Raw genomic sequence first — 72089 nt, forward strand, 5'->3', positions numbered from 1 at the left:
TTATGCTGGAATGGATATAATCATCATGTTAGTGGGAGCATGACTATTATTTTAAGTGTTGCAAGTTGGCAATATTAATTATAAAAAAACAAAAGTTTCACTTTGCAAAGTTGCAGGGGTTGAAAAGTTGTTTTTTGCTATAAATAAGGGAGAGAATGTTATACTTCGTTTCCAATGTAAAAGCTTAGATCGACAAATTTTAATTGAATTTAGTCAAGGATATATTTATTATTTGCATTCTCAAAGTTTAATTATGATTACGGCATCGCTCTTCATAGTTCGAATTTTGAGAACACGACATATAGAAATATTATGGCAATATTATAGCAAAAAACCTGTAAAGTATCACGTTTTTACGAAAGGACCGTTGCATAAAATGTTAGAATCTAACATATTCTAGTAGTGGACAGAATTTTGTATTCTTACACTAATGGATTAGGAATTGTGAAATGAGCATCATTGGAAATGTGTTCATTTGATCTATTTCACAAAGTAAAGACCATAGGAAAACATAGTGTGCATGCTAAGAGCATGGGACAATTGTTGTTATAATTCAAGTAAGAAGTTGATTACCCGAAACAACAAATAATGAGTAATCAATATGGTGATTAAATAAAATGTTTTATTTATACTCAAAGGTTTGGGACCATATAGGATTAGTATTATTCTTGTGTTTCACTTTTCATGTTTTGACTTCCTAAATAATAAGATTATTCAAACCCTCCACAGTCACTCATACTTTGGAAGTAGGTATGATAGAAGATTGTCATGAATCCATCTGTAGATTGTCTAAAGTGTTTAGACATAGCACAAGTTTGTTGCAGAATTCATGAGTGCTGCTATAAGATTAGAGTATTGGATTAAACCCATGCTCACTTGGATCGCTTCATGGATTTTATCATGAGTGATTGGTGAGATGATAATATCTTATATTCTTGAAACCGAGATGTGTGAGTTGTATCTTGCGAGTCGGTTACACATGGATAATATGTAAACGCACCAGTAACTTGGTGTTATAAATCGTATTGATGTGTGTGACTCGGTGATTGAGTACAAGCGAGCATTGATTCGAAGTTTATCCGTTACGTTTACCCAAAGGGGGATAAATGCGATATCTATGGGCCCCTCGATGATTTAGTGATGACACCCTAAGAGATTGGCCAATCCGGGACTAAGTTGATGTGTTCAACTATAGTCTGTTGTCAGTCGTCATAAATCGGAAATCGGGAAACAACATGTGAATAGAGAGTATGATTAAAATCCATGTCTCAGTTCATACGATATCTACAAGGAAGGAATATATGATCCCTTATCTAAAGGAAAAGTTGCTGATAAGATCAGAGTTCGATAGCGTCTTTGAGAGCTACAATCGTTAATCGGGTTCTACTTGCATTTATGGTTACTAGACTTATACAAGTGGGAGACTGTTGAATTAATGTCTAAGCCCATAACCATATTTGTTAAGTACTTGACCCGGTTATGCATGGTCCTTTTGGGTTGCCTTCACCGAAGCAACTTAACTGGAGAAATAATAGAGAAAGAGGTTATTATGGTTTATTAATATATTATAAGAATAATATATTAAAAGAGAAATCATATTTGTTTAATTAACATTGGTCAAGAATTAATTAAGAATCAATTTTGTGATCAAAAGAAGTTAATTAAACTAGGGGGACTGAACTGTAATTATGTGATAGTTGCAAAGTAGGGCAAAGGATGCCCTATATGATACGGTGGACGAATTCAAGGGGATAAGGCCTTAGAATTCGTCCATGATAAGGTTTCTAGGGTTATCCTTTGGGCTGCTTGGTGGCTAAGCAATCAGATAAGGATAAGGACTGAAACCCTAATTCCTACACCTATATAAAGACCCCTTGGCATAAGAAATTCAGCGATTTAATACCTAGGGTTCCTTGAGCCGAATTTTATACCTCCTTTCTCTCTCTCTCTCTCTCTCTCTCTCTTGCTTCTCCATTTTCTCTTGGTGTTTGTGAGCCATTAGAGGTACTACACTTGTGGTACTTGCTTTTAAAGACAAGAAGATTCAAGATACAAGTTGTTATCACAGCATAACAACAAGAGGTATGTATTCCATTCTCCTCATGATTTTCATAATTACCTAGGAGCATTTTAGGTTTCTTTTGTGTTCATAATGTTGTATAACTAATAATGAAAACATAGATCTATATCTAGGGTGCATGCACACATAGGATTGTTTGTATAAAACCCCTCACTAGGATCCTCACCTCATGTACCCTGCCATCAGCTGCGAAAGATCCCCATTAGTGTCAGTTAAGTACTTCATGAATACAATCACATGCAACATAACTCAAATAATCTTATATTAAAATACTCAACCCTATATTGGTTGGACTTAGACAAGAGTTGCGCAATAGGACCAAATCCTTCACTCTAAGGTTATTTAACCTTTGTAGAATGTGACTTAGCATATTCATTTAATAGTTAATTCACACATGAACGAGTCTTACAAAGCAACAAGAAAGCAGCATTAGTGTAGTAAAACTTTATAGAAAATCAGGCATTGTAATTCAGATAATTCTATCATGTAATTTCTGAAGATCCCTAGCCTACAACTAGCATGCAATTCTATCATAATCGTCATAAGCAAATAAAAGTGTGGGTATCTTGAGGAATGCTTTCTTGCTCCGGATGATCGTACATGTCTCATCCTTCCTTGATTACTGTTGAAAAGAATTTGAAAACTTTTATATATCCTTAGCTTGAGTCTGGATTGGCACGAATGTTCATCGAATTCTCTCAAACCAGGGATCTGATACCAACTTGTAATATCCCAAAAATTCAAGGTAAAATTTTCATTTTGAAACCATTCCAAAAAAAAACATAAATGTTGACAAAACATAGTTTCCAAAAGTCATAATCGTAAATCAGAGTATCCCAAAATCATAATCTCATAAAATCCAAAGGATGTGTACGATAAAGTATTCACCTTCCCCCTGCCCTCTGAAGTACCTGAAACCATAACAATCAAACTGTAAGCCAAAACTTAGTGAGTCCCCCCAAAGTACCACGCACGAAACATAAACAACATGCATATTGAGCCCACAGCCTATGTCTAGAATACACCTACAGTGTCGACATCATAAGTCTAGATTGCCCTCGATCCCACAAGATGAGTCAGGAATGCCCATCCCTGCCCTCAACCCATGTATGGAATGCTCCCGAGCCCTTAGCATGAGTATGGAATACCCCTACAGTTCCTCAGCCTATGTCTAGAATGCTCCTAGTAGCTTGGTCTTCAATACAAAGTAGAACCGCCTTAACCCAAACTGTTACAATATGTTGACATACGCATATGAATAAATATCCAAAAAATAACAGATGATCAAGCAAATCTATTTGATCAGTACAACAAAGCAACATCCTAACCAGGAACATAACCTACTGGGTTGGCCTTGATGCCTTCGACCCACAAGTATAGTGAGAAAAACACACCTCACAGTCTGAAAGATAGCAGAAATATAAGTTGCTCCAAATGCTAACTCTACATGTCACTTATACAACATAAAGTGACCAAATTCTCGAAATATTGCTCAAATTATCCAAAATTCCCCTAAGTCAAACTTGGTCAAATTCCTAGTCAAAGTCGAGGTCAAAAGTCAAAGGAGGTCAACACAGACTAAGTACGCTCAGCATACTCAATCACTACGCTAAATGTAGTTAATCCCTTCATGCTTACGAGGCTCTAGCCTGGTACGCTCTGCCTACCACCAGGTATGCCCAACGTACTCGACCAGTTTCACTTTCCTTCTTTAAGGGCCTATCCCATTATAATAACACGTCCAAAGCTCAGATCTAGTCACAAATATCATTCTAAATCATAAAATTTCCAACTTTATGAGTTTCCATGTCTAGTAGCGGTCAAAAAATCAAAACCCTCACTTAAAACACAAACTCAAGCACCATAAGTCTTCCATAGAGGGGAGAAAGGGACCAAGACCACAATTTTATGATTCCTAACACTCAAAAATGTCTGAAAGGACATTGCTTATGGTTTAGAGTAAGCCATACTCGTGTATATCAAAATTTTGGGACCAAACTGCATAAAAACTTAAGAACTAGCAAGATCCAAGGAATACATTCATCAAGTTACAAGCTTTATACCTTCAAAGGATGCTTGAGGGTAGGATACTTTTGGATCTAAGTTTCCTTAAGCTTCCAAGATGATTCCACTTCCTTCTTCTTCCTTCAAAACCACAAAAACATAATCTCAAGCTTAATAAGGCTCACACAATGGATTAGGGTTTGCAAGGAACAATTTGGGAGAATGGAGGTTGAGGGTAAGGGGGTCTCAAGGCTTTAGTTCCTTTAAATAGGGTTCAATACCTAAAAAAAATAAGGTTTGGGAGTTGTATGAGTACGGTCAGTGTACCCCCTAAGTACGCCTAGCCTACTCAAGTATGGTCGCGTCTTTTTAATGATGTACGCCCAACGTACATGATATGTATGCTCAGCATATGATCCGGTTCTCATTTCCCTCTTAACTGCTAACGACCATAACTTCGTCATCCAAACTACGTTTTCGGTGTTCCTTATATGCATGGAAAGTATTAAAAATCCCCATCCTATCTAATTGATTTTGACTTTCCATAAACCAATTTAACACCTTAACCCTCACAAGAAACCCGATCTATAATTTTTCCTTTTCAACCCTTCAGTCCAACACACAAATCAAAGGGTTAGGCTTTGCAAACAACATTATCAACCTTTAATAAGGTTTAATGCTTTCTTCCCTCAAAGCCCAAAGCTTTCTGATAATTGAAGTTTGGACCATGACCCCAAATTAAGAAACAACCCAAAACAGGGTTTTACATCACATCCATAAGGACACGATCTAAAAGTTAATGCCTCTTTACGTAAGACATATAGTAGTCAAAAACATAAAATAATAAAAGGATGATTTTGTTGTAGGTTTAAAACAAAAAATTAACAGTGAAATAATTAAAGGAAACTCCATAATAAAATGGTGTTTTAGTTCTGTTGCGATTCTCCTAATTGTGCAATGAATCCATATATGATTATTTAAGATGTTTTCTATCTAAGCTGCTATTGAAAACCACTAACAAGTTCTAATAAGTTCCCTTTTACCTAGTAAATTAACCAAAACAATCTCTTCAAATCATAACTTTTTACTAACTTAATTAAACAAGCTATTAATCAAATAAGAAAAGTAGCATTATGAACAATGTAAAATTTCCAACAATATTCAGTACTTCTTGCAAGATCGGAACCATAAAAATATGTGATTTTTACTTTATAACATAATCAAATCCCAATGTGGAACCAACCTATTACATGTTACTAGTAACTATTCTATCAAAACAAATACGCATTTCAAAAACTTATTAACTAGAATGATTTAATCCTAAATTGGGTTATCAGGCTAAAAAGAAGTAAAAGTCAAACATTCATTAAGCACAAAAGTAAAACCACTGGATATACTCACTAATTAAAAAACAAAATCTTAGATTAATCACATAATAGTATGAATCTTTTGCATAACTGAAATCTAGGGTTTTAGCTAGACATGGATAAAATTAGATCTAGAATAATAAAAAGTAAATTAAACGATAAAACTAAACTAATTGGACTAACTGGTCGGATCACAATATTCAAATCTTTGTATCTTGCCAGAAAACGTCAAAAATACCAGAAATACGTTAGAAAAGACTTTGAAACTCGTATGTAGTCATCTAGCGTTTTACCTAGAAGATAAACGAGTATTTATAGGTCAGAAATAATAACAAATAAGGACAGAAGATTTACACAGTTATGTGTTTGGGAAACATGATCGTGTTTCAAACAAACTCACATCCAAATCCAGTTAAATGAAGTACGTTGCTATTTCTAGGCTCTGAAACAAATCCACGATTGTGTTTTTGTGAAACGTGCTCGTGTTTTCTAGTCTGTAATTGTGTTTCTAATCGTGGAATGAGTTCGAGGATTTTACAGGAGAGGGACGAAAAACATGATCTTGTGTTTTTTTCACGGTCGTGTTTTTTCCCAAAAGATCCAAAATGCATAAATTTGTCCATAAAAATTCTTTGAAGCCTTTACACGATCGCGTAACACAATTGTGTTTTTCAAATTAGCACGAATTGGATGTAACTCTTCGATTAAGGTAGCTTTTGAGACATCCCCAATTTTTACGGTCAAATAAAACTTTTTCTTTTTAATTATTTAAAGCAAAGTATCTTTTTGAAGAATATAATATTTCATAATTGTCCCAAAACATTTTTATTGTAAGATAAAATCAACATCAAACTTTTTCAAAGAAACGTTTTTCATTAATATTTAAAGACATCAGATGTCGTAATAATTGATACGGAAAGCATAAGCATAAACTAGGTATTTATAGGCCTTACAACACTTTATTATATTAATGGCTGAAATCTCCTTTAACACTTGGCATATACAATCACTCATTCCATAGCCTTCTTACTACTACATGTGATATAAATAAACTATGTACATCAGGCTTGGGAGCCTGCTAAGCACATAGGGTTTTCACCCACAATAATATAATTAAATTCTTTTAAATATATATTTCACACGAAATAATTAACCCGATTACCCATTCTCGTTATTCTCACTCCTTGATGATCTCAAATGACCTATCCTAAGGATTACTATAAGCAACAAGTAACAATACTACTTTGGGGGTTCCTTATCAATATATGACAATAAGGAAACCATGGAGGGATAAATTACATCGAATGAACATATAGTTCATTAACACCTATAGGTTGCGATCCTGTCAGTGTTCCACTAGACTGTCTAGAATAGTCTGTGGTCTTCATCTATACTCTGTTAGATGACTAGTCACCCTCGGTACAATAGTACCTTAATAGTCGCGGCCTTGCCTTTATTATTTCACCTTTCTCAACCATTTTCTACCCAACAATAATTTACGTACGATAAAATAAATAAACCAGTACTTTTAATAAAACATGATTTAAACTAAGTAAAATCATATATAACACAAGTATTGTAAATACATAAAATAAGCGCATATAACATTTAAGCAATTAAATACTTTATATTTATGTGTAAGATAAAAGTAATTATGTACTCACCTATTAAAGGTGGATGACTTCTAGTTAAGTATGCGCTCCAAATACGCTTTAACTTTTTCTTTTAAAAAGAACATAGATATAAATATTACTACATTCAGTCATCGTTTATATTATTCGTGGCTATAATTATAGGTTATTAGATTTATCAATAATCCTAAATGAAACACTAACTTATAGTTGATAAGAAACAACCAAGTAAGATCATATTGGAGGTAGGATTTGTTTGACATATAAAGATATATTGTTTGGAAATTTCACTTTAAACGCCTCACCGATCTTACCTTACCATCATAAGTAGATCAATCAGTATAACGACAAGTATTACCGATAAATCTTATTTATAAGCTCATAATAATGATTATAAACATAAATAAAGTTATACTTGAAGCATATAAAGCATAACTCAACTTACAGGTTATTTAGCGAAAAGCCACATTCTGTGCGGGCAGAACTTCAAAACCAAAAATTCTATTTCACCGGGCTCTCCAACGCTCGAAAGCTTCACTACTGATGCCTAAGATGTACTAGAACCGGGCCTCGAGGATTCGGGAGATATTAGAAGAGTTTCTAGGTGAATTGGCAAGGAAATAAGCTTGCAAACGCATCTATTAATAGCCAAGATAGAACGGCGTGTCGTGCCTATGCAACATGTCAATCATCGATGTCTTGTCATGTAGACGAAGGAGTCCATCTGACGGTGACACGTGTCACACTCATGGTGATGCCACAAGTCGCTCACTAGTTGGCCGAAATTTAAGTATTTTCTAAAAATCATAATTTTATATTAGCTATCAACGAGTACTACAACTTTCGGACTTCGTCAGCTAATTTTCACTTTATTTTTCGTTTTACTGTCCGAGAAGGCTTAGACTTTAAATAATGTTGTGAAATTTGTAACTTCTTCGTACGAGCTCCATTTTCGATGTTCTTTATATCGTTGGTCTCCTATTGAAGAGTACTACAAATTTCATTTAGATTGCTTCAGCTAACAATCAATCGATTTTCATTTAGATTTTTGTGTTGCACACTGTTATACTGTTTGCAGTCGAAACTTCAAAAAAATATAACTTCCTCATACGAAGTCAGATTTTGCCGCTCTTTATATCGAAACATATGTATTGACGATTACTTCGACTTTCGTTTAGATCATTTATCCTAATTGCGACTTTATTTTAATGTTTATTTTAGCCATATTTATTAAGTTTTAACATAGCCTTTTACTCAAATATTATATACACATAATATATGTCCATTTTCCACACACATAATATATAAACACATATGTTCAAATAGTTCTCTTTTATTTATTCATAAAGGATTACAATCATCGATTAAGGTAAATACAAATTTTTATAATTAATGTCTACCGTGAAACGTGGATGTTACAACTTTCGATCATTCTCCAACATTAATCTTCAATTTCCAACTCCATTAAGCTCCTATAATGCATCCAAGCTGCTTCCAAAAGCTTCTAGAATACCGGTCCGTTCAAAATACTTGAAAACGAAATAAAAATGAGTAGTACGAGAACTTTGATGAAAAACATGAGCTAACCATTATTTATAGCAATACGTACAAATATAAAACATAAAATATGGAGCAAAACACTAATAAAAACTAATATAAAAGATGCATAAAATGACATCTAACAAATCTCTCCAAGCTTAAACCTTACTTTCCCTCAATTAATAAGAAGATTAAACATTATAAACAAAATAGAAAGACTTAGGCCCCGTTTGATACGCGTCTTTCCAGGTCCAAATAGATCTTTCTGGCTGAATGGACCGGAAAGACTGATTGATTTGCACAAAAGAAGGAGTCTTTCCCGGTAAGATATTGATGGGTTTTGGCCATATGAACATTCCTATGTGCACATGCAAACCCTAATGCTTGGATCTAGGTTTCTCTAATTGAACATACATTGAATCCAAGACTTCTAATGGCTAATTGAGTATAAGAACAATACAAAACCAGAGTTAGAAGCTTACCTCAAAACACTTGTTTGTTCTTCTTGTTCTTGGAGCTTTAGAGTCACAAATGTCACTCCTCTAATGGCTTACAAACACCAACTAGCAAGAGGATGATATGTGAGAGAGGGGAGGGGATGAAATCGGCCAGGGTTTCTTTGCTTTAGCAGAGGTGCCGATTTCCCTTGCCCATGAGGTCTATTTATACTTGTAAGGCTCCTAGTGTTTCACTTTAAAACCCTAGCTGGATAACTATTACTCAAGGCAATCCAAATCCCTTCCAAGATAAGCCCTTGGACGATTTGTGGCTTATCCCAAGCCATAGAAATCGTCCAACCCTATCCAAGAAGAATTTACAGCCCAAAGTGTAACTATCAAACAATTGACAGTTTATACCCCTATGTTTAATTAATCTCTTTAAGTCACCAAATTAATTCCTAATTAATTTATGACTTATATCAATCAAACAATATTATTATTCCTTATATTATACTTATAATATATTAATAATATTCTTCTCTCATTATAAATCATCCTGTCAAGTTGTTATGGTGAAGGCAACCCAAAAGAACCATGCACAACCGGGTCAAATACTTGGCAAATATAGTTGTAGCCTTAGACACTATTCCAACAGTCTCCCACTTGGATAAGTCTACTAACTATATGCATAAGTACAATTCGATTTGCAATCGTAGCTCTCAAAGATGCTGTCAAACTCTGATCTAATCAATCTTGTCCTTTAGATAAGGGATCGTACAGTCCTCTGTTAGAAATCATGCTAACAATTTTATGGAATCAATTTTGTCTAGCATTTGGTTTCTCGATTTCCAATTCATTTGACATAGAACTTAATCGAACACATCAATTCAGTTCTGATCGGGCCCGACACATAAGTCAAATCAAATCATCGAGCGGCTGAGATATCGCTTTTAACCTCTTAGGATAAAAGTAATAGATAAACTTCGACTTATATGCATTTACTTATTCATTAATAAACTATACACAACAATGTGTTTTATAACACCGAGTTACTGATGCGTTTTCGCATTATCAATGTACAACCAATTAACAAATAACAAACCATATATCTAGGTTTTAAGACTATATGATATTATCGTCTTGCGATCACCCTTTTATATCATATTCCATAAGGTGATTCCAGCAAGCGCGGATTTGTCCCAATGCTCAAAACTAGTTCATAAGCACTCATGAACGTTGCAGCAACCCTTTGCTATGTCTAATACCATTTAGACAATCTACACACCAATTCATGACAATCTTCATTCATATCTACTTCCAACATATGAACGATTGTGGATAATTTGAATAATTCGATTATTCTTAATAAACTCAATTATTCTGGAAGTCAAAACATGCAAAATGAAACAATAGTTAAACAATTAACATAAGACAGTAACATTACTCATAAATAATACTCTTTTATTTAATCGTCAAATGTTAATAACATTTATCTATTACACGTTTCTACTACCATCTAATCTATACTAATATCATCCTTCAGCCCAATACTCCTAGCATGCTGCAAGTGCCTAACCCTACTCAGTCCCTTCGTAAGCGGATCTGGTGGGTTATCTTCCGATGATATCCTCTTCACTATGAGTTGTCCTTCTTCTACACGATGTCTAATAAAGTGATATTTTCTGTCGATATGTCGAGATCTGCCATGATCTCTCGGTTCCTTGGTCAAGGCAACCGCTCCTTCAATATCATAGAAAATCTCCATGGGCTCCTTTATGGTAGGCACAACTCCAAGATCACTGATGAAGTTCTTCAACCATATTGCCTCCTTCGATGCTTCGCTCGCTGCAATGTACTCTGATTCGCACGTTGAATCAGCTACGGTTTCCTGCTTGGAACTCTTCCAAGTTACTGCTCCTCCATTAAGGGTAAAGACCCAGCCCGACTGCGAACGGTAGTTGTCTCGGTCGGTTTGGAAACTGGCGTCACTATACCCTCGCACCTTCAAGTCATCACTCCCTCCGAGGACTAAAAACCATTCCTTTGTCCTCCGAAGGTACTTAAGGATATTCTTCACCGCAATCCAATGAGCTCTACCAGGACTCCCTTGATATCTGCTAACCATGCTCAAAGCAAAGGCCACATCAGGGCGAGTACAAGTCATAGCATACATAATTGAGCCAACTGCGGAAGCGTATGGTACTCGGCTCATTTCTGCTATTTCAGCTTCGATACTCGGACTTTGAGTCTTACTCAACTTGGCATTACTTTGTATCGGTAATTCTCCCTTCTTCGAGTTTTCCATACTAAAACGTTTTAGTACCTTATCTAAATAAGTGTTCTGACTAAGTCCTATTAGTCTCTTACTTCTCTCTCTTACTATCCTTATTCCCAAAATATAGGAAGCTTCTCCGAGGTCCTTCATAGCGAAGCACTTCCCGAGCCAGGACTTAACCTCCTGCAGAGTCGAGACGTCGTTTCCTATGAGTAGTATGTCATCAATATACAAAACAAGAAAGCTAAGTATGCTCCCACTGGCTTTGACATATACACACGATTCATCTTCGCTTCGTACAAATCCAAACTCTTTGACTTTCTCATCGAAGCAAAGATTCCATCTGCGAGACGCTTGCTTAAGTCCATAAATGGACTTCTCCAGCTTACACACTCTATTCGGATGCTTCGGATCAATAAAACCCTCTGGCTGAGCCATGTAAACATCCTCAACCAACTTCCCGTTAAGGAAAGCGGTTTTGACATCCATTTGCCAAATCTCATAATCATGAAATGCAGCAATAGCTAGCATCACTCTAATAGATTTTATCTTCGCAACTGGTGAGAAGGTCACATCATAGTCAACTCCGGGAGTTTGAGTAAAGCCCTTCGCAACCAATCGCGCCTTATATGTGTGTACATTTCAATCCACATCGGTCTTCTTCTTGAAGATCCATTTGCACCCAACGGTCTTACGTCCGGGCACATTATCAACCAAATTCCAAACTTGGTTGTCATACATGGACTGGATCTCACTGTCCATTGCCTCTTTCCATTTTCGCAGACTTCGGGCCTGCCATGGCTTCCTTAAAGCTATTAGGTTCATCTAGATTTATTAGTGTACCATCACTAATATACGTGTCCCCTTCGGTAGTAATATGAAATCCATAAAACTGGGGTTGAACTCTAACTCTTTCGAAACGTCTAAGAGGTAAGGACTGGTCAATAGGCTCAACCGGAGTTTCCTCCTCGGGTTGAGTGCCAGCGGTGGAGGTTCCTTCATCTATCGACTCTTGAATCTCTTCAAGCTCGATTTGCCTCCCACTGTCCTCTTGGCTTATGAGTTCTCATTCTCGTAAAACTCCTCTCCTCGCAACGAAGAGATATCCAAAGGATTTCTGCGGGTAGCCGATGAAAATACATCGCTCACTACGAGGTTCGAGCTTGTCGTGAGTATATCGTCTTACGAAAGCCTCACAACCCCAAACCTTGATATGTGCCAACGAGGGAGCTTTCCCTGTCCACATCTCGTGAGGTGTTTTGGCAACCTTCTTAGTAGGGACTCGGTTAAGGATATGGGTGGCAGTCTCTAAGGCATACCCCTAAAAAGAGATAGGTAGTGAAGCACGACTCATCATAGAGCGAACCATGTCCAACAAGGTTCGATTACGCCTTTCTGCCACACCATTCAATTGTGGTGTCCTAGGTGGCGTCAATTGTGAAACTATTCCACACTCCTTGAGATAGTCGTGGAATTCAAGACTTAGGTACTCTCCTCCTCGATCGGATCGAAGCATCTTGATTTTCCTGCCCAATTGATTCTCCACTTCATTCTTGAACTCTTTGAACTTTCAAAAGTTTCTGACTTTTGCTTGATTAAGTAGATATACCCATGTCTACTATAGTCATCGGTAAAAGTCACATAGAAGCGGTTCCCATCCTTCGTGGTTGATCTAAATGGTCCACATACATCGGTATGTATTAAGTCCAATAGACCCTCACCCCTTTCACAGGTACTTGTGAAAGGTGACTTAGTCATCTTTCCAAGCAAACAAGACTCGCATGTGTCATCTTCCCTAAGGTCAAATGACTCCAACACTCCATCCTTTTGGAGTTGGGCTATGCGCTTCTTGTTGACATGTCCAAGACGACAATGCCACAAGGTTGCTCTATCCATACTATTGGAAGAATCCATGCATAAAACATCATTTCCTAAGTTATCTACAATCATAACGGTTTCATAAATTCCATTACATGGTATAGCTTCAATATAAAAGACACCATTTAGATAAGCCAAAATAGAACCATTCTCATTATTAAAAGAAAATCTAAAACCTTGTCTAAACAAACCATGAAACGAAATGATGTTTCTAGCCACTTCTGGAGAATAGCAACAATTGTTCAAATCTAAAGATAAACCATTCCTAAGCACTAAAGAATACACTCCAATCTTGGTAACAGGCGACGGTCTTCTGTTCCCCATGATTAGATTTATTCTTCCATGCTCCACATCTCTATTTCTTCTTAGTCCCTGCACATTAGAACAAATGTGGCAACCACAACCGGTATCAAGAACCCAATAAATATCGTGAGATGAATCGTTAGATTTGATTGTGTATATACCTACGAAAGACGGCTTGATCTTTCCTTCCTTGATGGCTTGCAGGTACTCTGGGCAGCTTCTCTTCCAATGCCCTATTTTATGGAAATGATGGCACTCTGCCTCCTTAGGGTTAGGACAGGGTTTAGCAGGATCAACTTTGGTCCCACTAGAAGAGGCACCATCTCGGGGATTAACCTTGCGATGGTTCTTAAACGAAGCCTTCCTCTTCTTTCCCCTTCCTTGCCCAATGGCCAAAACAGGAGCATGTGGTGGATTGGGAGTTGGTGCAATAGACTTGTCCTTGAAGTTGCTTTCAGCGACCCTCAAGAGACCTTGGAGCTTGCTTAGGGTGACCTCTTCTTTGTTCATGTGGTAGGTCATCCTAAATTGATTGTAACTTGGAGGCAAAGAGTGAAGCACCATGTCGATCGCCAAGTCTTCCCCAAAGTCAACATTCAACTTGCGAAGACGGTCGACATACCTTTGCATCTTTTGCAGGTGCACGGTAAGAGACTCTCCATGACCCATCTTAGTGGAAATCATGTTAGTGAAAATCTCATAACGCTCTTGTCTTGCGTTTTGGTGGTATCGCTCCAACAAGTCTTGGTGCATCTCATACGGGTACATGTCCTCATAGGACTTTTGGAATTCGGAGTTCATGGTGGCTATCATGATGCAATGTACCTTCGTTGCATCACGCTCATGAGTTTCAAAAGCGGTGATTTCAGCCGGAGTAGCGATTTCTGGATTGATCTTCTCGAGCTTCTCATCGAGGACATACTCCTTGTCCTCATAGCGAGCAATCGTGAGAATGTATCTTATCCATTCGCTAAAGTTCGTCCCATCGAAAGTGACCTTTTGACAAAGGCTCATCAATGTGAATGAACTAGCAGCAGCGTTGTTTGCGTTTGACATCTACAAATAGAAATGACAAAGATAGATTAGAATTTGAATCCCTAATAATAACCCAATAAGAAAATTAGGGCTAGGATCCAACAACAATATTTACACATTAGAAAAGGGATACCGTAATCTAACATGCAAACATTTTGAAGGTAAGTGAATGACGATTCACTAATTCTCCACCATAAAACATAACTTTAAGTCTAAATGTATTGAGAATTCCTAGGTTTAGATGAGATTCATTGAAACTTTTCAATGGCATGTTTAAATCTCAATATGCCCCTCTCGTTTGTGACTGGGATACCGAGGATCACAAAGTGGGTGTGAATTACCATGCAAATTCACATGGTGCCTTCATTGTAACAATCACCTATTCGACGTGCCGGTAAACTACACACGCTCCATCGAACTATGATAAACAATGAATCACCCTTTGCCACCTTTGCATAGAACCAATTAGTGTGCCGGTAAACCACACACGCTCCACTAACTTCTTAGCAAGGGTGCAAAGTGTAATTTCATGGGATTGCATCAATTCACTTTTCCTAAAGTAACTAAGATTGGGAAATTTTGAAAACATGTAGTTACTTTATAGATTCATTATACTTATTAATGAGGAGAGAGAGTTGCCCTATCCTACCCGTTCAGCTAACGACCCTCCACCAATCAAGTAAGCGGTGGGTGAGAGTGTTCACCCATTAAGCACCTTTTATAAGCAACAACCTTATACCCACCTTATAGACCGGCTTCGTGAATGAGGCCTACTAACAGCAAGACTAGCATTTTAATCATACATATGTATATATATTAGTCTTGTAATATTATATTAGTATAGGGTTGAATTTTAAACTTGTAAAATTCTAGGGTTTGAAATTTAAATTTTCCTAAAATTAAACTTTTAATCACAAAATATAAATTTCAAAACTTGAGGGCAAGTTTTAAACTTTTCAAAACATAGAGGATCAAATAACAAATAATCTAAAATCACATAATTATCCATATTTGATTTATTTAATGATTTCTTGCAAAACAATTTACCAATTAAAACAAAATAATTAATTAATTATCATATAAGGAAATTAAATATTTTATTAATTGATAAATATCTTTAATTAGATCAAGATTATAGTCATATATATCAAAAAATCGGATTAGGGTTGACCTAATATGAAAAAGGCAAGTTTCCATAAGATAAATAGCAAGAAATCCCGAAGTTATCACATTCTGACGCTCGAACTCGCCGAGTACCCAGATGGACTCGCCGAGTTGAGCCTACTCGCCGAGTACCACCATGGGACTCGCCGAGTAGAGCAGGCAGAGAACAGAAAAATGAATTTTTTAGCAACAAACAAGCAATCAAAGTATCAATTCAATAGAAACCAGACTATACTCTGATACCACTGATGGGTTTTGGCCATATGAACATTCCTATGTGCACATGCAAACCCTAATGCTTGGATCTAGGTTTCTCTAATTGAACATACATTGAATCCAAGACTTCTAATGGCTAATTGAGTATAAGAACAATACAAAACCAGAGTTAGAAGCTTACCTCAAAACACTTGTTTGTTCTTCTTGTTCTTGGAGCTTTAGAGTCACAAATGTCACTCCTCTAATGGCTTACAAACACCAACTAGCAAGAGGATGATATGTGAGAGAGGGGAGGGGATGAAATCGGCCAGGGTTTCTTTGCTTTAGCAGAGGTGCCGATTTCCCTTGCCCATGAGGTCTATTTATACTTGTAAGGCTCCTAGTGTTTCACTTTAAAACCCTAGCTGGATAACTATTACTCAAGGCAATCCAAATCCCTTCCAAGATAAGCCCTTGGACGATTTGTGGCTTATCCCAAGCCATAGAAATCGTCCAACCCTATCCAAGAAGAATTTACAGCCCAAAGTGTAACTATCAAACAATTGACAGTTTATACCCCTATGTTTAATTAATCTCTTTAAGTCACCAAATTAATTCCTAATTAATTTATGACTTATATCAATCAAACAATATTATTATTCCTTATATTATACTTATAATATATTAATAATATTCTTCTCTCATTATAAATCATCCTGTCAAGTTGTTATGGTGAAGGCAACCCAAAAGAACCATGCACAACCGGGTCAAATACTTGGCAAATATAGTTGTAGCCTTAGACACTATTCCAACAGTCTCCCACTTGGATAAGTCTACTAACTATATGCATAAGTACAATTCGATTTGCAATCGTAGCTCTCAAAGATGCTGTCAAACTCTGATCTAATCAATCTTGTCCTTTAGATAAGGGATCGTACAGTCCTCTGTTAGAAATCATGCTAACAATTTTATGGAATCAATTTTGTCTAGCATTTGGTTTCTCGATTTCCAATTCATTTGACATAGAACTTAATCGAACACATCAATTCAGTTCTGATCGGGCCCGACACATAAGTCAAATCAAATCATCGAGCGGCTGAGATATCGCTTTTAACCTCTTAGGATAAAAGTAATAGATAAACTTCGACTTATATGCATTTACTTATTCATTAATAAACTATACACAACAATGTGTTTTATAACACCGAGTTACTGATGCGTTTTCGCATTATCAATGTACAACCAATTAACAAATAACAAACCATATATCTAGGTTTTAAGACTATATGATATTATCGTCTTGCGATCACCCTTTTATATCATATTCCATAAGGTGATTCCAGCAAGCGCGGATTTGTCCCAATGCTCAAAACTAGTTCATAAGCACTCATGAACGTTGCAGCAACCCTTTGCTATGTCTAATACCATTTAGACAATCTACACACCAATTCATGACAATCTTCATTCATATCTACTTCCAACATATGAACGATTGTGGATAATTTGAATAATTCGATTATTCTTAATAAACTCAATTATTCTGGAAGTCAAAACATGCAAAATGAAACAATAGTTAAACAATTAACATAAGACAGTAACATTACTCATAAATAATACTCTTTTATTTAATCGTCAAATGTTAATAACATTTATCTATTACACGTTTCTACTACCATCTAATCTATACTAATATCATCCTTCAGCCCAATACTCCTAGCATGCTGCAAGTGCCTAACCCTACTCAGTCCCTTCGTAAGCGGATCTGGTGGGTTATCTTCCGATGATATCCTCTTCACTATGAGTTGTCCTTCTTCTACACGATGTCTAATAAAGTGATATTTTCTGTCGATATGTCGAGATCTGCCATGATCTCTCGGTTCCTTGGTCAAGGCAACCGCTCCTTCAATATCATAGAAAATCTCCATGGGCTCCTTTATGGTAGGCACAACTCCAAGATCACTGATGAAGTTCTTCAACCATATTGCCTCCTTCGATGCTTCGCTCGCTGCAATGTACTCTGATTCGCACGTTGAATCAGCTACGGTTTCCTGCTTGGAACTCTTCCAAGTTACTGCTCCTCCATTAAGGGTAAAGACCCAGCCCGACTGCGAACGGTAGTTGTCTCGGTCGGTTTGGAAACTGGCGTCACTATACCCTCGCACCTTCAAGTCATCACTCCCTCCGAGGACTAAAAACCATTCCTTTGTCCTCCGAAGGTACTTAAGGATATTCTTCACCGCAATCCAATGAGCTCTACCAGGACTCCCTTGATATCTGCTAACCATGCTCAAAGCAAAGGCCACATCAGGGCGAGTACAAGTCATAGCATACATAATTGAGCCAACTGCGGAAGCGTATGGTACTCGGCTCATTTCTGCTATTTCAGCTTCGATACTCGGACTTTGAGTCTTACTCAACTTGGCATTACTTTGTATCGGTAATTCTCCCTTCTTCGAGTTTTCCATACTAAAACGTTTTAGTACCTTATCTAAATAAGTGTTCTGACTAAGTCCTATTAGTCTCTTACTTCTCTCTCTTACTATCCTTATTCCCAAAATATAGGAAGCTTCTCCGAGGTCCTTCATAGCGAAGCACTTCCCGAGCCAGGACTTAACCTCCTGCAGAGTCGAGACGTCGTTTCCTATGAGTAGTATGTCATCAATATACAAAACAAGAAAGCTAAGTATGCTCCCACTGGCTTTGACATATACACACGATTCATCTTCGCTTCGTACAAATCCAAACTCTTTGACTTTCTCATCGAAGCAAAGATTCCATCTGCGAGACGCTTGCTTAAGTCCATAAATGGACTTCTCCAGCTTACACACTCTATTCGGATGCTTCGGATCAATAAAACCCTCTGGCTGAGCCATGTAAACATCCTCAACCAACTTCCCGTTAAGGAAAGCGGTTTTGACATCCATTTGCCAAATCTCATAATCATGAAATGCAGCAATAGCTAGCATCACTCTAATAGATTTTATCTTCGCAACTGGTGAGAAGGTCACATCATAGTCAACTCCGGGAGTTTGAGTAAAGCCCTTCGCAACCAATCGCGCCTTATATGTGTGTACATTTCAATCCACATCGGTCTTCTTCTTGAAGATCCATTTGCACCCAACGGTCTTACGTCCGGGCACATTATCAACCAAATTCCAAACTTGGTTGTCATACATGGACTGGATCTCACTGTCCATTGCCTCTTTCCATTTTCGCAGACTTCGGGCCTGCCATGGCTTCCTTAAAGCTATTAGGTTCATCTAGATTTATTAGTGTACCATCACTAATATACGTGTCCCCTTCGGTAGTAATATGAAATCCATAAAACTGGGGTTGAACTCTAACTCTTTCGAAACGTCTAAGAGGTAAGGACTGGTCAATAGGCTCAACCGGAGTTTCCTCCTCGGGTTGAGTGCCAGCGGTGGAGGTTCCTTCATCTATCGACTCTTGAATCTCTTCAAGCTCGATTTGCCTCCCACTGTCCTCTTGGCTTATGAGTTCTCATTCTCGTAAAACTCCTCTCCTCGCAACGAAGAGATATCCAAAGGATTTCTGCGGGTAGCCGATGAAAATACATCGCTCACTACGAGGTTCGAGCTTGTCGTGAGTATATCGTCTTACGAAAGCCTCACAACCCCAAACCTTGATATGTGCCAACGAGGGAGCTTTCCCTGTCCACATCTCGTGAGGTGTTTTGGCAACCTTCTTAGTAGGGACTCGGTTAAGGATATGGGTGGCAGTCTCTAAGGCATACCCCTAAAAAGAGATAGGTAGTGAAGCACGACTCATCATAGAGCGAACCATGTCCAACAAGGTTCGATTACGCCTTTCTGCCACACCATTCAATTGTGGTGTCCTAGGTGGCGTCAATTGTGAAACTATTCCACACTCCTTGAGATAGTCGTGGAATTCAAGACTTAGGTACTCTCCTCCTCGATCGGATCGAAGCATCTTGATTTTCCTGCCCAATTGATTCTCCACTTCATTCTTGAACTCTTTGAACTTTCAAAAGTTTCTGACTTTTGCTTGATTAAGTAGATATACCCATGTCTACTATAGTCATCGGTAAAAGTCACATAGAAGCGGTTCCCATCCTTCGTGGTTGATCTAAATGGTCCACATACATCGGTATGTATTAAGTCCAATAGACCCTCACCCCTTTCACAGGTACTTGTGAAAGGTGACTTAGTCATCTTTCCAAGCAAACAAGACTCGCATGTGTCATCTTCCCTAAGGTCAAATGACTCCAACACTCCATCCTTTTGGAGTTGGGCTATGCGCTTCTTGTTGACATGTCCAAGACGACAATGCCACAAGGTTGCTCTATCCATACTATTGGAAGAATCCATGCATAAAACATCATTTCCTAAGTTATCTACAATCATAACGGTTTCATAAATTCCATTACATGGTATAGCTTCAATATAAAAGACACCATTTAGATAAGCCAAAATAGAACCATTCTCATTATTAAAAGAAAATCTAAAACCTTGTCTAAACAAACCATGAAACGAAATGATGTTTCTAGCCACTTCTGGAGAATAGCAACAATTGTTCAAATCTAAAGATAAACCATTCCTAAGCACTAAAGAATACACTCCAATCTTGGTAACAGGCGACGGTCTTCTGTTCCCCATGATTAGATTTATTCTTCCATGCTCCACATCTCTATTTCTTCTTAGTCCCTGCACATTAGAACAAATGTGGCAACCACAACCGGTATCAAGAACCCAATAAATATCGTGAGATGAATCGTTAGATTTGATTGTGTATATACCTACGAAAGACGGCTTGATCTTTCCTTCCTTGATGGCTTGCAGGTACTCTGGGCAGCTTCTCTTCCAATGCCCTATTTTATGGAAATGATGGCACTCTGCCTCCTTAGGGTTAGGACAGGGTTTAGCAGGATCAACTTTGGTCCCACTAGAAGAGGCACCATCTCGGGGATTAACCTTGCGATGGTTCTTAAACGAAGCCTTCCTCTTCTTTCCCCTTCCTTGCCCAATGGCCAAAACAGGAGCATGTGGTGGATTGGGAGTTGGTGCAATAGACTTGTCCTTGAAGTTGCTTTCAGCGACCCTCAAGAGACCTTGGAGCTTGCTTAGGGTGACCTCTTCTTTGTTCATGTGGTAGGTCATCCTAAATTGATTGTAACTTGGAGGCAAAGAGTGAAGCACCATGTCGATCGCCAAGTCTTCCCCAAAGTCAACATTCAACTTGCGAAGACGGTCGACATACCTTTGCATCTTTTGCAGGTGCACGGTAAGAGACTCTCCATGACCCATCTTAGTGGAAATCATGTTAGTGAAAATCTCATAACGCTCTTGTCTTGCGTTTTGGTGGTATCGCTCCAACAAGTCTTGGTGCATCTCATACGGGTACATGTCCTCATAGGACTTTTGGAATTCGGAGTTCATGGTGGCTATCATGATGCAATGTACCTTCGTTGCATCACGCTCATGAGTTTCAAAAGCGGTGATTTCAGCCGGAGTAGCGATTTCTGGATTGATCTTCTCGAGCTTCTCATCGAGGACATACTCCTTGTCCTCATAGCGAGCAATCGTGAGAATGTATCTTATCCATTCGCTAAAGTTCGTCCCATCGAAAGTGACCTTTTGACAAAGGCTCATCAATGTGAATGAACTAGCAGCAGCGTTGTTTGCGTTTGACATCTACAAATAGAAATGACAAAGATAGATTAGAATTTGAATCCCTAATAATAACCCAATAAGAAAATTAGGGCTAGGATCCAACAACAATATTTACACATTAGAAAAGGGATACCGTAATCTAACATGCAAACATTTTGAAGGTAAGTGAATGACGATTCACTAATTCTCCACCATAAAACATAACTTTAAGTCTAAATGTATTGAGAATTCCTAGGTTTAGATGAGATTCATTGAAACTTTTCAATGGCATGTTTAAATCTCAATATGCCCCTCTCGTTTGTGACTGGGATACCGAGGATCACAAAGTGGGTGTGAATTACCATGCAAATTCACATGGTGCCTTCATTGTAACAATCACCTATTCGACGTGCCGGTAAACTACACACGCTCCATCGAACTATGATAAACAATGAATCACCCTTTGCCACCTTTGCATAGAACCAATTAGTGTGCCGGTAAACCACACACGCTCCACTAACTTCTTAGCAAGGGTGCAAAGTGTAATTTCATGGGATTGCATCAATTCACTTTTCCTAAAGTAACTAAGATTGGGAAATTTTGAAAACATGTAGTTACTTTATAGATTCATTATACTTATTAATGAGGAGAGAGAGTTGCCCTATCCTACCCGTTCAGCTAACGACCCTCCACCAATCAAGTAAGCGGTGGGTGAGAGTGTTCACCCATTAAGCACCTTTTATAAGCAACAACCTTATACCCACCTTATAGACCGGCTTCGTGAATGAGGCCTACTAACAGCAAGACTAGCATTTTAATCATACATATGTATATATATTAGTCTTGTAATATTATATTAGTATAGGGTTGAATTTTAAACTTGTAAAATTCTAGGGTTTGAAATTTAAATTTTCCTAAAATTAAACTTTTAATCACAAAATATAAATTTCAAAACTTGAGGGCAAGTTTTAAACTTTTCAAAACATAGAGGATCAAATAACAAATAATCTAAAATCACATAATTATCCATATTTGATTTATTTAATGATTTCTTGCAAAACAATTTACCAATTAAAACAAAATAATTAAAATTAATTAATTATCATATAAGGAAATTAAATATTTTATTAATTGATAAATATCTTTAATTAGATCAAGATTATAGTCATATATATCAAAAAATCGGATTAGGGTTGACCTAATATGAAAAAGGCAAGTTTCCATAAGATAAATAGCAAGAAATCCCGAAGTTATCACATTCTGACGCTCGAACTCGCCGAGTACCCAGATGGACTCGCCGAGTTGAGCCTACTCGCCGAGTACCACCATGGGACTCGCCGAGTAGAGCAGGCAGAGAACAGAAAAATGAATTTTTTAGCAACAAACAAGCAATCAAAGTATCAATTCAATAGAAACCAGACTATACTCTGATACCACTGATGGGTTTTGGCCATATGAACATTCCTATGTGCACATGCAAACCCTAATGCTTGGATCTAGGTTTCTCTAATTGAACATACATTGAATCCAAGACTTCTAATGGCTAATTGAGTATAAGAACAATACAAAACCAGAGTTAGAAGCTTACCTCAAAACACTTGTTTGTTCTTCTTGTTCTTGGAGCTTTAGAGTCACAAATGTCACTCCTCTAATGGCTTACAAACACCAACTAGCAAGAGGATGATATGTGAGAGAGGGGAGGGGATGAAATCGGCCAGGGTTTCTTTGCTTTAGCAGAGGTGCCGATTTCCCTTGCCCATGAGGTCTATTTATACTTGTAAGGCTCCTAGTGTTTCACTTTAAAACCCTAGCTGGATAACTATTACTCAAGGCAATCCAAATCCCTTCCAAGATAAGCCCTTGGACGATTTGTGGCTTATCCCAAGCCATAGAAATCGTCCAACCCTATCCAAGAAGAATTTACAGCCCAAAGTGTAACTATCAAACAATTGACAGTTTATACCCCTATGTTTAATTAATCTCTTTAAGTCACTAAATTAATTCCTAATTAATTTATGACTTATATTAATCAAACAATATTATTATTCCTTATATTATACTTATAATATATTAATAATATTCCTTCTCTCATTATAAATCATCCTGTCAAGTTGCTATGGTGAAGGCAACCCAAAAGGACCATGCACAACCGGGTCAAATACTTGCCAAATATAGTTGTAGCCTTAGATACTATTCCAACAGATATGTCTTTCCCAGAAAGCCCCAAAATCATATCTTTCTGGCTGAATGGGCTGAAAAGACAATTATACATCAAACCTCGCCTCTTTCTTTCTTTAATTGATTATTAATTTTTTTAAATAACTTTTTTTAAATTTATTTTTTATTGAATTATTACTTTTATTCATCATTCAGTACAGTCAATTAGATGTACAATCAAACAGCATGGTTTCTTTCCCAGTCAGAAAACTTTCCCAAACAGCACTTTTCCAGACAGAAAATATCAAACAGGACCTTAGATGATAGAAAACCGACTTAGAATAAAAAGTAAAATAAAACTAAGTAAACTAAAAACTTAAACTTTATTAACCAAAAAGACATCACACTTTTCTTTTTCACATGATCATACTTCATAGAGAATAAGCTTCAATGGAATCACTACCTAAACAACACTTCAATACCTTCCATACATCCCAGATTTCAAATGTCAGAAAGATGTTCAACGGTGTAAACCGATAAACCAACCATAATTTTTATTTAAAATTTATACTTTACTTTATTTTGTTCACAAAAATAGCATATTTTAGAAGTTCATTTCCTTCAACTAAACCATAAAAACCAAACTCGACCCATCCTTAGAGACCCTATCACGACAAATCAACTTTCGCCGAAACAGTTTGCCCACCCGAAGGGGCCCGAGCTCCTATGCTTTGACTTTTTCAAGAGAATCATATACCATATCACACAGTTTTCTTGTGCGCCTGATTTGACTTGGAGGTGGCGTTTGGCTTGATTGGGTTTTCAGTACCTCGCCATGGTCCGAATCATTTCACCACCGACGATACCGCCCGTAACCCACCACCAAAAAATAGATCCGTCCACCCCAAAAACTAAACTATTTTAGTGGTCTAGTTCTTACGAATGGTAAAAAAAATAGTAACTATGTCATCCAAAGGAAAAAAAAAAAGTTGTGGGCTTTGGTCGAAGTACTTCCATCGAAGCTTTTCTTTCAAGCCGATTACTGAATAAAGCAGGCGCTTAAATCGATTTCAAGGTTAATATCTTTACATTGTAGTTTTTATTTACCACAAGGTTATGTATATGTTGATACGTATTTCCTGAGTTTAAATCTCATCGTTGGATGTAATTATCCCGTTTGTTTGTGGCAAAACCTTAAATTGGTTTTGTTCATACCGCAACGATGTAATCTCGTAATCATGTTTTATTCAACTTCCTTCTGCTGCTATCATCTTTGCAAATCCGCTACTTCTTTTTTTTTTTTTTTTTGCTAAATGCCTAGTAATTGACTGTTTCTATCATATTTACAATCCTATCATCTTGTATTCATGTTTTTGAGCTGTTATATTTTTTGGTGGCGCTTTTTTGGGATTTAACAAATTGAGTTTGAAAAGGTTTAGGCAAAGCCGAGTTAAGTTATTTCAGATTGTGCAAGTTATATATTTTATTCGGTGGGTATTTTGAGTTGATGTAAACTTATAAATTTCTAAAGTTGATGTTCAGATATCGGTATATTTTACTTAAGACACTCATTTTCTTGAAGTCTCTATTTCTTACTATTGTCTATTTAATTTCGCAATAGAATTTGTTAGATAAATTTTACATTTATTATATGTTAAGTATTTTGTAATAAAATTAGTTAAATCAAGTTTACATGTACATATGTGACTGTAATGTAACTCAAATTTCAAACTACTCAAATTCATGAGCAATGAGTAACCATTAATACGAACGACAGGAGGGTCTTTTATTTTGGAGATCCATATATTTGTATTTGTTGTTTTTCTTAATGGCAAGCTAATCAATATCGATATTATAGAATAAAAGAAAAGGAACCAGCAAGAAGCTGAACAAAAGTATAGAAAACAAACACCAAAAGAAAAGCAGAGGAAGGATCAGCCTCTTAATTATAAAAACCACTCGACTATATCCATTCATCTCCAGGGGTAAATTCGTCCAACCATGGCATTATGGTAAAAACGATGTCAGATCAGTAGCTCAAAAACAATTCAATCCCCAAGAAATAAGATGTGGAATCAAAACTAAAGATAAAAATAAAAATAAAAAAATTCAACACAATAAAAGGACCACTGACCTCATGATTTTGAGAAACAATGTACACCTCATATTCAAAGACAAAAATAAATAACAAACCAACTATATTAATTAATCTATTAGTTAACTTGTAGATATCTATATAATTTATTAAAAATTTCAAATAGCATCTATGACTTGCAAACTCCGTTGTTAAATAGTATAGTTTACAAACCCAGCTAGCAAATCTAGATATTTGACTTGCAAACTCCGCTGAATGACTTGCAAACTTTGCTGACTGACTTGCAAACTCCACTGAATGCAAGAAAATCAACAACTCGCGGTTTTATTGTAGCTGAAAGAAGCTCTTGAAGTGGAAGATAGATCCATTATGCTTACAGCTTCAGCTCCACGGTAGTCCGGTCTACCTTATCTTTAGAATCACCATTCTCCTTGACAGTTTTAAATATACAATGGCTCTCTCCATCACACGTCATCATTTCCGGCCACCAGTCATAATTGGTTTCAATCAAAAGCTTTATAGAAACAAACACTGCATCGTTACGTGGTAATTGTGTGTTAATTGGAATTCAAAAATTAAAAAAAAAAAGCTCACAGAAACAATAGATGTGGATGAAAATGAGTGTAATGAATAAGCCAAGATAGTAGTTATCTACGTACATCTGAAAAGTATTGCTGCAGAATCGATTGAGGAAGCCATTAGAGGGGAAGCTCATGAACTCGATAGATGATTAGATCTTATGAATACTGATCTATTTATGCTCGTTGCGTTTATATAAGCAAACCGATTCAAGTGGGTGTATATAATTTATTATTTCTGTCGTATTCTTTAGTGCTCGCATGTGACCACCAACAACTTTATCTCCGATCGAGATATCGTTTTTACTTGGTAATAATACAAGACCAAACCCTAGATATTCATGCTTCAGCCGTCGACTCACCCAAAAGCCCAAAACCGATGAAACTCGTTAAGTTTGATTTAACCATTTATTATAAAATCTTTATGTTGTTAATGTGATTATGTTTTTTTTTTTTTTTATGTGGTTTAGCTAAATATCCTTTTCAATTTATAATCTTTTAGATGATATGGGCAATTAATTCATATGGTTAATATTAATATCTAGTTTTTTTTATTTATTATGAATTGATAATTAAGCATATATGGATGAAAAGTTAAAGGTTTTTTGGCAAAACAATAAAAGGAGTTAGCGGTCAAAATATTCATGATAGGTAGTTTAATAATAAAAAGAAAAATATCAATAACTCCTTAAAATGTTAAAGTTTTAATTTTAAAATATTGCACAATAACCCTGTTTTAGTTTACAAAATTTTGCTACCATTGTTTAAAAATATGATTTTAATAATAAATACTTAAAAGCTTGAAAAGGTTATTAAAAAGAAAAATAAAACAGAACATGTCTAAGGATTGGTTGAGATTTTCGTTTCGTTTAAAGTTACATAACCTAAATTTATTAGTCCAAATGAAATAGAACATGTCTAGAATTTAGGATTTGTTGGGATTTTCTTTTAAGGTTGAATAACCTAAATTTATGTTTATTCAAGAATTACGATCACAAGTAGTACTGAATATATAGACAACCAAAACTTTAAAAAATATTAAAAAATCTATTCAAACAAAGAACTAAAAAATTATTAGAACAAAACATTAAAAAGAATGTAAAAGAATAAAACGTCAAAAACCATTAAAACTTTTATTTGAGTAAAACTTAGATTCGAAGGAAAAGTAAAAAAAAAAAAAAAAAAAAAAAAAAAAAAAAAAAAAAATTCAAAACAGAGAAGAAAAATAAAATAAAATAAAATACTTCACCTCGCTAAGTTGAATTATATTACGAATTAAGATAACAGTGGTCATGAATATATAGAAAAAAAAACATTAAAAAATGTATTCAAACTGTTAAAAAAGTTTAAAATAAAAAATATTCGAACAAAATAATAAAAAGAATGTAAAGAAAACAGTATAATTGTTTTATTCAAACAAAACGTTAAAAAGAAAATAAAGTATTCAAACAAATTTTCAAAAACAATTAATAAATTGTATAAAAATACTTTTATGTTTTGTTAAAAAAAACATTATTTCATAAATTGTTAATAATTGTAGGTAAGAACATAAATTAATCATTAAGGGTAATCCGAAACGAGTATTTAACTGAAAACATGTTCAAGTTATACACAGGCTAATCCAAAACGGTTATCTAATTTTAGTTCTAGTTTTTTGAAGTTTTTGAGGTATACATAAACTAATCCAAAATAGTTATTTGCTAATTTGGAACGAGTTTCGCGTTACAAATAGACTAATTGAAATCCATAAACGAATAATATTAAATCTTTATACAGTTTCTAGCAAAATAATTTATTCGAAAAAAACGTCAAAGAAAATATAAATTCTAAAATCATTAAAACAAATGTAAAAACAATTAAAATTAGATAATATATTACGAAATTAGATATACGTTTAAATAAATTTAAAAAAAGTAAAACAAAATGTCTCAATAATAAATTTAAATATAATAAAAAAATTAAAACTATTTTAAACATATTTATATTTTATATTTAAAAATAGGGAAATCTTTGATAAACTCCTAAAATTTTACCTAGTTTACGAAAAAAATTTCAAACTAAAATTTGTTTACGAAAAAACATGAATTACGGAAAAAAAAATGGCGATTTGATCCCCTTTTCCTGATTTATGAGTTTCATTACTTATCTGGTTTCATTAAAGTCTCATTAGTTTACCATAATTTATGAACAAGTCCCAAACTAAAATTTAGTGATCATTTGACCATTTTTTCAATGTAACATACATTTTATCGGTTTCATTGTTAACATGGACTCCTAGTTATTAAATGAGCTGATGAGATGGATATGTTGTGTTATATAATATTATGTTTACCATAAAACTTGATATCTTTATGCATTGTATATTTTTTGGAATATAAAATGTAACCCACGGAGACTGCAATAATTATATAAACTAACAACAACTTCGTCATTTTTACGTTAATAAGAAATTTCAAATTGTTTATCTAAACTTATGTAACCCAACATATCAATCTCATCACACATCAGCTCATTTCCTGGAAACACACATTTTATTAGTTTCATTGCTGCCTAGATACATAGTCATAAATGAGCTGATGAGACGAATATCAAATTTTATAGTAAATGTAATATTATATAAGTCATCATATCCATCTTATCAGCTAATTTAATGACTAGGAGTCCAAGTCAACAATGAAGCCGATAAACTATATATTACATGGATAAAAGGGACAAATAATCACTAAATTTTAGTTTGGAACTTTTTCGTAAATTAAGGTAAAATAATGAGATTTTAATGAAACATGTGAGTAATGAAACCGATAAATCAGGAAAAAAATGGTCAAGTAGCCATTTTTACTAGTAATTATGTTTTTTTTAAACAAATTTTAGTTTGAGATTTTTTCGTAAATTATGGTAAAATTTTAGGACTTTTTCGAAGATTTTTCCTTTAAAATATAAAAAAACAATATTAAATAGATTTAAAATAAATAAAATTTATATATTAAAAACATGTTCCATCGTTACTTTTTTTTAACCGACAAATACAAATATTATAGAGTAAATTACACAAATTGTCCCTATAGTTTAGTGTAATTTACACGTTTGGTCCTTAACTTATTATTTTAACTCAGAAGGTCCCTACTGTTTGTTTTTGTTACGCGTTTGGTCCTTGTCTTACCTAAAAAATCTATTTTGCGTTTTATTTTTTAATTTATTTAAATAAACACACCACCAACCTCATCTCCCTCACCTTACCTTACATACTCCACTATTTTTCCCTATTTAAATAATAGTCTTTTAAGGAAAGACAGGAACTAAGCGCGTAACAAAAACAAACAGTATGGACCAATGGCGTAACAAAAACAAATAGTAGGAACTTTCCGAGTTAAAAAAAACAAGTTAGGGACCAAACGCGCAAATTACCCTAAACCATAGGGACCATTCGTGTAATTTATTCAATATTATAATCTACTCCTAAACGAATATCTAATTCCACTTATGTCCACCACGAGACTTGAACCCTCGACCTCAAGGAGGGACGGCACCACGATATAAATAGTCTATAGTATTTCAAACCAAATTCTTATCATTGTAACTGATCCAATAACACCCTAATTTCTCAAATACAAAAGGTAATCAAATACACCATAACTGTTGAAAAGAGGGTCAAATGTCATTAACTATTAGTAATATTTCTATAATAACATGGTTCTTTTGTGTTGCCATCAAGACCCAAATTGAGTAGAATAAATAAAGGAGAAATTAGTTTATTAATTATTATGGTTAATAATTTATATGAAACTAATTGGAAATTATTTTGGGGATTAATTATTCAACTAATTAAATGACTCAATATTCATTAATCATTAGCTGATTAATCATGAATGTTCCAGAAACCCTTATAGGATTAATGCTTGGACGAAATCTCTATTGAATAAGAAGTGATTTCATTTTTGGCTACTTGTCCCACATGGGATGGAGTACATAACCTATGAATAGATCTAAGGCTATAAATAGGGCATTATGGATCTCATTCTTCCTTGCTCCTTTGGCTTGAAGTTTCGCCAACCCTACTTCTTCTTCTCCCCATAGGGATGATTTCTAACCCTCTTAGGGTTTGGGAAATTGACCATTCTCCTAGTTATTTTATTCTACTCTTTGGTGTCATTATGTGTGATACCATTAGAGAGATCCTAGTTTGGGTCCTCTCATCCAAGCAACTTCGTGGAGGAAAAGATCTCAGGCATGGAGGGCAAGGGTTACATAAAAGGTATGTTAACCACTTGGGTTGTGGTGACTTGGTAAGACATGTGGAAGATATGGTGGATAACCTATTGACCCATGTTCAAATCCTGGCACTACTAAGCCCTTGTGGCCATGGAGGTTCGCCTGCAGTGACTCCAGGGCATGAGGCAAAGCGTCATGTTTACAGCGGGGGATTAGTTGGTGCGCGAAAGCTGGCCCGGAAACCCTCGTTAGGGAAGTTCCCTTTCCAAAAAAAAGGTATGTTACTCTTCTTTATGTTTTATATTTTTCATAGGGTAGAAGTAATTAGTATGAAACCTAGATCCTTAGGTTTCGTATACACTTAGGTATATCGTAGATTGATTTTTTCGCTACTTAGTTTAAGTGTATTTGATGCATAGAAAACCTAACAATGGTATCCGAGCCATTCGTTCATAATTACTAGCACCCTTAATCCATATTTTATGTAAATGCTTGTTTGAAATTTGTAAAAAGAAGAAAAAATTGTAACAAATGAAACCTGCTAATCGCTTGACGCGACCCCGCCAGATCAGGGTTTCCTGTTTTCGTTTCAAATTTCAAATTGGGAGATTTCTAATATGCATAACTATCAAATTTAAATTGTTTTAAATCTAGAAAACTATAAATATTACTTAAATATGATTATTTGAATTTGAATATTCATATTCATCAAATAGTGATTTAAATATTTAATATTATTTATAATAGAGAATTATAAATTTGAATATTAACCCCTCATGAATTGTTAGTTGTTATCCTGCATCCTTAAAATTAGTTTGAACTAAAATTGACAACTAAATTTAAAGAGTTTTAAATTTACCCCTTACATATATATGTTAGAACAATGTAACGCCCTGTTTCGGTTTTAACTACCTTAAGAGAATATAAATATTAGAAAAAATTAATTATATAGAAATTAGGCGTCCTTAACATTTTAACTAATTTATGTTACACTCGAATCCTGGTAAGTTTCCCTTCTAACCCTTTAAATAGTGATTTTGGCAACTTTGCCCTTACGCGGTGCGTAACGTTGGGCGTAATGGGGAGTAAGGTGGAATGACATTGTTTTAGGAATACGCTGGGCGTACTATGAGTGTGACATCCCCAAATTCATGATCATTTAAAAAAAATTTACTTATGCTTATTTAAAAATCTAAGTAACCATTTTAAAGAATAATATTGCGGAATTGTTCCCGCAAACATGATAAATAGATTATCAAAGCATTTCCGAAGATATGTATTTTGTTTATATTAAAACTTTGGGATGTCATTGTCAATACATAAACATAAGCATAAAAAGACCTTACATTAGTTTACACTAATGATTTTCATCCCATTTAATCTCTCAATGTAATGTGTCTTCGTATCGATACCTGTAATACAACTAAACTGAGTGGGTCAGGTTGGGAAACCTAGTGAGTACATATGGTTTTCAACTAAACAATTAAACCGATTACTCATCCCCATTATCTTCTTTATTCTTAAGTATCTTCTCTAATAATCGGCTATTGCTCAATATTTATTCGTAAGGATTATCCTAAGGAATAGGAACGAAATCCATCGCTGCCAGGGTTTATATAACAAGCATTAAGTCCATAGTCGCTGATTTTATTTGTTAGGTACTAAGCCTAAAGTTTCCAATGTTCATGTATAAGGCACTAAATTCATAGCTACCAAAGTTTATTTGTAAGGCACTAAGTCCATAACTGCCAACGTTCATTTGTAAGGCACTAAGTCCATAGTTGTCAATGTTTATTTGTGAGGAACTAAGTCCATAGGTGTCAAGGTTTTTAGAATAGATCTGGTGAACATATCGTTCACAACACCTACAGGTTGCGAGACTGCTAGCGTTCCACTGGACTGTCTAGAATAGTGTGTGGTTGCCATCTATACTCTACTAGATGACTAGGCCATCGCTTAGGTCAAGGCTTCTCATCATCTATATCATCTTTCATCTCTCATCATTCATCTCATCTTTCATCTCTCATCTCATCTTTCATTTACTCATCTTTACCCATCATAATTGTATGTATAAAATACGTATACAGTTTAACTCGAATAAAAAATGTATGTTTTGTTCATCCAACATAGATATCAAGAACAGATATAATATGCACACATAGCACATCATTTATATTAAATACTTCATATATATATATATATATATATATATATATATATATATATATATATATAAGATAAAAGTAGCTATGCACTCACTTGATAAAGTGATGACTCGAAATTTGGACAACGCTTCGCTTCTAACAATCGTCTTTTCCTTCGACTAAGTAACTCAAGGTCTATGAGAATTATTTTTTTATAAGTGTTAAACAATACTTTTCAACTACTATGTATAGACAGGGGCCAAACATGAAACACCGGAGGGCGGGACCATTTTGGCATTTAAGCTTTTCTGAAATCTAACAACCTTATGTGGCCGTTCAAACCAGATTCCTCGTACCGCAAGCAGTTAAAAGGTATTATAATAACACTTTTAAAACTTTATAATACTTATATATATTGTTTATAGGATCATAATAAGGATAATGAACTTAAACATAAGCTGTACTTATAGTAGGGTAAGCATAACTCACTTACAATGGAGTTTAGTGAAGAACTGGGCTCTGCGCGGGCTGAACTTTTGAGCTGAAATCTCTTGTTCTCGGGGCCTTCTAGCACTCCAGGACTCACTACTAACTCATAAGAAGCAGTAGATAAAAGCCTTGGGGCTTTGGGAGAGTTTGGGAGAAGAGAAGTGGAAAGGTGTGAAGAAATGGGATGCCTTGCACCTCTATTTATAGGCTGGAAATGGCTCAAAACGGAGTCTTACTGAGCCCAACACGTTGTTTTGGGGTGCCAAGTGTCACCATCTAGTGGCAAGGCATGGGGAAGAAGCAATGGATCAAATCGTGCCATGTGTCACTCACTGATCACTCCAAAAACTAATTATCTTTTAAAATACGTAACATTCGCATACGAGCTCCATTTTCGACGTTCTTTATATCAACGCATAGGTATTTATGGGATCTACAATTTTCTTTTAGACTCTGTCGGCTAATTTTGAATTTATTTTTAAAGTTGTATTTTAGCATGCTTAGATAGATAAAGTCCGTTAAAAATTCATAACTTTGTCATCCGACGTCTGTTTTTGTCTGTCTTTATATCATTTGAGATCCTATTAATGAGATCTTCAATTCTCATTTAGGTTGTGTCGGTTAAAAATCGCTCGATCTAAAATTCGATTCCCGGGCTGTATACTGCTATGCAAAATCTTAGGAAAATCATAACTTCCTCATAGGCAGTCAGATTTGGACGTTCTTTTTATGTATGCTCTTGGTTTAATTTATAACACGACTTTCGTTTAGGTCGTTAAGTCTAAAAAGTAATTTATCATAATTTTGTTTTTTACGTTACGCGGTGTGGTGTTTGTTTAACTGTAAAACTTCGACGTGTCATAATTTCTTCGTTATAACTCGGATTTCAGTGTTCTTTATATGTACAGAACCATTGTGCCATATAATATAACTTGGTTAAGACTATTTACTCTAAATAATCTTCTATCAAAAAGTCGTTTTTGACGCTTATTGTCTCTAAATTGTCTAGCCTGAATATGTGGGCGTTACAATTATCTCCCCCTTATGATGATTACATCCCGGAATCATCAACAAAATAGGGATTGTATAATGACTCCATGTGTTATCTCTTCATCCTAGGTAATAATCGTAACTCCTATGTCTTTCCTAACGAGTTTCTAACTCTTGGACTTCTTGACTGTTGGTGGTGCTCAATATTCCACCCACTCTTTATCCTATGTTGGACATTCAACTGTAACCTTCAAGTTAAAAAATCAATCCTTATTAGAGACTCCTTTTTATTCCTAATAGACTTAATATAAGTTCTTTCCTTCGATTACCATAATAGACTGATGGGTTATGTTCTAATGACCTCTCATCGTATGATGCAACGCTTAGACTCAGGTCTTTTAGAGTCAAATTCCAAAATGGAAGTTTCATTCCTTCATGTTTTAATGTGATATAATCACATTCTAGCATGTAGAACTTCTAGGTACAAGCTCTTACTTTAAAAATGATTGCGATACTTCTATTGATCGCTTCGATTATCTTTCACTTCAATTATCTGGCTTAAGTCAGATGCCACATCGTTCTTGGTTCTTTAAACCACATAAAATATACATCTTAGTTGGAATCGATATGATATGACCACTAGAGTCAGAAAAATAATCATCTTCTTAGTCATTACCGAAAAAATGGTAACGAAATATATATCAACAAAACAGAACTAATTACTAGTGCTTTGTTAATCTTGTGACTTTCCCTGATCCAAGTGTGAGTCCTGTGCTTTCGGTATTATAGGCCTCTACTACATTTCACACCTACTCATACTTATCCCAAGTATTGTCTCGCAGTCCCCTAGGTCTTATTTATTAAAATCACAAAACGATTTAACACATATGAATGTGTCCAAATAATCACAAAAATTTTTCTAGACTCTACAAGGACTTCCTCCATGCGTATCTTCAACAACAATTCTACTTCAACTCGGTTGGTGATGGAAATGTCAGATGATGGGATAACTTCATGGATTATACCAAAAGTTCTTTCTTTCTTCTAATCGAAAGTGTACTTCTACTGTACTAGAAGTATTATTTATTAGACACATTCTAAAGGAAGGATACCTCTCTTACGGTATCTTCCGATAGGTATCATTCACTATCATCGGCTTTCTTACTTCCTCTATTTGCTCAGCCTGGTACGAGTCCTTATCATGACGTTTCATCCACAGTAATAGCTGTTCAAGACAAGAAATTTAAGATATATAAGGTTTAGACGCGTAATCCTCATTATTACTCTGAAAAGTTACATGCCAGTTCTAATATCGTAGTTAAACATTTAGAAATCTGAACACATAAAATTTCCAGATCCGGTCGGCAATAGACCATGGATCCGATCAAACGATAGCATCATTGTAACACCCATAAAATTCAAGCCAAATTAAAACATTTTAATTTATTCAAAACCATTAAGTTCATACATTTGTGTTCAAAATAGTTTAAACATCAGAGTATTCCCCAGAACCATATCACATAAATCATAAAACATGAGGAGCGGTACGATCATGCATTCGCCTTGCCACGATCTCCAGAAGTACCTGAAACAATACACTGAACTGTAAGCCCGAAAGCTTAGTGAGTTACCCCCAAAATACCAACCACACATAAACATACTCATAACATATCACAAATAGAACAGCTATGCACATCGGGTCTACTGTGTGACTGGTCCGCCCGCACCGGGCCTTCAGTCCGCCTGGTCCACCCTCCGAGTCTAGCCATGTACATCGAGTCTATAGTGTGATTGGTTCACCCGCACCGGGCCTTCAATCCACCTGGTCCACTCTCTGAGTCTACAATATGACTGGTCCACCCACATCGCGCCTTAAGTCGGCCTGGTCCACTCTCTGAGCCTCGACACGTCTGGTCCGCCCTCTTGGGGCCTTCAGCCTATCCGAACCGCTCGTTGGGCCTTCGGAATATCTGGTCCGCCCTGGGTATGTTGGCTTAGAGCACAAAGCAGGACCCGCCTCAACCCAACCCCCCGTCAAACAACCATGTGCACATACAACAATTAACCACATAACAATTCATTAACTAGACAAACAGTCTAACAGATCACATAACATATCAACATCCTAACCAAGATTCCGACCTAACCGGTCAATAGCATAACACTACCCTATATACTGAGTACCGACCTTAACCAGGTCACTAACATAACATTACCCTAAATATCGGGTACCGACCTTAACTAGGTCACTAACATAATACCATCCTAAATACCAGGATGCAGATCTAGCAAAGCAATAACATAACAAAAAATACCCATGTTTCCATCCGATAAAGGGCTGGCCTTGGTTCCGTAGACCCTGTCGATATAGTGAGGATAACTCACCTGCAATTTCCGATTGGAAAGATAAGACCAAGCTGCTCCGACCACCGACTCGATCTTCACCACAGAACACTCAGAGATGTGCCCAAAGCTGATGTAGATCCCAAATCTATACAAGATCCTTGATGCTAGCTTCCAATTTCTCAAGTTTCTTCCACCAATTTCCTCTTCCAAGCCCCAATATCCTCAACAATGAAGCCTCACACGCAATTAGGGTTTTTCTAGAACTCTCTGGGGGATTAGGAGGCTGTGAGAGGGACATAAAGTCCTTTAAATAGGGTGCAAACCTTAAGATTAGGGTTTTCTCATTCCAACACCAACTCGTTGAGTCCAGCTTCCGACTCGGCGAGTTGGTCACTTAATTCGCGATCCAAACCCGCTCCGACTCGGCGAGTAAGCGTACCTACTCGTCGAGTCCATTCCTTTATTTACACTTAGCACCCTTCACTTCTTGTTCTGAACTTGGGATGTTACAATTCCCCGCCACTTAAATTTGGATTCATCCTCGAAGCCTGTGGCAAGACAAACTTCTGGATGATACTCCACAATGAATCCACTGATCTTAACCGACCCAAATTCGTTCAAACACTGCTATCGAATCCTTAAAATTCATCTCTTCCCTTGCTAGGTCCTGATAACCGCTTCAAGCCGGCCACCGATCTCCTTTCCCTGATATCAACACTCATCGACTAAATGCCACCAGAGGACATTACCTTACTTCCGACTTACGCATTCATTTGCCACCTGTGAAAATTGGATACCATTCTAAACCACTGGGTCTTGACCCAGTATTAGCTCACTATCTTTCGCCCAACTAGGGCTACCTTTATCAACTTGCACCGATGGAAACTCATCCCGTTTCCTCCTTGGATCCAATCCCTTACCGTGCTGACATGATGAAACAATTCACAGCTTCCAAGCAACCCTCCTGAACACCCAACTATAATGCTCATACACATCGTACCTGGCCCAAACAACCTCGGGCTGGAAAACCAGGCACGCCTAAGATGGTCCAGCCATCCCTAGGATGGAACACCACTACATCCAGAGCTCATGACCACAACCATACTCGGAACCAAGGACCCTGTCCTTGCGTCACCCTCGAACCCTTCGGTTCGATACAACGGAGTGCAACCCACTCACACTTCCCTACCACAATCTCTAGGTCCTTGACCTCCGACTATAATATCACAGTCCTCAGCACCGGTCCAGACTACTCCCGAGTCTATTAACCTGCTGTCTCATCTTCCTTTATCCTAATCTCCAATATGGAACCACTAACCTCCTTATTTTCCAAGGAGACTAAAAACATGGTTGCACATCATTCAACATTGCCACCACCTCAACAAGCAGCCACCCCGTAGGTGCTTCCATATATCTGGTACAATCCCAGTGCTTACTACCAATAACTGAAGCACTTCGGTCATCCATCTACTCCACTGCCTCCCCTTTCGGAGGATCCACACTCCTTCCGGAGCTACATACCTTTCCCCTCCAGGAAATCCACTCAACAATCTTACCACACCTATAAGTGCCACTAAACCAAACTCCACTCTACACTAACCATGTAGAGCAACTTCTATTCTCGAGCTTCCATATACTCCGGATCCGATCACATTACTAACTAGGCCCACGCACGGCCTCCAGCCAACTCCATCATCATGATCAATGCTTGGGGCCAGACCATATCGATTACTATTTCATGGCGACATATTTACTCATTCTCCTCATATTGATCCACTAACAAATACAGATTCTTCAGCATGACTGGACCGCCTTTCCAGACCTTCAGCCTATCTAGACCACTCTTAGAACCTTCGGTATGTCTTGACCGCCCTCCTGGGCCTTCATCCTGTCTAGACCATTCCTCGAGTCTTCGGCCTGACTGGTACGCCTCCCGACCTTCAGTCTATCCAGACTGCTCAAAACCGATGTACGTCGCCCTGAACCATTCTTCCCAGGAATCTCTCCCATGCAGTCTGTTCTAGCCCTCTAGGGGTTCCGAACTCCCATTCCGTTCCCGGAATCCTTTTCGTGGCCTAAACCCAGGCCTCACATCGACCAACTACCTTCCCTGAAACCGTGGTCTGTTCCCTGCCCCACTTGTCTATCACTTGCTCCAATCATGCCACACTCTCGGCTAACAATACTAATAAATCCAAACAGCTAACCAACCCTGGATGCTTTCTGTTTCACCGTAGAATTTTCCAATTCTCCCCACTTAGTGTACCCACTACTAACTTCCGCTGACAAACCGGCATAACTTGATAAAGTTTCCCCCTCTACTCTAGGAACAAATCCCTCCAGAGTGAGCAACCTCCACAGGTCACTCTCCCGACATCGTACATCCCGAACTCCAAGGAAATTCGAATCTCAACTGAACACTTCTCGCAACGCGGTTGCTATTCCAAACAACGAGATCATATACCTTATCTTCCGATCACCCATCCTCTTGGATGCTAACCAACTGCAATCCATAACTACTAAGATCCTCAATCATACCATGAATCATGCTAAAAATGCTAACAGACTTACAATACCACATAATCAACAAGATAACAAGACATCAAAATGGAAACATACCCACAACTGCATCCGTCTCTGCCCTAACCTCCTCTGCTGTAAGCTAGAAAGCGCGTCCCTGAGCTCTCAGAGGCTCGGCTCCACCCTGACCTCCACCCATAATCCTCAAAGTGACCGGTGCTGGAGCCTGCACCGGTCTAGCGACAAGCTGTGGACAGTTGACCCTCAAGTGTCCAACCTGATGACAGTGATAACAAATCTTCATATCCTGAGCCGGGACCGACTGACGGCAATCCCTCGCATAGTGCCCCTCTTTCCCACACTTGTGACATGCACCACTAGACCTACAAACTCCAGCATGAACCTTCCCACACTTCTCACAAGTGCGGCTACTCTGACCTCCAACCCTAGAGTCAACGGCCTTGGACCGTTTCGGCATCGGCTGCGACTGCACCGGGGCCTGCCTATGCTCTCGTAACTGCAAATCCATCTCTAACTCCCGCTGTATGGCGGCCTCCTGCAGCTCCAACAAGGTATTACACCTCTGCATGGACACAAACTGCCTGATGTCCCTCTTGAGCATACTCAGATATCAGGACATCTGAGCCTGCTCCGAAGCAAACTTCGGGCAAAACATCGCCCTCTCAGTGAACATTTTGGTGATCTCCGTCACCGACTCTGAATCCTGCTTCAGCTCCAGGAACTCCTGAGCCAACCTCTCTCTCAACTCGTGGAACATAATGAGTTCTGAACATCTCCCGAAACTGATCCCAAGTATCCGCAGCCCGCTGCGCATCAGAATAAGATCCCGTAGTCAACCTCCACCAACCCGAGCCTCAAAAGGTTCAGAGCACACCTCACCCTCTGATCTGCAGGACATGAACATGTGAAGAAACAACCCTCCATGTCTTACAACAATCTCATAGCAATGATCGAATCCTGAACTCCATCGAAAGTAGGGGGCTTCGTATTATCGAAGTCCCGATACTGAAAGCCTCGACCGGTTCTTCCCCCTACCGTTGTTACAGCCGTTGTAGCTGCCGCGGCAGCCGCCTCCACAAGAGCTGCATAGCGCTCATCAAAGTACTCAACCATGGCGGTCTTGATCAACCCAGACATCTCCGACAACTCAGACCAGAACATAGAAGCAACCTCATCATGCAGGATCTCACAAATCCTGACATCCAACTCATCCGTACTCATCTGACCAATTACCTCGGGTAGTACTGGTCCATCCTGACCACCCTCTCCTGATCTCGATCCCAATTCGGATCCTGCCCCAAGACGTCTCGTAATCACCATACTGAAAATACGCCACAAGAATATTAGGCATTCCTCATAATAATCCCGAGAACTAGCTCCCACAAAACCCTAGGGGTTGTGACTTCCTTGATACACGTATGTGTCCTGTGCTTTTAGTAGTACGGGCCCATACTACGTTCCACACCTACCCATATTTGTATCAATTCTAACCACTGTTGGATTAGGTATCTAAGCCCATAACTATAATTGGTATGTACTTGAATTGATAGCAGCACAGTCCTTTTGGGTTGCCCTCAAACCTAGCAACCAGACAAGGAAATTATGAAAGGAGAGATATTGATTTATTATAAGATTAATAAATTAATATAAATGATTGATTAATATGTTAAAAGATTAATATATTAATTAGAAATCATTATGTTTGATTAATAGTTAGCCAGAAATTAATCAGAATTAATTTTGGGGTTAAAAGTATTAATTATCAAGTGCAAGGACTAGTTTGCAATTATCTAATAGTTGAGTGGAAGGCTCCAGAACCTCCTTGGAAGGGGGTGGACGAAATCTATACGGGAAACCCTAATGATTTCGTCCATGAGGGCTTGGATAAGGCCCTTGGGTTTGCTTAGGCCCTAAGCAAGGAGCATTAAGGTTTTTCCCTAAACCCTAGATCCCTTAGCTATATAAGGAGCCTCATGGCTCACATTTTAGGCACTCCTTCTTTGAAGAAACCCTAGGGCTGAAATTGCATGCCCTACTCTCTCTCTTCTTCTAGTTTCCTTCTTGCTAGTTCTTAGGTGTGATTCCATTAGAGGCATTACATTTGTGGTGCTAAGCTTCCAAAGAGATCAAGATCAAGTTCAAGAGGATTTTCAATTGTTTGCTATAACAATTGAAAGGTATGTAATTCCTAAATCCTAGTTTGTTATTTTCGAAAATAGCCTCTCTCCTCTAGGGTTCTTGTTTTGTAATTCAAAGTTATATGTTCAATAGTTAAAACATAGATCCAAAGTAGGTTGCATGTGAACTTAGGAATTGTTTTTCTAGTTTATTTGTTTTACATAAAACCCGTCAGTGGTATCAGAGCCATTGTTGTTTTAAATTGAATTGCTATAATAGTTGAATTGCAAATTAGGGTTTATAGTTATTAAATCCTAAAAGGCCAAATTTTCGATTTCTAGGGTTTTTGGTTCAAAGGGTTTTCGAAAAACCCTAGCCTCCATGAACCCTAATCGAAATTAGGGTTAGGGTTTTGGAAAACCTTGCCTCCTCACTTAAAATTTCGAAATATGCTAGCCCCTATTAGGGTTTCTTTGTTTTGGATAATGGTTGCCTTATTGGATAATTGAGAAATATAAGGAAATTATCCTATCCCCATATTTTCGAAATCTAGAAGGGATATGGATTAGGATTAAATTAATTGTTTAATTTAATTAGATAATCCTTACAAGATTTAATTAATTAATTAAAAGTTAATTAATAGATAAATATTAAATCTAGTTATTTGGTTTATTTTAAATTTAAAATTAATGTCTTAATTTTCGAAATTTATATATAAACCTTAAAGTTTTAAAAAGTTTAAAACACACCTTATATATTATAAGTAAAAGTTAAATATTATATATGTATAAAAATATGGTCAATCAAATCGCTAGTATGCCTCATTCACGAGGCTAGTCTATAAGGGGGATATACGGAAACTGCCTATAAAATGGTAGTTGAATGGGTGTCCACTCTCACCCACCGCTTTCTTGATTAATGGAGGGTCGTTAGCAGAACGGATTTGATATGACAGCTACATCTCATTAAAAGTATAATGTTATTAAATAAAGTACTAGAACATTATTTTACAAAATCCCAAATCTAGTTAGTTTAGGAAAAATGTGAAAAGTATGCTAATCCATGAAATTGCACATTATGATTTATTGCTCGTTAGTGGAGCGTGTGTGGTTAACTGGCACACTAAAAGGCACTAATAAAGAGTAGTAATGGGTATCTCATAATTTTCATTTTGATGGAGCGTGTGTGGTTTACCGGCACATCAATAGTTAATGATAAAGACAATGAGGTTACCAAGCACATTTGCATGGTTATTCACATCTTGTTTGTCATCCTCGACATCACAGTCACAAATAGAAGAGCATAATCCGAGATTAAAACATGTCATTGAATAGTTTCAATATATCTCAAAAGATCTAGGAGTTTCCAATACATTTAAAACTTAACCTTCTTTTTCGTTTTTCATGGTGGAAATTGGTAAATCGTCATTTACCTACCTTCAAATATTCTGCAAATTGGATTACGACATCCCTCTTCCAATTTGTGGAATGTTGTGTTGGATCCTAGTGAAGATGATGTTCCACGATATGATCGATGAACAAGAGATCATGCTTCACTTCCTCCACCTCCTCCAATTGTTCTCCCTAACCCACAAGTTCGAAGGCTTGAAAAGTTCAAGCTCACTCAAGCCCTTTTGGCAAGTAAACATGAAGATGGGAAACCTATGTGTACACACGTCTTAGAGATGAAGTCACACATTAATAGGTTAAGCATGATTGGTGTCGAGATTTCAAGTGAGTTGGCTATTGACTGGGTTCTTCAGTCACTTCCTGAATCATATAGTGAGTTCATTAGAGAGTACTATATGATGGATCATTACGTGACCCTCATTGATCTCACCTATTTGCATATAGTTGCTGAATCAACAATGATTTGGCGTGCTGGTCAAGCAAATTTGTCTGGTGAATCAAACTCCCAGACTTCAATAGACATTGAAAATGATGACATCGGAGATCCAGAAAAGGTAAACTCTGACATAGTTCCTTGTGTCTGAAGGGCCATGTAAATGGTTTGGGCTAGGCTTAGCATGTGATGTGTTTTGTTTTATGTCTGTAATTTCACTTTATGTTTATTTGAACTTTGTTTTGTTTACTACCGTAAACACGTTTACGGCTGCAAACACAGTTTGCGGTCCAGATGGGTATATATTGTGTAGGAGCTGGTCTATTGGGGGTTGGTTGCTCTAGAATCTTACGGTCATTTTTGAGTTGTACCTGACGATTTCTTGTGTTTAATCGTGTCCAAGCTCAATTCATTCATCTTTACTGTGTTACTCTTGATCCATGTATGTTTGATTATCAGTTTTAGATCTAGAATCGGACCTAACAATTGGTATCAGAGCAGTAAACTGGTATCAAACTCATCCGATCGAGATTTTGTGTGTTCAAGCTGTTGTTTTCATCGATTGATTGTTGGATTTTGCGTTCTGAGCTTTGAAGAAACATTTCGTCTGAAAATTATGAGTTTTAAAGACTGATTGAGAGTTTGCTGCCAACCGTAAACTCTGTTTACTGTTCATTTAGAAACCGTAATCACTAAAAACTCCTACACCGTAAACCCAAGAACCGTAAACCCAAGAACCTGTAAACCCAAGAACCGTAAACCCAAGAACCGTAAACCCAAGAACTGTAAACCCAAGAACCGTAATCCCATACCGTAAACTCTGTTTACGGTCGCAATCATTTCAACTACCCTCAACCGTAAACTAATTTGAAACTGTTAAATCACTTTCAAATGGATTCTCAAACTCATTTTCAGGAACTTGATGCTGTTATGGGCACTACTACACGCATTCCGAGATTGATGTATGCTGAAGGTTTTCCCGAGTGGAAATACAGAATCGAGAAGTACATCAAAACGAAAGATTTCAAGATCCGGAGAAGCATACTTAGAGGTCCTGTCAGAGTGACTATGACTGTCGGAGGTCAATTGATTGACAAAGCTATTGAGGACTATACTGATGAAGAATTTAAACTGGTTGAAGAACAGGAAAGAGCATTAGCCACCTTAACCATGGCATTATCTCCTGATATTGCTCAAGGTTTTCGTGAGTACACTTCTGCTAAATCTCTATGGGAAGCTCTTATTGAGGTCTACGAGGGCAATGAAGATATGAAAGAAAGTAGGCAGGACATGATAAGACAGAAGTTTAACATGTTTAACTACATTCCAGGAGAAACCCTCGAGGCTCAACTGCAAAGATTCACCGCTCTCACAACTGACATGAACATTTCAGGGATCTGTTTGTCTAAGTCAGAAATCAACAAGAAACTTCTGAATGCACTTCCTCGTTCATGGGATATGAATGTTGCTGTAATTAAGAAAACCAAGGACTTGGTTCGTCTCACTCTTGCAGAGGTTATGGCTATCATCAAAGCTTGTGACATTGATGACAAACAGAGAGAAATCAACCATATGAATTCATATTCTACTGCAAATCTTGGTGTTTCATCCAACAATACAACACTATCATCCTTCATGACTTCCTCAGGTCAAGCTTTCATAGCTCAACAACCTTAGACTCAAACCCTCAATGCTGCAACATCCATCCCTCAACATCAACCTTCAAGTGTGCCATCTCAACAAACTGTTCCTGCTTCCAATGTGTCAGCCAAAGTCTCCTCTTCAAACACCAAAGAATCTGATGAAAATCTTGCTCTAGCCATTGGGCTAGTTAATTGCTACAATGCCTTTGTAGCTGGAGATTTTCCACCTCAGCTATCCTTTGCTGACTTGAACCAAATACATCCCGAAGATGTAGAGGAAATGGACGTTACTTGGCAGATTGCCATGGCTGTTTTCAGAGCCAAACAATTCGCCAAGAAAACAGGGAAAAACAACTGGGCTATGAATGCTAACAAAAAGGTGGGATTCAACAAAAGTATGCTGAGATGTTTTAATTGTCACGAGCCAGGTCACTTTGCTCGTGACTGCCCGAAGCCAGATCGCAGAGTAAACAACAACCGACAGATGGTCGCAGTGGGAAACAATCGTATAGGAGCTACAACCAATGGAGAAACAACTATGGTTGTTCAATCATTCGATTGGGAGGATCAAATTCAAGCTTTAAACATCACATGGTCAGAAAATGCTCATTTTGCTCAAATTGATGATGCTGCTTCAAAGAACAATGATACTGATCCCGAGGCAGAAATGATGGAGATGCAGTTTGCCCTAATGGTTTCCACCTCCTCTGAGCCCAAGAAAAGTGAGGTAAATCTACCGTCTTGTTCTTTTGCTTGCAAAGAATATGTTACACTTCTTCGAAATGAAATTCAAACCTTACGTAGGCGAGTAGAGGACCTTAAATATGATGGTTGTCAACTTAGGAAGGGACAGAAACCACTTAAGGCCCAACTAGAAGCCAAAATAAAAGATTTTAGAAAAATTCAATCAGAATTCAGTAAAAAGTATGAAATTTATGATTATACTAAGACACAACTTGATGCTGTGACCAAAGAACTTGATGAGTTAAAAACTAAAAGTGGAAAAACAGATGTGAGTTTCAAAAATTATTATGCTTCTAGTAAAACAGTTGAGTCTTTGTATGAAACCCAATTGAAACTTAAAGAAAATCCAAACAATGGTTTAGGGTATGATTGTGTTCCTCCTCCTTTTAATCATAACTACACATCAATCCCTTTGACACAGAACGAAACTGACAAGGAGCCACATCTTCGATATGGCAAACCTGCTGGTTTTGTTTCAAGAGGTTTTATTAACATTGAAAGTACTAATGTTTCTACTTCCTCTACAGATACACCCTTAGATCAGGCCAAGTGTGAAGCTGGAGAATCTGTTTCTATTTTTAATTCTGATTTTTCTGTTGTGAACAAATTTGAGTGTGTTTCTGATGATAAGACTGAAAAAGCTCCTTGTGTAAGCTCATCATTGGATAATGTTGAATTTAATTTTTTCGATATGTTTGATGAATTGGTTGGTAATTCTGATGCTTGTGATTCTCATGATGAATCATCAACTTCACAAGTTAAATCAAATGAGGCACCCTCACTTGTTTCTCAATCTAATTCTCATGCATGTTCTTCTAAGAAGAGTAAGAGTGTTTGTAAAGAAAATAAATCTGAAAAATGCAATTCAAATTCAAATAATAAACATATTCGTTTTAATTGTGGAGTTGGTGGTCACATAGCTAGAAACTGTCAAAATAGGATCTTTGTAAGCTATCTGTCACCGAGAGGGGAGAATGAGTCTCGAGGAAGGTCTTTAATTAGAAAATCCTCAAGAACTCGTTCTTAAAGTAAGGATCAGAAAGATAGTAAGAACAGAAAAGGGGCTGTTTTTCAAACAAATAAAAAGGATTTTACTAACAAAACTCAAAACAGGTTGTCAAAACCGAACAAGGCTCAGCCAAGATCGGTTTCGTCAAAAAGCAATTCTAGATCTTCTACTAATTTTGGTAGAAAATCCAGAAGGTCTATGCAAACTCCTGTGAAGTCTATTTCAAAATCGTCAGAGACTGTTGTAAAACCTAAACTTCAATGGAAGCCCAAATCACTCTCTAGTTAATCGTTACCTCCCTCTGAAGTGATTAGAAATGAAGATCCTAATTTGCAAATTTTAAAGTCTAAATCAGAAAAGATGAAAAGGAAACCCAGGACAGTGATGACCTGGGTTCCTAAGTCTAAATGATTCCGCTCATTTTGCAGGGACAGTTGCGGAGGAATATCGTCCGTCCTTGGTACGTCGATAGTGGTTGTTCCCGGCATATGACTGGAGACATCTCCCAGCTGAGCGAAATTCAATCTTTTAATGGGGGTTATGTTTCCTTTGCGGGCAGAGACGGTGGAAAGATCACACAGCGCGGAACTGTTACAAATGGAGTATTGAGCTTTGAAAATGTCAACTTTGCACCCGAGTTAAAGCATAGTTTGTTGAGCGTTTCTCAGATATGTGACAAAGGCTACTCAACGCATTTTACTGATAAAGAGTGTATGATTCTCAAGCCTAGCATCGTCATCCCAGAAGAATGGATTCTAGTCAAATCAAAACGGGATGGGAACGCCTACATCATTGATATGAACAGTAACCTACATGAACAAGTCACTTGTTTATTCTCAAAGGTTTCCGAACACAATGCAATGCTATGGCATCGAAGACTTGGTCATGCTAATGCGAAAAACCTGAATCATCTTGTGAAAAATGAGATGGTCTGAGGCCTTCCTGTCAGAGACTTTATCACGTTTGAAAAGTGTGTTTCCTGTGCTCTAGGAAAACATCATCGGAAACCACACTTGCCCAAGCAAATCAGCTCAATCAATCAAGTGCTTCAATTATTGCATATGGACTTATTTGGTTCGGTCAATGTCCTGAGCATCAACAGAAGTTCGTATTGTCTTGTTGTGATTGATGATTTTTCTAGATTAACATGGGTCTTCTTCTTATCCAATAAAACAGGGATTGCTGATCTGATAAAGAAGTTTGTGGTGATGATTGAGAAGCAGACTAACAATCAAGTGAAGGCGATTCGCACTGATAATGGAACTGAATTCAAGAATTCGGTTCTTGATCATTTTTGCGCAAAAAAGGGGATAGTGCATCAATATAGTTCTGCTCACACGCCTTAACAAAACGGTGTTGCTGAATGAAGGAACAGAACATTGAAAGATGCTGCAAGGACAATGCTTTGTGACTCCAAGCTACCTGTCTTCTTTTGGGCCGAGGCGATTAACACTACTTGCTATGTGCAGAATCGTGTTCTAATCAACAAAGCACAGATGAAGACACCATACGAGATTCTTTATGGACACAATCCTTCCGTAATCCATTTCCGTGTATTTGGCTGTCCTTGCACCCTTCTTCACTTAGATTCCAACCCTAAATTTAATGCCAAAGCTGATGACTGTTACTTTGTGGGGTATGCCGCACGCACTGCATATAGGGTCTACAACAAAAGGACTAAGAAGATTACTGAATCTTATGACATGCGCTGGCTGGAGGAGAATGAAACTGATGCTAGAGTGGCTCCCGACTGGTTATTTGATTACACATCCTTATTCAGATCGCTAAACGTGTCTTTGAATAACTCAAGTGGATCTTCCTCCGGTTTGAAGAATGTTCCTGTGATTGAAGACGAAGATGAAGAGGTTGTTTACAGACCCCCAACGATTGAAAGGGAATCCTCTGCTCCACTTGAAGGGGAGCTCTCTGCTCAATCTGAGGGGGAGTCATCTATACAACCGACTAGTCCAGTTTCTGAGATCCCAACTGAAACTCTTAATGCTGATGCTACACCTCTAACACCCATCGAAAGAGAGTTCATGTCTAGAGATGCTTCCGCTGTCAATACAACATTTATGGAACTCCTCTTTCCTGAAGCAATTGCAAATGAATTTGTAGCAGAGTCTTCTAATCGGACTCAACCAACAAATGATGGAGGTTTCAATATTCACACTCTTCCTGTTTCGATCAATGAGATCAGCCAAGACATACCTTCCCAAATTCAGCGCGATCATCCGATCGAAAATGTCATTGGCCGGCTGGGTGATGGAGTTAAAACCAAAAGTTAGAATGGAGACGTTAATGAATGTCTTTAATCTTGCTTTATATCTCAAGTTGAGCCCAAAAATACTGAGATGGCTCTAAATGATCCCAGCTGGGTAGACGCGATGCATGAAGAGCTAAATCAATTTGAAAAACTGGGGGTCTGGAAACTGGTTGAGTTACCAAAAGGCAAACGGTCTCTTGACATGTGTTGGGTCTATCGTAATAAGCAAGATGATTCTGGTGTAATCGTTCGAAATAAAGCGCGATTGGTGGTCTGAGGGTTTCGACAGATCGAGGGTCTTGATTATACTGAGGTGTATGCTCCCGTGACTCGTCTGGAGGCAATTCGAATCTTCCTCGCATATGCTTCCTATAAGAATTTCACGGTCTACCAGATGGATGTCAAGACTGCCTTCTTGTACGACAAGGTGAAGGAAGAAATTTATGTTGATCAACCCCCTGGGTTTATTGACTCAAAGCTCCCTAATCATGTTTACAAGTTGGACAAGGCATTGTATGGGTTACATCAAGCTCCTCGAGCATGGTATGCAACTCTAACAAAGCACTTGCTCGAACATGGCTATTCTCACGGTACTATTGATCAAACTCTATTCATCAAGCATGTGGGTGATGATCAGATACTGGTTCAGATCTATGTTGATGACATCATCTTCGGGTCCACATGCTCAAAGCTTTGCAAAGAATTCGAAAGTGTCATGAAGAAGAGATTTGAGATCAGTTCTCTAGGTGAAATGACCATGTTTTTGGGGCTTCAGGTCAATCAAAATTCAACTGGAATCTTGCTACATCAAGCAAAGTATGTTGAATATATTCTTGAGAAGTTTGGATTTTTAGACGCGAAACCTGCTTCAACTCCCATGACTGAAAGACCCCTGCTGATTCCAGATATTGACGGTGAATCCGTAGATCAAACTCACTACAGATCGATGATCGGTTCCTTGATGTATCTCACTGCAAGTCGTCCCGACATCATGTTTGTAGTGTGTCAATGTGCTTGCCATCAGGCTAATCCTAAACTTTCACATCTTATTGCTGTCAAAAGAATCTTTCGGTATATCAAAGCACAGTCCAAAACTGGGCCTTTGGTATCCGAAAAATTCTGAATTTAACTTATATGCTTTTGCTGACAGTAATTATGGAGGCTGTGAGCTTGACAGGAAATCAACATCAAGAGGGTGTCAGTTTCTTGGTGATAGACTGGTATCGTGGCAATGCAAGAAACAACATACGGTATCTACTTCTACAGTAGAAGCGGAATACGTTGCTGCCTCGACATGCTGTTCTCAAGTTATCTGGATCCAACATCAGCTGTTGGATTACGGTCTGAACTATCTAGAAACCCTAATTCATTGTGATAATGAGGCCGCTATAAAAATAACAAAAAATCCTATCCAACATTCCAAAACCAAACACATTGACATCAAAATTCATTTCATCAGAGATTGTTATGAGCGCTCGCTCATCCGGCTAGAACAGGTTCCCACCGCCAGCAATGTGGCGGATTTGTTCACTAAGCCGTTTAACAAAGCTCGATTCGATGTGCTTGTGGGATTTTTAAAAATGATTCGTTTTGACGATTAATTTTTGTTTTAGGATAATTTAAATTTGCGCATTTACTTTTGTTTCTCTCCTATGCACAAATTTAGGGGGAGAAATAAAAACAAAACAAAAATTAGAAAAGTTTCATAAAATCCAAAAACATTAGAAAATCAAAAAATCAAAAAAATTATTGGTTATGAAATGTGCTGCTTGAGGGAGATGTTTCGGGAAGTGATATTATCAAGTGATAACAGGCAATCTGAGTCTGCGTAACGTACCCGAAGTTGAAGGATCTATGCTCTGACATGATGTGTGGGTAGGCACGAAAATTTTTAAAATGGACTTGACTAGGCAGAGTTGAACTTAGGAAATTTATAGACTTGACAAATATTGACCTAGTTAGATCCGTTCAGCCTGACAATACGACGCTCGGATAGGTTGAGCAGGGAGATATATATGGGAATCTACTCGTCACATTAATTGAACCCGTACTTGGAACCATGGTTTAACTTTTCCTCGATGTGCGGATTATGTCCTTAATTCCGGTTGGATGGAGCGACTGGTAAATTCTGATAAATTAGGTCTGTAGAATATCATTTTCTTTCTTTCCGTCTGTTAGTCATATGTTGTCTCCTTTGCGCGACTTCCAATCCGACCTGGTACACAACATATGCAACTCTATTTCTCTGCAGGTTATATATATGTGAAAGACTTCTTATCTGTTAGCCATATGTTGTCTCCTCTGCGTGATTTCTAATCCGACCTGGTACACAACATATGCAACCTTCTACCTCTCAACCCCTCTGAAATTATAAGTAATAAGTAATAGAATTCTGAATCTCTTCTCTCTCTGAATGGTTGTCTGCTCACCCGGTGTAAGGAGTACTCTGGAAGTTCTTGATGGCTGGGGCATATCAGGAAGCGGGAAACACGTTCTAGTACACTTAAAAATTAAACACATACTGATTGTCTATAGATCTCGCTACTCAATTTAGGTGGACAACAATATCCCTGTTCGTCGTCAGATGAATGGTCCTTAAGATATAGTATCTAAGGAATTAGGATCAGATATAAATTTTAGGTTTTTAAGTTCACCTTGTCTTCTAACAAATAGTAAGTCCTAAATCTGTCATAATTTTTCGTGTTTAAGTGGACCACAATACCGACGATCGACCAGACAAAGATGTGAATATGGAAGGTACCGACAACTGGATAATGGTTGTCCAACAACTTTGATCCTAGTACCTCAAGATGAAGTAAAAAAGTTTACTTATGTTGTTTAGTTAGAATTTTTTATTTTTACTTTTATTTTTATTTTTATTTTTATTTTTAACTAATAGACAAATTTTCATTAGCATTTTTTTTTATTTTTTAATTTTATTTTTATTTTTATTCTATATTTATTTTTATCCTCAAAAGGTTTTATTTTTAAATTTTTTTTTTTTGGAATTTGGACAGTCAATACAGTGTATGCGGCCTGGAAAAGTCAAAGGAGTATAAAAGCGAGAGTTTACTGCTGTAAACACTCTTTACTGCCTCTTTCACTGTGAAACCGTAATCTGCCCTTTCTCTCTCAAATCTTCGAAAAATCAAAGTGTGAGTTTTCTCAACATCGTTTAGTCCACGAAAAAGGTAAGTCAATTCCGACCCTGAACCTGTTAATTTTTGTTTGAATCGACTTAGAATCGTGGAATAATTTGAGTTTAAAAGTTGTCGGAGTTTACGGTTTTTGAATGTTCACAGGGAGTAAACTCATAGGCCGTAAACTCACAGGGAGTAAACTCATAGGCCGTAAACTCCAGGGAGTAAACTCATAGACCGTAAACTAGTTGTGCTTCATAGACCGTAAACCTGTTTTAATTTATGGGCCGCAAACCCACTTTGTTTACGGTCATAAACTCGTTTGACCTTACGGCCGCAAACTCAGTTTACGGTCCATTGACCTAGTTTGACCGTAAACTTAGTTTACGGTTCGTTGGCCTAGTTTGACCATAAAATATTTTTTTCTTACTTGGCTTGGTTAGTGCAGATAATGGCATATCTTAAAACAGCCGAGATGCACAACATTGCAATTGTGTTGGATGATCCACCAGAGGCTCACAGAGACTTCATGTCCATGATGTACCGTCTTCGAGAGTACTGCTTGACTTATGCGATTATGGTGAATCCTATCATTTATGAAAGTCGTATTCAAGAGTTCTGGAAAACCGCCAAATTGACTAAGAAGAACAAGGAAATGATCATTGAGGCTACAGTGCAAAATTACAAAGTCAGAATTTCAGAGCAATACATCAGAAGCACTCTGATGATCCTTGATGAGTCAGACTATCCAACCGAAGCTAAAGCTGAAGAAGTTACACGGATTCTTGAGAGAATGGGATACGAGGGTTCTTATCCTCCCACTGTGAAGAAGCTCCTACCTCCTTACTGGCGCTTCTTGGCTCACGTGTTTATCAGCTGTGTGTCAGGAAGGAGATCGGGAGCAGATGAGATCTCTATCAGGAACACTGGAGTTATTGTTTCTCTTGCAGCTGGCAACAAGTACAACTTCTCAAAGTATATCTTTGATGAATTTCTTGTGAACATCGGTGCACTGACTCGGGGATATAGAGATGCCTTTCTGATGTATCCTCGATTTATTCAGACCTTCATTGATGATCAGTTTCCGGACATGGTTAAACGTGGCGATATGATGGATACAAAGTCTTTGGGTCCTCATACCATTGGTCTTACTAAACAAAACCGGAAAGGCAAAGTGGTGTTCCAAGGTCTGCATCCCTTGGTGAAGTTTGGATCTTTTGTTGAAATCAATGAGTCTTCTGAATCTCATGAATCTTCTGGGAAGACTACATCCGAGCCAACTTCTTCAGAAAAAGCGTCCTCTGAATTTATAATCAATGTTTCAGATCACGAGGACGATGAAACTCCCGCCCTTGAAACTCAAGTCGATGTTGAACAGGAACTGCAGTCTGTTCAGGTTCCAGGTGACCACAATGAAGATTTGAGAAAGGATGACAAAGCAGATGAGAATGTTGGTCTCACGGGATTTGATCAAGATAATATCCCATTAAACTTTGATAATAATGATGTATTTTTGTCTGATGTAAACCTCGACAACTTGCTTAATGATGTCGATGAAGTAGCTCATGTAACTGATGAGACAAGGGTAGAAGAAGAAATTTTTGTGACCGCTCCTTCCACTTCCAATCCAGAGGCAGAAACAGCAACTCCTATGGTGACAATGTCAGGAATTCCTCCTCTTGATAATGAGTTACCTACCTCCACGCCAATGGAAGAAGATCTTTCCACCATCCAAGCCACTCCTCCTCTGACAAAGCGACGAAGACTCGTTCTGCGATTTGCAAATCGAAGTTCAACGACACAAAGTGTTATAGCTCCTCCAAAAATCACACCAGCTATTGTCTCAGCCAAACCCATAAGTGAAGGTCCCAGCACTATATTCGATGCCGGTGGTTCCTCATTTCAAGAAGATCTCTCACCTCCAAGGCCAAACAAAGACGATGCCTCAGTCAAGCTAGCTCATCTGTTAGCTGAGGAACAATTCTCGATGCCGCCTTCTCGTGGCAAGGGAATTCTCATCGGAGGTGATAACACAAGAGATTACTCCCCTTCACTCCAAAGCCAGATTGATGCCATTAAACAGAAGAATGCTGAGCTTGACCAGAGGAACATTGAGCTGGTAATCAAAATCGCAGACCTCCAATCTGAGAATACCGAGCTCAGCATTCAAATGGCTGAACTTAAAGAAGAAAATGCTCTGAAGACTAAGCAGATTTCTGATCTTCAGACGCAACATGGAAGTCTGGCTGCAAATCTCCTGGAGTAACAAAAGAAGCTTGAAGACAGGTTTGGTGACAATTTCAAGACAACTGTTGATGAACCTCATGTCGATTCCCCCTCTCCAGACGCTCCAAATGTTGATGCTCCCATAGATGATGCTCCCATTTCCTCTAAACCAATCCGATCTTCCATCGTTGTAGATCGTTTTGACGTGGATCCAGAACAGGCTTGCAGAGCTGCAAAGGAAAAAGGAGCTAAACGAAAGAAAGCTGCTGATAAGTCGACTGACAAGAACAAATGGCTCTTTAAAAGAAGTGTGGATCATAAATCTGCTTGGGATAGACCTCAAGTAACCTTCACTAACCTAAGCACTCAAACCTTCAGAGACATGTATGGTGATAGGTCAGGAATTATTTCATGGGGATTTCATGATACATTAGATATGTTCATGGTTCGAAGGAAGAGTGGAAATAAAGAACTGTACAAGGATGCTCATGATTTCAACTCCTTTAATAAAGTTGATCTCATTGAGCTATCTAAAGCTCCCTTCTTGAATCCGTCAAAGAATTCCAAGGACAGTCAATTCAAATCATTTTTGGAAGATCAAGTCGCTAAAGGATTTCCATCAATGAAAACTGCAGAGTCCTTTGTTGCAGTTCACAAGCATGTATTGGATAAAGAAACCGCAAGCCTATCCGGGCAGTAATGTGGCCAGCAACTGCTCAAGTAAAACACATCCCTGTTCCTCAAAACTGTCCTGATGGATCTCTACACTCTATGCTTTATTGGGTGTATGATGAAACATCAGATGCTGCTGTCATCAAGCTCAAGGAAGATTGTATTCGCTTGTATGACAAAAGGGATCTACTTATGTTTGGTGAACAAGACATTCATCAACTTGCAAGGTGTCAAATTGTTGTTGCTGATGAGTTGTTTGAGCCTGCTGCAAAGGAATATACAAGGATGGTGGCTACAATTATTGACAAGAGGATATCTAATGGAGCTATGGGGAGGTCCGACATGCTGGTTGTCGACAAAGACTAAATCCAAGCCTGCTCCAAACCAAGGGGGAGATTGAAGGGCCATGTAAATGGTTTGGGCTAGGCTTAGCATGTGATGTGTTTTGTTTTATGTCTGTAATTTCACTTTATGTTTATTTGAACTTTGTTGTGTTTACTACCGTAAACACGTTTACGGCTGCAAACTCAGTTTGCGGTCTAGATGGGTATATATTGTGTAGGAGCTGGTCTTTTGGGGGTTGGTTGCTCTAGAAGCTTACGGTCATTTTTGAGTTGTACCTGACGATTTCTTGTGTTTAATCGTGTGGAAGCTCAATTCATTCATCTTTACTGTGTTACTCTTGATCCATGTATGTTTGATTATCAGTTTTAGATCTAGAATCGGACCTAACAGTGTTATTCCAAAAGAGTCCATTTGCTTTTATTGCCAAGAGAAGGGGCATTGGAGACGAATCTGCCCTATCTACCTGAGAGATCTAAGAGATTGGAGAGTCTAGTGTTATGACTCCTCTTCAGGTATGAAATCCACTATCTAGCTTTTTTAAGTTCCTATTCCATATTCTTAATTCATGATGTGATAAGATTACATTTTAATGTTTTGTAGGATCGAAGAAAAGAGAGGAAGCTTAAGGGAAGAAGTTAGCTGAATCTAATCTTGAAGAAATGGATTTCGATCGCATTGCTTGAAGATTGGATTCTTAAGCTACCACTTAGAGTTAGAATAGATTGCTAATAACATAGTTTTTCAATTGAATTGCATTGTAAGGACAAATTTTTCCGCAATAAAATAAATCTTTGATTTTATCTTATTTATTTATCCTTGCAAAGGCGTGTATGAAAAAATTGATGTTTGAAAGTTTCTATTATTAGCATTAATGGATTTGATTCTTAATTATGTTATTTGTGGAAATATCGAGAATTTACCAAATAGGGAGAGTTTCTCATCGCCCAAGTTTCAATTGGACAGAAACTTGGAATCATTCAACTTGGTTGCGTGATGAATGAAAAACTTTCATATTTGGAAATTAGACTAATTCCTTGACAAAGTGTCAAGTGAAGGACTAGGAGATCGAGTACACTAAGTTGTGCGTTGATCAAGTCCACCACAAAATAGATAAAATATTTGTCATAATTTACTAAAGTTTGGTAAATATGATTTTACTTATAAGATTAAGTGTAAATCTGAGTTGATTGAAAGAGTTGCAATGAATAGTAGAACGAATAAAGAAGAATCAAGTAGGCAGAAAGATAAAAGTTTTTCTATTCTAAGAAGGAAGAGTACCTTTTATTATGTTTTATGATAAGTCTTAATGATTAGGAACCATATCTCAATTGATCCTCTAAATGAGTCTTAGTGCATTTGCGTGTCTAAGAAGAAGAATCGAGAATTGTGGAAATGGTTAAAATCAAGAAATCAGTCATACTTCGTTCCAATATCAAGTCTTAGAGTTATATCCCAAGATTGTGAATTGAGTGACAGGTCTTAAGTAGGTTTATAACACTCATCAAATGTGGAGTTTGGAAAAAGGCTTTCTTATTCTTACACATTTGAAATTGGTAAGTTGTGATGTCTTGAATAAGACAAAGACCAACTAGGACCAATTATGTGAAGTGTTTTGTCTTGATAAGAACTACACTAACTCTTGAATATTTGTTTTGTCTAGGAAAGGTTCCTGACAAGAGAATCATATATGTCAAGAGGTCAATGGGAGTTTTAATGATCTTGAAAAGGTTTCAAGAACAAATCAAGAATACACCTTATCAATCATCACTAGCACACGACTTGAGGTTTACGGTCTATCGTGGATGACATACTTCTTTTATGTGCCATTCCAGTTGAGTTAATTATGCATGTGATGTAACATCCCAAAATACAGGCCAAAAATTTTATTTTTAAATACATTATTATATAAAACCAATAGTGTAATAAAACATTTGTAATATCATGTCATGTCAAAACCAAAGTGGAAATAATCAAACATGTTATCATAAACCAATATCAGAGTGTAATCCCAAAGATCTCATGTGCGGAAAACCATAGTGTGATGCGCTGTGATCAAGTCGGCTCCTTTCCTTTAAACACGAAGTACCTGAAACAAAAACTGAAAACCGTAAGCACGAAGCTTAGTAAGTTCCCCCATCATACCACATACCATACAATCTGATACATACATACATACTGCTGAGCAATTCTGGGGTGCCCGACCTACCCGGTACGTCCATTATGGGGTGCCGACCTACCCATGTCAAGCCGTTCTGGGGTGCTGACTACCCATGTCAAGCCATTTTGGGGTGTTGACTACCCATCAGTCCTAACAACCGATCCTCGGGGACTATTTCACCCCCTACTGCTGCTATCACATATATCATAACATAACATATTATCAGACATATCTGGGGTGTCCGATCTACCCTTCGGTCCTAACGACCGAACTTGGGGACTATTCCCCTCCTACTACCACTATCACATATAACATATCATGCCAGCATATAAACATATCATCACATACTGTCAGACATATCTGGGGTGTCTGACCTACCCTTCGGTCCTAACAACCGAACTCTACTACTATCACATTTACATATCATGCCAGCATATAACATATCAGGTAGTAGCAAACCTAGATGATATCACAAAGACAATCATATAACATACAACTCCTACTGGTGGGCCGGCATTGTGGCCGTAGACCCACCGCTACTAGAAGGTAACTCACCTCACACTGTTGAAGTCCCATAGACACAATCCCACACTGCTGAAGTCCTGCAGGCTGAACCCCAACTATTGGTTGACAGATTCCCGAACTGTCAACACCAAAATAACACCCAATTAATAATTGGGTTCCAACACATAACTATAATACATACTTGAATAATTACTTCATTACCCCAGGCTTGGCTTATTCAAGCCCAAGGCCCGATCCATAGGCCCAAATTCAATTATGAATCAAAGCCCAACACATGACCTAATTTTCCAAATTGGGCCTAGGCCTATACATGGTCTCATTCTGAGGCCCAACATCATATAATCATTAAGGCCCAAACTATGGCCCATCTATGGCCCAATTTTCCAAATTGGGCCCAAGCCCCTTACATGAGCCTTACCCTAGGCCCATTAAATAATTCTAGTCTAATTGCTTGATCTTGGATAGCCCATTTAATAATCCAATCATCAAGGCCTGAAAGAAAGGCCCAACAATAAACCCAAGTGAAATAAGGGTTTCACATAAAATGATGATTAGGGTTAAGTTTCCTACTTAACCCATTAAGGACTTAATCCATTAAGTCCATTATCGCTTAGATTAATCTTTGCCAAAGTTTATTATTTAATATCTCAAGTTATTAAATAATTCTTGTGTGTGTGTGACCTGATTAATTCTTAAAGTTAGGGTTTCATTGGCATTAGGGTTTTCCAAACCCTAATTAGGGTTTCAAACCCAATACTAGCCTATTTATTAATTTGTTGGGCTTTTAGATCAATTAGGGCTTTATTGGGCCCATTACGCCCACTAAAATATTATCAAGCCCATTAGGGTTTTATTGGGTCCATTAGAGTCCATTAAGCTTCATTGGGCCCATTAGGGTTTCAAGGCCCATTAGGGTTTTAGTCCCTTGTCCAATCATCCAAACGAGTCCAAACACCATCAAAGCACACCGCCACCCAACACGGCGGCCGGTGGCGGCAGGAGGCGGCAGCCACCACCTCACGGTGGTGGTTTTCAATTTCTTTTATTATTCTAAGCTGTGATTTACAATATACAATGCTAAATATCAAAATAACACACTAAAAAAATACACACACACACACAACCACCTTGTGGTGGCCGGCGGCGGCAGATGGTGGCAGCCACCACCCTATGGTGGTGGTAATGCCTTTTCCGAGGACTCCGACCATACACCCACACACACATCGACTGAAACATGCACTTCTTCATTCCATTACTCGGAGAGGGAGGCCAACCACCCTCTTTGTGGCATAAGGCGACGGTAGCAAGGTAATAGCCGCCATGGCGGCTGCCATGGTGGTTCCCCCGCTTTTCTGGCCAACAGCAAGCAGGCATACAAGGAAACGCACCCCAACTCAACAGGTGATAACCCGCACAAACTCGACAGCCCTTTGGGGTGGCGACCACGACTGGAGCAACAGAAGCACGCCCTTGGCGGCGGATGGAGCGAAAGGGAAAAGAAAAGAATGGCGGCAGCAAGACGAGTTCTGAAACGGGCAGCGGTTACAGGCCATCTCCGGCCATACATGACGTAACTGACGGCATCAGGCGGCGGAATGGTGGCCTTCGTCGACGAAGTAGTAGGCGAAGACGAGAAGTATCGAACTTGGTGATGCCCTCGGCTGCTGAGAGGCTTCTATGGTGACGGCAGTGATCGGAATCGGTGGAGATGGGTGGTGCGATGCCGATGAGGGTGAAGGAGAGTGTAGAGGAAGTTGGCGGCTGTACAAATGAGGATAGGGTTAGGGTTACCGGGGGTAACGGGTTTATATACCCCGATCCCCATAACTTCTTTTCATAATTCCAAGTTTAGCCCCTCCATCCAGAAATCATTACTGTTGGCTTGAAGATTCGCTTAAGTGTTGCGTCATTGGGCTCGGCTGTTAGTCCATTTGTTTTGTGCTCCGGTTTGGGCCTGTCCAACCGTGAGCTTGCTAGGTTTACTATATAAGAATATGCTTGCATGCATATTAGGTTAACGTTTAGAGAGAACGATCTAGAATACAATAGAGAAGATTACGATAGCTTTGATTATCTTTATCATTCCTGTAAACCTTCTAACCCTCTACAGTTGATGTTCTTTGTCGAGCTCTTCTGAGGGTTATTTTATAATCATTCGACACGTTTGATTCATTCTTGAGTTGTTCTTTATTTTTGCGTTCGTTCTTGCTGTTTAATATTTATTTACCTGTTTAAGATCTAATCGATCTTCAAGATTAAATTTTAATCTCATCAATTGGTATCAGAGCAGGAGGCTGTGTAATCGATACACTTCTTTTCTGTGAAAAGGTTTCAATTAGGGTTTTTCCGCAATTACTGATATTTATTGAGCCGTCATCTCATTATTGACGTATCTTGATATTTATTGTTTTGCCCTAATCTGATTTATTACAAGTCTGATCTTTGAACAGGTTATTCGATCATTATGGACGAGTCGCAATCGAATCCCATCAATATTTCCAATAGCATTGGTTCAACCACGAAGATTCCCATCCTATACACCCATGATTATGAAGTCTGGGTGCATCACTTCGAAGACTATGTTATAGGATCTGAGGATAATGGATACCTCATCTGGGAAGCAATTATCAATGGACCATTTTCTCATTCTGCAACGTCGTGGATTATTAAAACTCAAAAGGAGTATAATGATCTACTGAAGGACGTTAAAGATATTGCGCAAGATGAAAAGGATAAATTCCAGTGTAATATCAAGGTGTTAAGATTGATCAGATTCGCCCTTCAGTCCGACACTTTCAGGTTGGTAAGCTCATGCACGACGGCAAAGGAAGTTTGGGATAGGCTTCGTGAATTGTACTCTACAGACGAGGATCTTGAACACTCTATCCAAACCTTACTCTTATCTGAGTTTGGAGAATTCAGGCAAGGAGCCGAAGAAACTGTGACCCAAACGTTCGATCACTTCAATCATCTTCTCAGCAAGATGATCAAACATGACATCGAAAGAAAGCTTATCGAGCAGAAGGTTACGTTTCTAAATGGTCTAAGATCAGAGTGGAGAGCAGTGGTGTCTACAGTCAAAGCCCATGAGCAGTTTAAATCATATTCTTTGGCGAAACTGGTGGGTATTCTCAAGTCTCAGGAGAAGATTGTGCTGCAGGAAAAGAATGTTGTCTCAAGCCTAGGTTCGCTGGCCCTCCTGTCAAAAAGTAAAGCTGTGATGGAGGACGAAGACCTCAACCTGGAGGAGTATGACCTCACGTCTGAGGATTATGCTATGACGGTGTCCAACCCCAAGAGGTTCATTAAGAAGAGATTCCCCAGCAACAAAAACCGAAACTGGCAGGGGAGATATAGTTTAGAAAAGGTTAACAATGAACCGAAGGTTGAAGAGTCCAAGAAGGAACCGAAGGCAGATGGTGATTCTGGAGTAAGCTGTTACTACTGTGGAGGGAAAAATCACTATGCTAAGGATTGTGTCCTCAAAAAGATGGCTGAAAAAGATGAGGAAAAGGATGAGGAAGCTTTGCTGCAGAAAAAGCTTGATGAGATGAGGAAGAAGAAATCTACCGCTAACCCTTCCATGAATGCTCTAATTGTGCAGGGTTCGGTTGCTGATGACGAGTTCGGTGGCGTGGAAGTTTGGTCAACCGACTCTGAAGACGATGAAGTGAGGAAGCCTTCTCATGGAAAGGCTTGTGTGGCTAAAGAGGAGAGCAGTTGAGGAAGGTGGTTGATGGTGTCCGAAGTATCTCAGATGAGGGGAAACAACACTGGTGGTGGAAGCAATGAACCGAAGGAGCAGCAGGATATGTGCTTTACGGCCAAACCGCTCAGTGTGCAGTTCAACGAGCTCGATGAACTGATCAAGAAGGTACAATCGGTTTTTGTTTCATTTAAAGTACCACAATGCTCATATGAAAAAGAACTAAAAAGTGTTAATACACGAATCTCTCATCTAGATAGTAGTTTAACTCAAACTCGAGTCACCAATTTCAACATAACTGATCAATTAAGCAGGGTGTCTTCGAAGAGTGAGGAGCGGCACATGTGGATCGAGTTGAAGGAGTCAGAATTAGTTAACATAAAAGATGAAAACATTTATTTACAAAGAGAAAATTTAAAGTTGTTAAAACAGCGTAATGTTTTTTGTTTGATTGCAAAACGTCTTTATACTAATATTACTCAGCTTCACTTGGACTGTGAAATAGGCCAAAAGATTCATCGCATGATTTTGCCCTTCCTTGAGTTTAAGGAGGATGAAATTGATGCTGAAGCTTATAATTGTGAGAGTGTGATATCATCTGATGACGTCAATTCGACCTATATGTATGGACTGGACAAAATAGAATCTTTCATTAAATCCAAGGACCACAAGGACATGCTTAAAAACCTTTTGGATGAAAATGATAGACTTAAACTGAGAACCGAAACCATACAAAAATTTGACTCTTTAAACGCCAACTTGAGCTCAGAAAACAAAATTGATGTTGAAAATGCATCTGAGCTTAATGAGGATGACAATATGAGTGAAATTTCTGTAGAGGACACGGTTGACTGCTCAGAATTTGTGAAAAGCGAACCTGAAAACCACAAGAATCTAATTTCAGAAAATTCAGTGGAGTTCGCTCGATTGTCCCAACAAAAGTCCCCGATCTTAGCAGAGAAAGCGGTTGTATATCAAAAGGTCAGGACCACTCCAAATCAAGTGTACAAGGTCACAGGAGTAACAGAACATCAGACTGCTGAACTCACAGCAATTGTAAACGAAGACAATGCTGATGGCTGTGATGAGTTCTTCTGGTCAGCTCCAATCGATAATGCATATGAAACGGTAGGCTTATCAGAAAGGACCTCATGGATAAGTAAAGGAAGATACATACCAGAACCCTTGAACAAGCCAGATAATTTCGATGTGCCAAGTACCAGTGGTACGAAAGACATTCCTCAAGAAAATGGAAGTTCGGCAAAAGAAGACGTTCCCTCTAGTTCCTCAGTTCAAAGTGAAACTCCCACAGTTCAAAGTGAACCAGCCAAAGAGAAAGCAAAAATGAAAGCCAATATCCATCATCAACCGAAGCAGATGAGGAATCAGAAACGTGAAAGGAACCAGAGATACAGGAAGAATCTCTCTGAAAGGAAACAATTCTGGCAATCCCAGAATGCATATTTCTCGCATCAAGACAAAAATCTAAAGTTTGAGAACAATCCTGTTAAAAAGCACGAGAACCACAACAACCGAAAGCCAAGGTTCGGTTCGGAAAAGAATACCAACCGAAAGCAAAGGTTCGGCTCACAGGATGACTCCAACCGAAAGCAAAGGTTCGGCTCACAGAACGATTCCAACCGAAAGCAAAGGTTCGGTTCTGAAATCAAAAGAGATCAAAACTCTAAGGTCAGTCCCACCAATGATCAAAAGCAAAAGGGTCACCTAGAGTCTCCAGCCAAGAAGTCATCTCAATCTAAGCCCACTCCTTCTCACTCATCTAATTCATCCAATTCTTCTAATTCATCTCCATCTCACTCAAAAGCTCACTCAGTTCATTCTCAAAAATCTCATTCGTCAGCTGAACAAAAGGGAAAACAGAAGGTTTCTGCATCTAAACCAGAGTCTAAACCGAACGCACCTAATCCTAATAAAATCAAAGTTTTTACCATCAAAAAGAAAGATGAAACAACACTAATAAAACGAACATATCTTGTTGACATCTCTCTTACTATTCTTGTACCTGTGAAAGGCTCACGTGGACCCAAGAAACTTTGGGTTCCTAAATCTGCTTAATTTTTGCAGGTTATAAGTAACGAAGAGTTTGACGAAGAATGGTACATCGATAGTGGCTGCTCGCGTCACATGACAGGGAGGAAAGAAGAGCTCAGGGAATACAGGTCTCTTACAAATGGTGGCAACGTCAAGTTTGGAAATAACTCCTTCGGCACCATAAAGGGATACGGAATGATCACCAATGGTGATTTCACTATAAGGAAGGTGGCTTACGTGGAAGGACTACAACCCAACCTCATCAGTGTATCTCAGCTTGTTGGAGGTACAGGTCTCAAAGTCTCATTCGACGATGAAGGTTCTGAAATTATTGAGAAAAAGACGAAGAAAGTAATTCTCAAATCGGAGCGTAAGGGTGAAATGTTTCCTCTAAACCTCAAACCCATCAAAGGAAACCCAGCTATATGCCTGTTATCAAAAGCACAATCTGACGAAAGCTGGTTGTGGCACCGAAGACTCTCTCATCTCAACTTTAAAGATATCAACAAACTTGTCAGTGGAGGTCATGTTCGAGGTCTTCCATTGCTCAAGCTCGACAGAGATCATTTGTGTGCTGCATGCGAAATGGGGAAGCAGAGTCGTCAAAGTCATCCATCTATAATTAACACAAAAGTTGTTGAACCACTCGAATTACTTCATATTGATTTGTGTGGTCCATCATCTATCGAAAGCATTGGTGGTAGCAAGTATATTCTTGTTATTGTTGATGACTTTTCGCGATTTACATGGGTGTTCTTTCTAAAGCTCAAATCTGAAGCGACTCATAAGCTGAAAGTGTTCATCAAGCAAATTGAAGTACAGCTCAAGAAGGTCGTTCGCAACATCAGGAGCGACAATGGTCTGGAATTCAAAAACAGAGAATTTGAAGAATTTCTGGCAGAAAAGGGAATAAGTCACAACTTCTCAGCTCCCTACACACCTCAACAGAACGGAATTGTCGAAAGACGAAACCGATCTTTGTGTAAAGCTGCCCGAACAATGCTAAGTTTCGCTTCCTTACCTCTTTATTTTTGGGCTGATGCTATTTCTGCTGCTTGTTTTACACAAAACAGGTCATATCTCAACAAGCGATTCACGCTCACACCTTATGAGATTCTCAACAACAGAAAGCCCAATGTGAATTTTTTCCACGTGTTCGGTTCACGGTGTTTCATCTTTAACTCTAAAGAACACCGCAACAAGTTCGATGTCAAAGCCGACGAGGGAATCTTTCTGGGCTACTCTCTCACTTCCAAAGCATACAGAGTATTAAACAAGCGTTCAAGGAAAATCGAAGAGACTTACTACGTGACTTTCGACGATAGCTATGTCAAAAAGCTACAGGCCAAAGAAGACACAGCTGGGGAAATCTTTCCTCAAACTGGCCAAGTCACAGTCTTAATTGCTAATCTATTCGAGAAGTTTATGGAGCTATTTGACGAACCAGAGAAAGCTACTCTCTCAGAAGCAGGCGCAGCAGACAACAAAGTGGACCATATGAAGCAAATTATCGAAGAAGCTGCCAAGAGAATGAATGAAGGGGAATCGAATTCTGACGAACCTCCATCAAACGATGCTTCAGTCGAGGGGGAGGATCAACCGTCATCAACTTAGCCGACCTCACATGTTGAGGGGGAGCCAAGCTCTCCGACTGCAACCGAAAGTACTTCTTCAACCGAAAGTGCTTCACCATCCGAAGGTGCATCAACGCCTGAATCCCAAGCACCACAAGAAACCTCTGAACCTCAAGTTTCTCAAAGCATTCCAGAAAGCTCATCTATCGAGGGGGAGCAAGCTGATATGTCATTCGACTACGAAAGCCAATCCGAGCCAGAAGAAATGATCAATGCTGAACTGGATCCCTCCTTTAATCCAAACTACCCTCCTCTTACCAAATGGACCAGAGATCATCCTCCCTCGCAAGTTTTTGGTGATGTTTCTGAAAAGGTTCTAACCCGATCACAACTCAAGGCAAAACAGACATCCATATTTTCCAAAGTTGAATTTTGCATGTTTAACTCATTCGTATCAAAGGTTGAACCGAAGACAGTTAACACTGCTCTCGATCACTCCGATTGGGTTCAAGCGATGCAAGACGAACTGAACGAATTTGAAAGGAACAAAGTCTGGCGCCTCATTCCAACTCCACCAGATGCCTCGATTGTTGGTCTCAAATGGGTCTTTAGGAATAAAATGGACAAGGAAGGGAACGTTATAAGGAACAAAGCTCGTCTGGTAGTAAAAGGATATTGTCAGGAGGAAGGGATTGATTATGAAGAGACTTTCGCTCCTGTAGCTAGGTTGGAATCTGTAAGAATATTTCTTGCTTATGCTGCCCACAAAAACTTTGAAGTTTTCCAAATGGACGTCAAGTGTGCATTTCTTAATGGAGAACTCGAAGAAACAGTGTATGTGGAGCAACCTCCTGGGTTCGTTAATGAAAAATATCCAACTCATTGCTACATTCTGGATAAAGCCGTGTATGGACTCAAACAAGCTCCGAGAGCCTGGTATGAAACGCTAACTAAATTCTTAAAGATGTCCAAATTCAAACAAGGTTCGGTTGACCCAACCTTCTTTCGCAAAAAGGAAGGTAACCACCTTATGATCGTTCAAATTTACGTCGATGATATCATCTTTGGCTCAACGAATCCCAACCTAACAGTTGAATTCAGAAAGCTGATGGAGACTAAATTTGAAATGAGCTCAATGGGTCCTATTAATTTTTTCCTTGGTTTAAATATTAGACAGGGACCCGAAGGCATCTTTATCAATCAGGAAGCTTACACGAAGACTCTCTTAGCAAAGTTTGGTATGATGGGAGACTCCAAAGTCAAACTCCCAATGGCATTCGGCACCAAGCTAACTCCATCCCTGGACAAACCGGCTGTTGATATCATGCTCTATCGTCAAATGATAGGATCACTAATGTATCTTACTGCTAGCAGGCCTGGCATCATGTTTTATGTGTGTTACTGTGCTAGATTTCAGGCAAACCCACATGAACCTCACATGCTTGCAGTGAAGAACATTTTACGATATCTCAAGCGAACTGCCTCCTTAGGTCTATGGTATCCTTCCAACTCAGGCTTCTTCATTCAAGCCTACTCAGATGCAGACCTTGGAGGATGTGGACTCGACAGAAAAAGCACCACTGGCGGCTGTCAATTCCTTGACGGGAAGTTGGTTAGCTGCCAATCAAAGAAACAAACGTGCGTGTCGTTGTCTACTGCCGAAGCTGAATACATAGCCGCTGCATCCTGCACCTCTCAAGTGATTTGGATCCAGAGTCAACTTTGAGACTATGGAATCAATATGAAGAAGATCCCACTATATTGTGACTCTGAAAGTGCAATTAGGATCTGTCATAACCCAGTGCAACATTCCAAAACCAAACACATAGCACTGAGGTATCACTTCATCAAAGATCATGTGGAAGATGGAAACGTTGAAGTACACTTTGTAAGAACCACTGATCAACTGGCTGACGTCTTTACCAAAGCTCTTCCTGAAGCATCATTCAACAGAACTTTACAAGGGCTAGGTATGATGGAATCCGAGTCACTACCTCAAACTACCTCTCAACCTCAATCATAAGAAGCGAAATTGACCGAACGTTCAGGTTCGGTTAAATCATCTGACTCGCTCATCACTACAAAGGTAGATTTCTTGATTGTATATTTCATGTACAAAGTTGTTTCTCCTATTGTCAAAAGTATTTTCTTATTGCAAGCCCAAATTCCTTGGGTTTCGAAAATTTTCCAAAACCGAAACCTACCGAAGGTTCGGGTTCGGTTTCTCAAAATTTTCCAAAACCGAAACCTACCGAACGCTCGGGTTCGGTTTTTCAAAATTTTCTTTAACCGAAACCAACCGAACGCTCGGGTTCGGTTTTTCAAAATTTTCTTAAACCGAAACCAACCGAACGCTCGGGTTCGATTTTTCAAAATTTTCTTAAACCGAAACCAACCGAACGCTCGGGTTCGGTTTTTCAAAATTTTCTTTAACCGAAACCAACCGAACGCTCGGGTTCGGTTTTTCAAAATTTTCTTAAACCAAAACCAACCGAACGCTCGGGTTCGGTTTTTCAAACTTTTCTCAACCGAAACCAACCGAACGTTCGGGTTCGGTTACCAAATTTTTCCAAAAGTTTTTTTTTACTCTTTCTAAGTCTTATTTTTTTTTTCTTGCTTAATTTTTTTTATTAGTTTGTTTTCTTTTTAATTTTTTTATATATATCAAAAACTCCAAAAATATTTTCTTATTTTTTTGTGTTCGTTCGTTTATGGGGATATAATTGTTGGATTACTTAAGTGTCCCTAGAAGCATGCTGCTGTATGTGTCCCAAGCCTCATAAGATTCTGAATAATAGCCTTAATGACTTGGTATAAACAAACCCTGTCTTCCCAATCAGGCTATCACATTTATTCTAATCGTGAGCTACCTCACTCTCTTCTCACATGAGAAAAGAGTTTTCTGCTTGGTCCTTATTTTCGCACCAGAGGTACTTTAATTTCTTACACCATCTCCATTACATTTCTCCATTACATTCGTTTCATCAACGTAACCCTTGAGACTCTCAGACATTACCACTGAGGTTTATGGTTACACAACAACTGTGTTTATGATCTCAGTTTCGTGCCACTACGAGCTGAGTGAAACCCAAACTTCAACACCAAATCTGAATTGACGGTGAACAATAAATTTGCTCAAGTTTTCACCAAAGAATTGACGGATGTATCTTACTGAAATCTCAAATTTTTTATTTTTGTGTGATTCCTATGAAATTGTTAAACACCATAACATTTCTTCCCTTGGGATCCAGTTTTTAATTTTTTTTGAGATCTTATATTTTCCAAGCCAATTTAAAATAATTTCCTACCTACTTGTTCAACAGACTACACCAGTCTCACAAGTACTTTGATCCCTTTCTTTCTTATTTCAAGATTAGAATTGTTGCATCAAAGCGAAAGCCACCCTTACGTAGCCTAATTAAAAGAAGCCTTTCAACATTTATTAATAAGTGTTTGATCGTCATTCAACGGGAAACCACATAAACACTTTAAGGTCTCTCTTGATCTTGAAGGAAGAGATTCGTGCCCGGAATCATTTGTTTCGTGTCATTATTGACATCACATTTATTTCTAAAAAGAGTTGCTTTATTTCTTTTCTTTTTTACACTCTTAGCACGAAAATCTTTGATTTTCCAAAATTCTGGTACTAATAATTACAGGCTGTATTATTGCTTCGGTGGTTAATTATCGAGTTATGGTCAAAAATCATCCACATGGGAAATAAATTCAAAATATGCCATTTAAAAGCTAAGATTATGGGTTGCTGACTCAGGCGGGAGATAAAAAGATTGAATTTCAAACGACGGTTACAAAGGGACGCATGCGAATTTGAAACGCCCATTCTTTAACTGACATAATGGACGCGTGTGCAAATTTCAAGCGGTTCCTCTCTGGCACATCAAGGCGCGTGTGGAATTGAAACGGTTTCTTCTGAAACGGCGCTTGTTGGGCGGCGTGTTCCTAGGAATCTGACACTCTCTCTCCTACGTGATCATCGCATGCCTTAACTGTCACGCATCTGTCATTCCGGAAAACCTTTTCGTATTTCCATAGAAGATTTGAACAGATTTTTCTCTCTCCTTACACCCACTATAAAAGGCAGTCTCCACTCCCATTTACCTCTTTACTGCATCCGAATTTCCAAGAGAACAAAAATTCCCTAAAAGCTTTTACTGTTCATCTTCTTCTTCCTATCTTCAACAATGGCAGAATCATCATCAGTCCATGCCACCTCACACATCCTTCCCATTCGCCCTCACCAGTGTTTGGTGATTGACCTAAACCCTCTGGCATATGATTCTTATATGTCGCCGATCATCGAGTGCCTGAAGTACTCACAAATCGCTCCATCTCTTTCTAGGGTTGAGTCTGTGCCCATGGAGATTCTATCGCAGGTGTATGCGACTGCACACTACGACAAAGAAGTCGAGAGGGTGTTCTTCGAGGTTGCTGATCACAAGACCTCCATTTCTAGACAACGCTTTGGCACACTGCTAGGGTTGGCTGCTGACCCTTCAAGGATTAATCCGGAGACGATTCCAATTGGGCATCTTTACAACATGTTTTACAATATGGGGTACACGGAGGTGCTCTCCTCCGTCGCGAAGTTTAAGAAATCCTGCTTGCCGCCACAGTGGAACGGCATGTTTACAGTCCTCTTCAAGGGCTTATCTGATCGGAGCTCAGGATCCGATGGTTCTAGTCGACTGTTCTTGTCGATTATGTATGGCGTTTATAACGGAGTCAATCTTGACTATGGGTCTGTTCTCTGGCAACAGCTCATCCAGAGCCTCTCTTCTTCATCACGACATTCTGAGGTGTCGTATGCCCGGTTCTGGATTCTTATCACAAAATGGGCAATGGCTAAATTTGATGTCCCCACTGCTGCTGGTGCATCGATGTCTTCGATCGGTACTTTTCATACCACGAAGATCATCGTCTCTGATGCATCCAAGTTCTCTTTCATTGGCTCTATTCCGGAGACAATGTATGGCGATGTTCCGTCTGACAGCAGGATCATCCGGACCGTTAAGGAGTTCAAGGCGTCTGGACCTAGGCAACTCACACAGGAAATGCTCAAGTCCATCCACGATGCTGACAAACCTGTTAGGGGCAAAAAGGCGGATAAAGGGAAGCAAGTGACCAAAGCTCCTAAAGGTCCTTCTCCCAGGAAGAGGAAACAAACAAAACCTGCACAGTCCCCGCAGCCGAAGAGAAGGAAGACTCAACCGAAGCGAAAGCTTGTCATCGCTTCCTCTTCGAGCGACTCAGAAGGTGAGAGTTCGGGTTCGGACGGCTCTCAAAGAGGCGAAACCCCTCCCAGAGGCAACACCCCACCCCGATCACCTACCCCAGACATGGAAATTCATGTCTCACCAGTTCCTTCACCTCCTCAAACCATCCCTACTTCCATTCCCACCATAAACCCCACTACCACCCTTCCTAAAACCTCTTTCCCTTTACCACCACCCATTTTCACAGATACCACTACAACAACTGCAAAGGTTACAACCAACGTATCTGATACGGGGGTTCATACCGATGCAACCGAAACACCACCCGTAACCGAACCACCTCAAACCGAAACCCAGCATACAACTGAACCTACCCATACTCAACAACCACCCGAAACTACCCCCACAAACACTCAACCTGAATCCATACAAACCACCACACCCCCAGCTTCACCACCCCCAACATCTCCAGATCATGCCTCTTATGGAGATAATCCTTTCCTTGGAGGGGACAATATGACCTTTGATTCGGTCTACTTTAGTCCGTTTCAGGTTCAAAGCGACGATGAGGACGATGCTCCAGTAACAAAGAAGCATCTTAAGGAGCTCAACGAGAAGGTTGACTTGTTTCTCGCTTCATCCTCAAACACTCAGTCCTCTCTCTCTGAAGCCGCTCTTCAGAAGATTGTTGATGCCTTCTCCAGGGCTCAGCATGATTCTGTCGCTTCAGCCACTGCCGCCATTGACGCCTCCACAAAAGCATGTGAGGCTGCGACCGCAAAAGTCGATAAACTATTCACTGACGCCTCTTCCCTGTTGAAGTCCTTACAGGAGAGCGCTAACGCTACAAAGACAACGTTGGAACAAATCGTTCAGCAATTGGCCACGTTCGTCTCAACAGAGTTACAGTCGTTCGCTACCCTTCGCCAATCCATAAGCGACGACAACTCGGCCCTTCATGCCTCCATTGACGACCGCCTCGCTAAACTACAAGAGGATCTCGCAGCTGAAAACTCGTTAATGGACGTTCTGGCAAGCAAAACCACCACCCTCAAGGTCAAGAGCACTCAGCTTTCAAACTCACAGCAACAGATTGAAGCTCTTCGATCCGAACGGGAGGTTATAAAAACTTGTGTTTCGGATGTACACGCTGCCCTATCCAACATCCTGGAAGCACATGATCCGATTCTCAATCATTCGGTGAGGCGCACCCTTGCTGAAAAACTTACTCCTGCCATGGACCTTCTCAGCAAAATCGAAGGCCTACCTAGTTTCGTGTCCAATCCGAAACAAGGGGGAGAAGGGAAGTCCGGATCGAAACCACCTCCTTCCTCAACAGCTGCTCACACAACCGAACCACCTCCGACTGGTCAAACTTCGGGTTCGGGTGTGAAGGATAAAGGAAAGAATATAGCTGAGGAAGAAGATGAAGATGATAAGGAAACCATTGCTGACTTGCTTAAACGCAAAAACAGTTGCAATGTGGAAAACGACAATGTTCGTGTGGCGCGAGAAGCTGAAGAAGCCGAACGCAACAAGAAAGAAGCCCACGATCTCCTCGAGAGCAAGAAGACTCTTTTCCCTGCTTGGACTCGGGAGAGAATGATAAAGGAGGCCATAGATACTCCTAGCATCCTATGGCTCGAACCGGTGATCTCCTTCGACTGCAATAATTCTGTCGATTCACAGTTCGATATGCCGTTGACTCGAAAAGCGTTTATCTTCCACGCCTTCTCCAACATTTT

At 38.5% G+C, this 72089-nt stretch overlaps 1 protein-coding gene and 1 long non-coding RNA gene across 2 annotated transcripts; one reads left to right on the forward strand and one right to left on the reverse strand.

Moving 5' to 3' along the window:
* Positions 1–25806: 25806 nt before the first annotated feature.
* LOC145072370 (uncharacterized) lies at positions 25807–26728 on the reverse strand. Its single transcript, XR_013690997.1, has 2 exons — positions 26453–26728; positions 25807–26324 (listed from the first exon to the last, which is right to left on the reverse strand). It is a non-coding gene; the product is annotated as an uncharacterized LOC145072370 (long non-coding RNA).
* Positions 26729–43941: 17213 nt separating this feature from the next.
* LOC145065188 (uncharacterized) lies at positions 43942–47792 on the forward strand. Its single transcript, XM_079012390.1, has 5 exons — positions 43942–44520; positions 44608–44698; positions 44819–46086; positions 46875–47250; positions 47623–47792. The coding sequence occupies exons 1-5, from the start codon at positions 43942–43944 to the stop codon at positions 47790–47792; spliced, it is 2484 nt and encodes an 827-aa protein (XP_078868516.1).
* Positions 47793–72089: the final 24297 nt, after the last annotated feature.

This window comes from Lactuca serriola, chromosome 1 (genome assembly GCF_051521515.1).
Source record: "Lactuca serriola cultivar US96UC23 chromosome 1, Lser_US96UC23_V15, whole genome shotgun sequence".
Lineage (NCBI taxonomy): Eukaryota > Viridiplantae > Streptophyta > Magnoliopsida > Asterales > Asteraceae > Lactuca > Lactuca serriola.

Excerpts from the sequence above, each read along its gene's own strand:
- LOC145065188 (XM_079012390.1), top strand. The coding sequence starts at position 43,942 with ATGGATTCTCAAACTCATTTTCAGGAACTTGATGCTGTTATGGGCACT. Across the intron at positions 44,521-44,607 it reads CATGGGATATGAATGTTGCT|AGAGAAATCAACCATATGAA; the intron begins GTAATTAAGAAA and ends GATGACAAACAG. Across the intron at positions 47,251-47,622 it reads CTACATCATTGATATGAACA|GGATTGCTGATCTGATAAAG; the intron begins GTAACCTACATG and ends CCAATAAAACAG.